At 36.5% G+C, this 72,089-nt stretch overlaps 2 protein-coding genes and 1 non-coding gene across 3 annotated transcripts; 2 read left to right on the forward strand and 1 right to left on the reverse strand.

The window, feature by feature from the left end:
• Positions 1 to 24,863: 24,863 nt before the first annotated feature.
• On the reverse strand, positions 24,864 to 24,970 carry LOC143622558 (small nucleolar RNA R71). Its single transcript, XR_013151732.1, has one exon. It is a non-coding gene; the product is annotated as a small nucleolar RNA R71 (small nucleolar RNA).
• Positions 24,971 to 28,452: 3,482 nt separating this feature from the next.
• LOC143622549 (uncharacterized) lies at positions 28,453 to 28,848 on the forward strand. Its single transcript, XM_077093662.1, has one exon. The coding sequence runs from the start codon at positions 28,453 to 28,455 to the stop codon at positions 28,846 to 28,848; it is 396 nt and encodes a 131-aa protein (XP_076949777.1).
• A 413-nt stretch (positions 28,849 to 29,261) lies between these two features.
• Positions 29,262 to 29,768, forward strand: LOC143622550 (uncharacterized). Its single transcript, XM_077093663.1, has one exon. The coding sequence runs from the start codon at positions 29,262 to 29,264 to the stop codon at positions 29,766 to 29,768; it is 507 nt and encodes a 168-aa protein (XP_076949778.1).
• Positions 29,769 to 72,089: the final 42,321 nt, after the last annotated feature.

Below are 72,089 nucleotides of genomic sequence, written 5' to 3' on the forward strand. Positions count from 1 at the left end.
TTCTTAGTCGTCCTAAGGTATTTCAATATGCTCTTAACCGCCATCCAATGGTTAGTTCCCGGATTTTGTTGGTATCTACTCGTCATGCTCAAAGTGCATGACACATCCGGTCTAGTGCATGTCATGGCATACATGATGGGTCCTATAGCAGATGCATATGGGATTCCATTCATTTTATCTTGCTCATCCTTTGAGCTTGGACATTGAGATGCACTCAATATTGTTCCTCTTTGAATATGTACCAAACCTTTCTTAGAGTTGTCCATCTTGAACCTTTTCAAGATTTTGTCAATGTATGCACTTTGATTTAAACCTATCAATCGCCTTGATCTATCCCTATAGATCCTTATTCCCAGAATATTGGCGGCTTCACCGAGATCCTTGATGGAGAAACAACTTCCAAGCCAGGCTTTTACACCTTCCAAGGTTGGAATGTCATTTCTAAATAGTAGTATGTCATCGACATATAATACCGGAAATGTAATGATTCTCCCACTATTTTTCTTATACACACAAGCTTCATCAGCGTTTTTGATGAATCCAAATTTCTTAACTTCATTATCAAAATGGTGATTCAAACTTCTAGATGCTTGTTTCAATCCATAGATTGACTTCTTTAACTTGCATACTTTATTAGGGTGTTGTGGATCGACAAAACCATCAAGCTGAACAGTATAAACATCTTCCTTAAGTTGTCCATTTAGAAAAGGGGTTTTCACATCCATTTGCCAAATCTCATAGTCATAATATGCGGCTATGGCAAACAGTATCATAATAGACTTTAGCATCGCCACAAGCGAGAGAGTTTCATCATAATCAACCCCTTGAGTTTTAGTGAAACCTTTTGCTACAAGTCTAGCTTTATAAGTATCCAAGTTTCCATGCATATCAGTTTTCTTCTTGAAAACTCACTTACTTCCAACCAGTTTGGAATTAAGAGGTGGTGTAACCAAGTCCCATACTTGGCTGTCATGCATGGATTCCATCTCAACGTTCATGGCTTTAAGCCATTTATCTTAATCAGATTGTGACATTTCATCATGGTATGTGGTTGGTTCATCCAAATCCACCACATAGCATCCATCTACGAAAAATCCATATCTTTCGGGTGGAGTGCTAATTCTACCAGATTTGTGAACGTTTTGTGTGTCTTGATCAACCGTTTGATCATTCTCAACAACCTCTTGTTGATTGCTAGTGTCAACCAAACGTGTATCGGCTTGTGGTTCTAGATCCTCCTCGAGTTCCATAGTTCTACTAGTTCCTTCCATAAGGAACTTTCTTTCCTAGAAGTCTGCCTTTCGAGCAACAAACACCTTTTGCTCGTTTGGATTGTTGAAATAATATCCCATAGAATCTTTGGGATATCCTACAAAGATACACTTAGTGGATCGGCTTTCAAGTTTTTTTTGGGTGTTGTTCTTGACATAAGCCACACAACCCATACCTTTAAATATGATAATGATGGAACCCTTCCATGCCATATTTCAAAAGGTGTCCTTTCACTTTCTTGGTTGGTGCCATATTTAGAATACGGGCTGCGAATATCAATGTGAAACTCCAAAATGATAGAGATAATGTGCTTCTAGCCATCATAGATCAAACCATATCCAATAGAGTTCGTTTCCTCCTTTCGGATACACCATTATGTTGCGGTGTTCCAGGTGGAGTAAGTTGTGAGATGATCCCCCAACTCCTAAGATGATCTAGAAAAGCATCATTGAGGTATTCACCTCCTCTATCGGAACGAAGTACTTTGATTGTTTTATTGAGTTGATTTTGTATTTCAGTTTGGAAGACATTGAACATTTCAAAGCCTTCATCTTTGTGTCTTAACAAAAACACATACCCATAGCGACTATAATCGTTGGTAAAGGTAATGAAGTATCTTTCACCATTCCTAATCATTGTCCTAAAAGGACCACTAAAGGGCTCCTTGGTCATCTTTCCCAATAAAACAAGATTCACACTTATCAAATGAATCATATTTTGATTCCAAAAGACCATTCTTTTGAAGTGTATGAATGTGATCCTTGTTTATGTGACCAAGGCGACAATGCCAAAGAAAAGTCTTACTCAAATCCAATTTGAGTCCTTTGGTGCTAGTTTGGTACAACGAGTTATCAATGGATGTATTATCATGAACTAATTCATAAATGCCATTAGACGGCATTGCCTTAAAATAAAAGACATTATTCATGAAAACATAAATACCATAGTTTACAAACTTTAATTCATAACCAAATTGTCTTAACAAAGAAACCGAGATAATATTCCTAGTCAAACTAGGAGAATACAAAATGTTTTTCAAAATAACTTCCATACCATTTGGAAGCTTCAAAACATAATCTCCTCGGGCTTGGACGTCAACCGTTGCTCCATTGCCTATGATGAGACTTATATCTCCTTTCTTATAATCACTTCTTCTTTTGAACCCCTGCAATGAATTGCATATATGAGTTCCACATCCAGTATCCAATACCCATGTGTTAGAAGAAATAATATGACGATCAATATGGATCATGAAAGTTGTACCTAAGGTTTTCCCCGCATCCCTCTTAGCTTTCAACTCCTTGAGATTGGTTGGACAATTTCTCATCCAATGGCCTATCTCACCACAACCAAAGCACGGATCCTCAGCGCTAACCTTTAGCTTCTTAGGTTTGGGTTCCGCCTTTGCCTTTCCATTGAACCTTCCCTTGACTTGCCCTTTACCACTAGAAACCTTTGCTTTGTGTTCCGGGTGACGCCTCTTCTTCAAGCCACCTTCATTGATCGTAAGAACTGGTAAAACCTTTTTACCCATCCAGGCTTCGGCTGTTTTGAGCATTGCGTGAAGCTCACCAATAATCGTGTCCCATCCATTCACTTTATAATTCATAAAAAATGTCTCAAACCTTTTAGTTAAGCCGTTAAGGATCATATATGTGGCTAAATATTTTGAGACGAGACAGTTAAGTCGTTCAAGCCGATCATTGTGGCTTTTCATCTTAAGAACATAATGAAACGCTCGAACCTTTTCGAAGCGTTCCACCCTAGTTTGAGTAAGGAACATTTCCTTAAGCTGGGTGATCAGTTCATATGCCCCATGATTCTCGAAATCCTTTTGGATCTCCGGAATCATTGTTCCCAACATGAGGCAAGAAACTTGCAACGAATCCTCGGTGTATTTTAACCAATCATTGTAGGCATCCAAGTCATTAACATCAGGGTCATCAGAAATAGGATTGTCCAAAATATAGGATTTCTTTTCTTGCTTGAGACTAATTCTCAAGTTTCGATACCAATCCATAAAGTTTTTGTAATTCATACAATCCTTATCTAGAATGGATCTCAGTGACAAATTATGCACAGGTGGGATAATTCCTTTAGGGGGGTTGTTTGTGGCCATCTATAAATTACACAAAGCTCAATTTTATTATTTTCGATATCATTAATAAACTTTAATCTTTAATACCCTTTAATGTCTCCAAGACAATTAATGATTAAAATATAGAACCCAACGTTACATTTAAATAGCAGTTAGGTGACCTTTATCCTACTATTCAAATTAACAAGGTAGTCAACGTTTGACGATTGCAACCCTTTGCAACTTCTAGTTTTATAGGATCGGTTAAACATCATATGTTTAGTTGGCATGTTTAATCCCATCAACACCTTTGTACGCCATGCATCGGTGAACCTATTCACAGGGTTTCCAAATCAAGTCGTCCTACTTATACACAAGTGTGACTTTACACATATATGTGGTTAGGTGACCTTTATCCCACAGATATTGTAAATCCACCTTAAACTCACAAGTTCCCTTTAATGCGGTTAGGTAACCTTTATCCAACATCAAGTTCTCAAGTGATTAGAGTGTTGTATAAAAGGATGGTGTTCAACTCGTTTCAAAAGGGGATTTAAGTTTTCTAAATTCTAGATTGGAAAACCTTTTATGTACCTTCCATTTTCATGCATTCAAATGTATGGTACCTCTTGAAAACCAATTTTCATAATTCTTTTAATAAAATCCATTTTTTTATGAAATCATTAATAGGTAATGAAACTGATTTATTACATAATAATTTCTAAGGAATCATTTCTATGCAAGTTATTGATTCCAATTGTTAATATACATATCCAAATATGATAAAACAAAACATAAATCAACCATACAAGCATAAATAATAAACACAAGTCCATAACCATAGCCACATAAAACTGACAACACTTGTTGACCGAAACAAGTTTGTCATAAGGACTCTCTAGAGGAACGAGCATGACACAAGGTATGTGATGGTGAACTCCCACTTGACCCCGCATCCATATGCTTCAAGTGTCCACCTCTTGTTGTGATCCTTTCTCTTTATTTGGGCTTACATTTGGGCTCCAACTATAGCTCCTTGCTTCCATGGGCCTCTTTTGGGCTTGGGCCATTGGGCTTAAATCCCATAGTGGACTATTAGGTCCAATAAGGCCCAAAACCAAAATGGTATTGTGGTTGCATCTTCTTTTACAAAATATATCCTAATACAATTTTCTAGTAAAAGAAATAAAACTATCCTACTTATTATTACAGACCAATTTGAAATAAATAAATAGATTACAAACCCGATTGAAAGAATATTACAACCAAATTCAATAAATCACAACACATCACACAACATACACAAGGTCATGGATAGGTTATGAACATCCAAGCAATCACGTCAACCCTTTTACCAGAATGGTTACCCTTTAACCTTTGAGTTCTCGGCTAAAAGATCAAAGTTTCAGAGTTTTCGGCCCGAAGATTTCGGTCAGCCGAGAACATGGAGTTCTCGGCCAAGACCGAGAACATGGAGTTCTTGTCCAACAACCAAGAACCATGGTTTCCAACCATGAGTTCTCGGCCAAACCGAAAACGGGTTTTGAGATGTTTTCGGTATGACCGAAAACCTTGGTTTCCAGCCAAGAGTTTTCGGCCAGAGCTGAAAAAATAGATTTTGTCCAAACAAAATTCCATCATCCAAATGATTCAGTTTTTCCAGATTTCCACATGCATGTGTGGAATCTTGAAAAACCAAGGGGCAACCAAATACCTAAAGTGTTTGGCCAATATGGTAAAAATACCATGAAACGCGAATACCTTATATCCCATTTTGAAGCATGTAATCGTATAAGCGGCTCTTGATGCCATTGTTGGGTTTTTGCAAGATTATCAAAGTCCATATAACCCATTATATGTAAAAACGTAACGGAATTAAAGTTTTAAATCTTGTTTACCAATACACATAAAACCCGTTTTATGTTAAACCAATCCAGGATCCAAATACGATTTACATGCTATCAACACAACCATAGGGTGTTAGATTACATACCTTTAAATTTCCAGAAATTTCGAAGGAGATGAAGCTTTGAATGGCGATTATCCAATGGAGGAAAACCTCAAGCTTGTATACCCGTTCAATCTATTCAACAAACACCCAAATATTGCTAGGATTTTCACTCTTGCAAATCTCCCTTGTGTTCTTCCTCTTGTTCGGCCGAAAAGAGAGAGAAGAGAGAAACTTATGTGTGAGAGAGAGAAAGAGAGAGTTGTTGTGTTGGTCTTTTTCATACACCACTCACCAATCTTACATGTTATTGAAAACAGAAAAGGAGAGAGAGAATGAGGGAGGGGCTGGCCATTTTCGGGCTTTTCTTCCCAAAACCCAATTTCATTTTTTTTGTTTATTTCCTTTTTAATTACATACATGTTATTAATCCATATAAATAACTTCTCTCATAATATAAATTATCCACATAATTTATTTATCATAAAAGTGAAAATATTTAGAAAACCAATTTCCAAATATTATAAGTGTTGATATTTATTTAATAGATCGTATATAATAATAAATATTGTGGTGTTTGTCTAGCTTGTTATTCCGTATGACCCGACTTGGATCATAACGTACTAGCCACACCAACTCAGATATGTGTCTTGGGCATATCGATTTCAATAGATTCAACCTGATATTGTTGTTTCTGATCCTGTTGCTACTATGTCTGTGCTTTCTGATGAAAATGTCACGAATCTTCCAAATGATCTGATAGTTCCTGATGAGGTTATGCCTCGAACTTTATCATATCACCCGGAAGATAATATCATTAGAGATCTTAATTTTGGTGTTTGTACTTGAAGCCTAGTTGACCAAAGCCTGAGTTTTTACTATTCTCAAGTTGCTCCTCTTCATAATCAATTCTCATATAAATGTTTCATTTCACAAATTGAACCAAAGATATACAAACAAGCTTTGACTGAAGAAAGTTGGGTCAATGCAATGCAAGAAGAATTATTGCAATTTGAAAAGCTTGGGGTATGGAAACTTGTTAATCAACCAGATAACAAACGATGCATTAATACCAAGTGGGTTTTCAAGTGAAAAAGAGACGAAAATGGTATAATTATCATAAACAAAGCTCGATTAGTGGTTCTGGGATATAATCAAAAAGAAGCAATTGATTTCAACGAAGTCTACGCTTCCGTTGCTAGACTTGAGGCAACTAGAATTTTCTTATCCTTTTCATCTTGGAAGGGATTCAAGGTTTACCAGTTGGATGTTAAGTCTGCTTTCCTGAACAGTAAATTGGGTGAAGAAGTCTTTGTAGGACAACCACCGGGGTTTGTCGATCCTATTCACAAAGACAAGTGTACCTGCTCGACAAAGCTCTTTATCGTCTACACCAAGCCCCAAGAGTATGGTATGACACGTTGTCTCAACATCTGTTAGACATTGGCTTTGTTTGTGGCACCGTTAACTGTAAACTCTTTACTAAGGAAGTAGATGGTCATTTGCTGATAGTCCTGTTTTATGTGGACAAAAACATTTTTGGGTCAAAGAATGATGTTCTATGCAAAAATTTTGAGGAGGTTATGAAGTCAAAATTTGAAATGAGCGCTATGGGAGAGTTGAAATTTTCCAAGGATTGCAATTAGAACAAGATTCTGATGGGATATTTATTCACTAGACAAAAATATGTTATTGATATCCTTGAAAAGTTCAACATGGCTGACTCATCGCTGAGTAGCACTCCTATTCCAGTTAATCTTGGAATTGGTCCTGATCTCACCAAGGAGAAGATCGATTAAACACTCTACCGTTCTATGATTGGTTCCCCCATGTATCTTACTACTTCTAGGGCATGCATCATGTATCCGACTTGTCTTTGTGCCCAATATCAATCCAGACCTAGGGTCTCTCACCTAACGTTGGTGAAGCGGAAACTTCGGTATCTTAAGGTGAATCCAGGGATCGGTCTTTGGTATCCTCGAGATGATTTATTTAAGATGAGAGTAAATTCTGATTCTGACAATGGTAGCTGCAAGCTGAATGCCAAATCTACCACCACTGATTGTCAATTCTTTGGTAGTAGGCTGGTGACATGGCAGTGTAAGAAGCAGACGACTGTGTCGCTATCCACCTATGAAGCTGAATATGTAGCTGCTTCTAGCTGCTGTTCCCAGGTTTTGTGGATACAACAACAAAAGCGCGACTACGGTTTGAATTTTCTTACTACTCCTATTTTTGTAGATAATATTGTTTCCATATCCATAACAAAAAACCCGGTAAGTCACTCGAAAACAAAACATATTGACAGACGGTATCACTTCATCCATGACTGTTACGAGAAGAAGTTGGTTACCATAGATAAAATTCACACCGATGAACAAAAAGCTGATCTTTTTACTAAAGCTTTTGATAAAAACATATTTTTGTATTTGTTGGGGCTTAATGGTATAAAGTCTATGGGCGGTGGGAACGTGAGTGATACCGAGGTTATGGATTCCGACCATTGAGTGTTCACCGATATAACATCCCGTTAGGCTAGTGTTGGGTTAAATGCATATGGGTTATGGACTTGGGTTATGAAGGAAGGAAGGAAAGACCATAGGCTTAAGCCCATGATCCATAAGTATATAAGTCATAATTACCCATTTAATTTCATTTCACACATGTTTCGTACACCATCAAAACACACACTTAAGCTCTCTCTCTAGTTTCTCTCCTTTCTCTAGCTGAATCGAGATAGAAAACCGATCCTGATCCAAGGTAATGATAATATGATATTGTATGAAATCAAATCCGTTAGATTTAGTCACAAAAAGACGAGCCGGCACCTCTAAACCGTTAAAGTCACGAGATCCGGGTGGAATCGGGTATAAACCGAACCTAAGATGAGCTTAGGGGTCACCCTAGCTCAGATCTGGATGGAACGGGATGAAAAACGGTGTAAAACGGTGGAAAACGAGTGAGATCTCGTTTTTCCGGCGAAGTCGCGGTTTTCCGGCGACGGCGGCACCGGAAAACGGCGTAACAGGATAATGAAGATGTCAGAGAATGTCTGATATTCTCTGACCTAACCCTAATTCGTTAAAGGAGAGTTAATGAACTAGGGGTAATTCTTCATGTGAATCGTTAGTGAAAGCTTAACGAACTAGTGTTCAAGTTCGTTAAGAAAAAACAACGAACTAAACCCCAATTCGCTATGACCATTCTTTAAAAGAGATAACGAATTAGAAGGTTCAATTCGTTACATGGACTGATTCGTTATATGGACTGGTTCATTATATGGACTGATTCGTCAAAGGACCAGTTCGCTAGAGGGTCCAATTCGTTACAAGGACCAGTTTGCTAGAGGGTCCAATTCGTTACAAGGACCAGTTCGTTATGATAAGCCATTTCGTTAAAGAACCAAGTAACGAACTAGAAGTTTAATGGAATTACATAATAGTCCCTGGACTTAGAAAAATATTGATTTAATTACAAAGAAGCCCATGAAATTTTAAGTTAGCAAACTAATTAATGATTCAAAATTCTAATGGAAAATGTGTTAAGACTGTTAATAGAAATAAAATTTTCCCATTAATGATTCAGCTCGACCCAGCCAGAGGCTCTGCCCCTTGGACCCTGCAAGGAGTTGCCGCCCCTAGAATCCCGCTGCCAGGGGCGCTGCCCCTGGACCCCCGTTCGTTGAGGGTTATAATTGAACTAGAGACACGATATGGATATTGATAGTAATTAATACGCGTGATTGTTATACAGTTAGTTGCGCACGGCTAAAGAGGGGAATAACCGTAAACGGTGAACGCAACCGCATTGAGGTGAGTTTCTAGCCCCACTTTCTTGTTATGTTTTCGGGGCTGTGTGCCTATTCGATGTGATAGTTAATACACTTACTTTAAGTTGTAAGTGTATGCCTTGTATGATTAATGTATGTTGGTTGCTTGATGGTGCGTGAACGATCACCGCATATTGCATGTACCGCCAGGTGGTAGATAAAGATATGATTAATATATGTATGATTTACGAATGATGTATGTATAATATATATATGATGATGTATGAATGACGTACGAATGATATATGTATGATGTATGAATGATGAAAGTATGATATGTTGACAGTACATGAACGATCTTCGGATATTGCATGTATTGTCAAGGAAAGTATGTAAAGACATGTATGGTATATTTGCACAAAACAAAGGGACCAGACCCTAATAATATCTGTGAGGATAGGAACCATACCCTAATAATATATGTGAGGATAGGGACCAGACCCTAATAATATCTGTGAAGGTAGGGACCAGACCCTAATAATATCTGTGAAGGTAGGGACTAGACCCTTATAATATCTGTGATGTTGGGGACCAGACCCTTATAATATATGTGAGGTAATAGGGCGGAAGGCCCTTAAAGTAGTATGGATAGTTATGCATATAAAGTTAAGTATAAATGATGTACACACCTCCGGGCCTGTGTGAAAGTATGTGAACATATTTTTATGTTTTATGATTAACTAGAACTCACTTAGTGTAGCTGACTATTAGTATGCACGCAGGTGAGTAGGATGAAGCAGCTCGCTTGAGGGGAATACATGGCATGGAATTGAAGATACTGGCATCTTAAGGAAATGCTATGATGTTTTAAAGACTATGTTTTGCTTAATAAATTATTATGTATGTTTGATAAGACAATATTTGTAAGTTATGTAATATATCATGGTTGAAGTTTTATATTCTGCGTAAAGTTTTAATTAACTCTGACAATTGAACAGTGTTTATGAGTAAATCCAACGTCCAAATGTAGGGCACCGGTAACGGGGCCTTACAAACTTGTCGAAGCGTATAGCATCGTAAGATAGACGTGTAGAAATGTGTATCATGATATCTTCTCTAAAATACAACGTGCGGAATCCGTAGTATGGGTGGAAAACGTAATGACATCTCTTTATCTTGTTTATTATATTCATCAATAGCAGCAAAGTACAAAGGAATATGAAAAATATCAATACATGTACTTTTTGGACCCAAAGGTCATAATGGACCAAAGATCCAACGTATACGTCAAGCAAACAACTATTTATAGGCATGGCATAGGCTTATACATCGTATATGTTATACGGCGCATAATTTATGCGTCGTGTTAGGTTATACGTCGTATAACCTATTATACGTTCAAACATAAAAACACATTCCAATCACTGCTATTCTAGTACATGACCTATAACACCTAAGAATAGACATTATGCACTAACAAAGTAAAACAAGAGAAGAAGAGAAAACATAAAGGTGAGCACCTCATGTCCTGCCGTCGCATCCACCATGGAATCTATATGAGGTAACGGGAAAGGATCCTTGAGGCATGCCTTCTTTATATCAGTAAAATCGACACACACCCTCCACTTTCCATTCTTTTTAGAAACAACAACCACATTAGGTATCCATCGAGGATACTTAACTTCTCTGATCAAACCGGCCTTAAGAAGTTTTTCAACTTCTTCTTGTATGATCGCGTTCCTCTTAGAAGAGATTTTCCTTCGCTTCTGATGGACGAGTTTAATAGATAAATCAAGGCGGAGCTTGTGAGTAAATACCTCCTTAGAAATACCTGTCATGTTTGAATGTTTGAAGGCAAACGTAGAGTTTCTTCATTTTAGGAAGGATATCATATCCTCCTCAATTTCGCTAGGGATACTGGATCCTAGGAACACTTTCACATCTGGATCCTCGGGGTCCAAGGATACTTCCTTTAAGTCCTTCTCACGAGCTTCCAGTACGTCCCTAGGATGTTGTTGTGGTTGCTATGCTATCGTTTGCTTGGCTGTCGGCTTTATTGATGAAGAATAATAGTTCTTGGCCTCCACCTGATCACCATCTATCCTCACTACTCCGCAAGGAGTTGGGAGTTTAATGCATTGGTGATAAGTAGAAGCCACCTCCTTCATTCCATGTAACCAAGGCCTGCCTAAAATAACATTGCAACAAGAAAGGTTATCAATAACACAAAATTTTTGGTAAGAATTTAACACTTCGATATATATTGGGAGGTTATATCCCCCAATGTCTTCTTGGTTTCTCCACTGAAACCAACTAGCACTGATGTCCTTGGGATGATCTCGGAGCATGGTATGTTCATCTTCTGAAGAACATCTTGTTGGATGATATTGACCGAGCTCCCACCATCTACCAGGATCCTGCGTACATAATGGTTAGCAATAAATAAAGTGACAATCAAACCGTCGTGATGAGGATCCTGGATGCTTGATTTGTGTTCTTCATCAAAAGAGATCCTTTTGTCGGTCGTCAAAGTGGTGGATATAACCGGTCGTTCCCCATTATCCAACTTAGTTTCCTTGAAAAGTCTCTTAGCTGCGGAGAAGGAACTGCTGCATATGTCTGATCCTCCGGAGATGAAGTTAATCACTTGAGCATCTGGTGGGGGCGGAGTTGCATTTTGAGGAATCTCGTCAAGATCCTGGATCCTGGACTTTTTCCTTCCCAAGAGCTCCTTAAAGTGACCCTTTCTCAGGAGGTATCCAATTACCCTTCATAAACCGATGCAATCATCTGTCATGTAGCCAAAATCCTCATGAAAAGCACACCATTTGGATTTGTCTCTGAAGGTGGTTGACTTTTTTTTCTTTCGGGGCCACCTTGCTTTCTCACCTAGATCCTTCATGGCACAAATTAAACCATGAGTATCAACTAAGAAGAAGTATTCTGAGATGCTTAGGTAGTCTTCATCATAGGCTCCTTCTTCAACCGCTCGGAAGTTCTGATTGTTGAATTTGGAGTAGGGTTTCGAGTTGTTGTTCTTGAACGAGAACCCTTACTTCTTTTTCAGAGGATTCTTTATTTGTTTGACTCCCAGACGATCCTGGATCCTCTTGTCATCTTCCAACCGGATGAATCTGAGTGCCCTGTTTCTGACTTCGTCTAAGGACCTGCAAGGAGTCATCACAAGATCATCATAAAAGGGGGAGCCCCTATGAAGTCCCATCTTGAATGCTTCGGCAGCAGTAGCCATGTCCAGATTAGGGATTTCTAGAGCTTCCCTGCCACACCTTGTAACAAAATACCTAAGGGATTCATCACTAGGTTGGATAACTCGGTATAAATCACTAGTTACCTTCTCAAATTTCCTACTACAGGAAAATTGACTGTTAAACAAGTTAACTATGTGTGAGAAAGAAGTAATGGAAAAGGGAGGAAGACGTAGCAGCCACTATAATGCAGATCCTGTCAGTGTGGATCCGAAACCCTTCTATAAACAAGCTTCCTTAAGTCTTTCAGGAATAGGATTGATCTCCATCCTTTCTTTGTACTGATCTACATGCTCCTTAGGATCAGTGGTCCCATCATAAGTCTTCATGTTGGGGGTCTGGATTCTCTTCGGGATTTCAGCATCACAGATAGGTGGAGCAAATCTGGATAACTTGTGGCTTCCTTCTGGTATCTCGGGAATTGGACGGACCACCCCCGGTACACTGGATATCATATCCTTCAGCTTTTATAGTTCTTTTGCCATATTTTGGTTGATACCTGCATACTGCATGGAACCACGATTAGCATCTAAGGATATAGGATCATAAAAGTTACCTCCTTGCTGGGTGAAGGTTGGCATCCCGGATGAGTAGCTGAGGTAAGAAGCGTCCGCTACAGGGGTCGGTCCACCGGAAGCGATGGTCTGCATGGGGATTATATCTCCTTCATGGACCTTGGATGACCTTTGATGTTGAACCCCTGAGGTTTCTTGATCCTGGAAGAAGGATCTTTGACTAGTGTTAAAGGATCCTAACGGTTGAGAGTTGAAGGATCCTTGAAGATACAGTCCTGAGGATCCTGGTTGAAGGATTGACCCATGAATCCCGGTTGAAGGATAGATGATTCTTGCTGGATATATGAGGATCATTGAGTTTGCTGACCCATGGACTCTTGTTGAAGGATAGATGATCCTGGCTTAAACAGTGAGTATCCTTGAGTCTGTGGACCCATGGACCCTTGTTGAAGGATAGATGATCCTTGAGTAAACTGAGCCAAGGATCTTGGAGTGGTGAAATCCAGCATCCTAGGCATCAAGGGAGTGTGATCCTCCGCTGGCCACTTAGTCTTCTTGAGATCTTCTATCTCACGAATGATCCTCGGGTTGGTCTTGGTTTGCTGCTCCATATATGCTTTGACCTGCGAAAACATATTAGAAACATAATTGTTAGCATTAATCACCCGAGTCGCAGTAGTGGTTCTTGAGCTCTGGAAGACTGGCAGCTGTGTCTTGCTTCCAGCAGCAGTAGGCCGTGGTGCTCCCGTAATTGGCGGAGGCATCGGCGGAAAAGTCCTTGATGAGAGAGGAACCGAAGATGGCATGGTTGATGAAGCAGAGGTTGATTGAGAGGCCATTGATAGTGATATGGGAATGAAAAGGTTGAAAATGATAAGGTATTTTCTGGATTATAGCACCAATTGCCCCACGGTGGGCGCCAAATTGTTTTGAACAAAAATCAGCTAAGGATAATGTATCCAAATCCGTCAATGTGAGGTCCAGTGCTATGATGACAATAACAATTATATGAACGAAATGGAATGAACACGGTGATTTGTTGCGAGGAAAAATCTTTTGACCTTGTTCAGATCAAAAGAAAAAAACCCCCGGGTGATGACAACTTGTCGATCACCAATTTATTAATCACAAAAAGGTTACAAATGTTTTGGAGATTACGATCGATGTTACAACGAATGCTAATTTTTAAAGAGAAAAACGAGTTCTGCTCTGAGTGTGTGTGTATACAAGTGATGAATGAATGACCTAGTTGATCATAAACTCAGTATAAAAAGAAAAGAAAAATATCTAATAACTAATCTCCTAAAAAATCCACAACTCTTCCACTAGCCACTCCCATATCTTTGACCACGTGCATAAAGGAGTCTTGTAGCGAAAGTTCAGGCAGACTTGGTCCTTGGAGCCGTTATATCTATCAAATATTGATCTGCACATAGAAATAATCGTCAACAATACCAATTACTGAGGATCCTTGATCCTGACATAGCTCTGGAACTCTTCAGAAGGATAATTGATCCAGACACGTCTTCAAGAATAACAGATCCTCAGTACTCAATTATTTGTGACTCAACAAGAAGTCCTATAAATCTGCCATTATCCCCACTAAACGTGTTACAACATTCGACCACGTGCCATATCTTCTTGACTGCAAGTTAGTGGATAGACTAAGTCTTCTAACTGTTACACCTGCTAAATACAAGACTACACATGAGAACAACCGTTAATTAGTAATAAGTACTGAGGACCCTTGATCCTGATATATGATCTGGAATACATGCTAAGGATAACTGATCCAGACATATGCCAGGATAACGTATCCACATTGTCAAATTTTTGTGCCCTAACATGCGTGATCCTGATATATGATCTGGAATACATGCTAAGGATAACTGATCCAGACATATGCCAGGATAACGTATCCACATTGTCAAATTTTTGTGCCCTAACATGCTTGAAAAACAATCACTCAAATAGCTCGTTCAAAAACAAGCCAGCTTATTCAACTCCTTTACAAACCGAGCCAGCTTGAAAAAACTAGCTCAAAACCGGCTCATCCACAAACCGACCAAATTCATTTGGCTCATTTACAAACCAATTTTAGAACATAATCCACTTCACAAAAAATAAAAAAAAAATAAAAGAAAGAACTTCTCTTTAGGAACGGTTTTATTAATCTAAAGAAGGGTCAGTTTAGACCAAAATAGTCAAAATTATACAAAATGTATAGCGGAGTCTCTAAAAGACAGCATTGACTTCTTCGTCATGATGTACCTAAAGTTTTGAAAAAATACGGTTTTTTACTTTTGGCCTGCCATAGCCCTTTAGAAAGTATTTACTGTTGTAAGTTGCCACAACTAAACGTTCATCAATTTGACACCCAGATTCAACGCAAAGTTCATCCGTTTAGGAAATAATAGATAATGATGTGCAATAGTGATTGAAATAATGTTAAAATTACCTCAAAAATACTCACGGAGCTGAGACTCAAAGTTTTCGACGAACTGCGATTTCTGACTTTTCTTCAGCAACTACAAGTATATAGCATCAGAATGCTCTGTATCTAAAATCCACCCGTTTCAATAGTCCAACACCCCTTTGGTTACATGAACAAAAGAACCCCTTAATATTAATTTCTAAATGACAAAATTGACAATATGAACAAAATTAATGCAAAAAAAATAATAATGACTTACAAGCAGGGGCAAACGGTATTACACTTTTGTAAGTAAACTACAAATACCCTTAGTGTGAAACCATGGCATGCAGATTGCTGCAGTAGCTGCTGCACCGCAACTAAACCGGCCTCTAGTACCACCATCCTTGAGCCGGTCTCGGGCAGTCCCAAAGAGCAATTCAGGTAGAAATTGAATGAACAATAATTGAACTGAGTATCAAACTCGATAAGTAAATCTCAGGCTCATTTATTAACTGAGCTTATATTTAGGCTCGAGTTGAGCCTAAGCTCATTTAACAAAGAAAAGCTCTAATTCGGGGATTCGACTCATTATCATTTATTTTATTTTATCATTATTCTAATATATACTTATTATTATGCAAACATATACTTAAAATTATATAAAACTATATAAATATTGCCTCATACATATGTATTTTAGAGCTGAGGGTCTCTCTGGAAGCCACCTCTCTATCCCTTTGGATAGAGGTACGGTGTGCCTATATCACACCTCCCAGACCCTACTTATAGCTTTGCTATTGGTTGGAGTTCACTGGGTATGCTTGATTGATTGATTGATTGATTGATTGATATTGGGCTCGCAAACCTACTAAAAAAACGGAAACATAACCGCACCTTCTTCAAACCATGCATAAAAACGAATAAACCAAAGTTAAGATCGCCTAAAGTTAAGATCAGTATAATTCTCATTATACCATCGACATATGCCCCAAACATCATGACTCATGATAGTTGCAGAAGTGCCAACTTTTAGACTTTTAAATCCATCACCAGCTGCATCAATTAATTCTACACCTATCATTTTTCATAACTTTAATCAAATTTTAAAAACCAAAATGCACCAAAGAAAAGGTCCATGGACTACGAAATACTAATAGAATTTCAAATAACACAAAAAAAGCCTAAATATGATTTGTTAAAACCATATAATGTACCATCAAATTCAGACCAGATTTCAGAAACTAACCTATAAATAATTTTTAGTTCTTAAAACAAATTTGTCTGTCATGTACTTTAAATCAACATTCAAAACAATATTATATGTTTTAATTTTTGTTGACCTGTGTTTATATTAAAAGAAGATATAAACCAAACATGTCTATATTTAGTTTCGAATTTAGAGATGTACGCATTATAACTGCGAGCCTCAAGGAGTAACAACCACTACTCTGCAACCTGAAACATATCCTAGATTGAAAATATTTGTGCATAGATTGCTTGAATCAATTAAAATCTTCATAAACTCATCCAACTCTGAACGTTTTGAATGAGTTTACTGAAAATGAAATTTAAAAGTCGAGGTAAAAAGTTGGCACTCTATTAAACGTTAAAACACCACTTAATATTATTATTTTATAAAACTAACTGATTTCATACAGGAATGTATATTATTAGTTGTGTCAGTTTTTAGCTATTACCTCTCCTGCCCTCCATATTACATCTTTTGAAATAAGCTTTGAGACTACTTTGAAATTTAACCAACAAAATTGTTGTTTATGGTAGCAGAATAATTAGTGGTGTGTGGTTAATATTAAACACAATATATAACAAATTGATAATTTAATATTAACCTTATTATAGACACGTAGTAAAAGTAACAAAGCTTTGTAAATGTTACCTTTGAACTTGTGAACTAAATCGAGGCCATCAAAATCACGAACATGTGAATCTGCGGATGTAACAAGCACTTCTGATGCAGTACCAGGAACAAAACGTAAAGGTTCAACTTTGGCACGACAAAAAGAATCCTCTTTGTTTCCTTGCACCTAATCATACTGACGATTTTTACGTAAATCAATCAACTTTTCTTGTTTTCTCGTTTGCACAATCTGTTTCAAAACCACTTAAAGTAATAAAAAACTACAAAAATATTGTTTTCCCATCTTTTCTTGCACTCTTTTGGGATCAAACTGCTCGCCTTTAGTAAAAATATCAAAAGCATATTAGTATGACAATGCTGAAACCAAGATGATTAGGAGAAGATAGTTAACTAAAACAACATTAAAAATTAAGAGCCAAAGTTTTAGCCCTAATTTTAGCATATATTCCAGCCGCACCGTCACCAACTAACCTATTTCATCAAATTATACACGAAAGTTAGGTTTTCTTTAATGTAATTTGAGGAAAGAGTAAAGGAATTACCTGCATAGAATCGGAGAAGGCAACGTTTTGGATTCTAGATCGACACCGCCAACAAAACCAACTATTGTTCGATAATATAATATTGATGAGAGCAATAGTAGCCTAAGATATAGAAAGAGTAGCGGCTGAATATTTTAGGGTTTCGCGTGTGAAGATGACACGGAATTGAGGAGGGTTTGAAACTTGAATCATCTTTCTTTTAGGGTTGTATAACGGAGTCTATGTTAAAGATATACTTACCATTCAATTAGAAGGTTGTCTGATTGATGCTCACAAAAGTATTGTCCACAAAAAATTGAAAGAAACGGTTTGAAGTTTGTGGTGAGCAGTGAGTGATTTCAGAATGGAGGTGTTACTTTCAGAAGTTAGAGGTTCATTTCAATAAGTGATAGAAATTAGATAGAGAGTATGTCCAGATCTAGATTTGAAATTTAAATTTTGATTGAATGAATTCTTCTTGCACGCTTCATCTGATGATGTTGAGGAGTTGAAAAGGGGTTTCAAGAGTGAATGCAATAACCAGTTGAACACTATGCATCACTGATTGTAAAATCATATATAATTAAGAGTTTTTTGGTCAAATGATCATTCTATCCTTCTTATATTTATTTTAATATATATATATATATATATGTGATGGTTTAAGAGAGAAATGATATTACTGCGGGAAATGCAAGAAATTAATATGAGCCACTAGTTTTATTTTAGGTTTAAAAAGCTTAAAGGTAAATTAAGAAACTATAAATGCATTATCTCTCTTTAATTATTATAATTAATAAATCACAATAGTTTTATATTCAATTAATATAACTAATCAAATTACTACAATTGAAAAAAATTAAGAATTCATTCATTTTTATAACTTATTTTTTGTCTTTTAAATTTTATCCTACACAAGTATAATTTATTCATATTTTAATTTTTTTTTATCTAAAACCAATTTATTCCAACTCAATATATTAATATATATCAACAGGTAGTTATATTGTGATAAATAATACAAAAAACTATTTTCACGTGTTTGCATTATATATTAACAAAAAAATATACGCAACCTACACAAAAACATATAGCATACACTTATTCTGGGAATAAGAAAACATATAACCTCCAAACAAAATTCATCATCAATAAAATACACACGCACACGAAAACATATAACCTACACACGAAAAGCATATATCCTACACACAAAAATTTTATCCTACACAAATACATTTTATTCATACACTAAAATTTATTTCTATATAAAACCAATTTCTTCCAACTGAACTTGTTTATATCAATCAGCACGTAGTTATATTGTGATGAATAATACAAAAAACTGTCTTACACATGTTTGCATTAAATGTGAAATATATAACGTACACAAAATCATATAACTCACACTTGTTCTAAGAATAAGAAAACATAAAAACATATAACCTACACACGTGTAGGATATGTGTATCTTTGTGTAGTTTATATAATTGTTGATGTCGAATTAAGTATGTAAGTTTTATGTTGTACGTTTTTATTGATCAAAACAAGTGTAGGTTATATAATTCTATGTAGGTTATATATTTATTGTTCACATTTAATAGTAATTAAATCACATATATATAATTTACTATAAACGATTACAATAAAGTGGCAGGCAAACGGACAACAAGCTGCGCCGCAACCCCCTTTTGAATAGCAAAACCAATCCTGCTAAAAACGAAGCTTTGGGACCTAGAACCTGAAGAGGTTCCATTTAAGGCACGTTGAACCCTACTCAAAAATTTCGCAGCTTCTGGAGCCAGAAAACCAAATGTATCAAAGGCACAATTGTATGACATTTTTTTATTATTTATGACAATAGTTTTTCTAGATATATCAATTAAAAAATATATATTATGTTTTGATATTTATTGTTAGAAATTACGCGCTGATATTTTCTAATAAATTGAGTGGAAATAAAGTGTTTTTTTAATATAAAGAACTAGTATTATATGAATAAATTGTATTTTTGTTGAATAAAATGAAGAGAATGTAAATAAATTATAAAACTAAATTAGTGTTTTTATCTTTTTAATTATTATAGTTAAGTTAGGTAGATATAACAATTAGAGAGAAATTTATTATAGTTATATTAGTTGTATTAATTGAAGAGAGAGAGAGTGCATTTACTGATGCATTTACATATTTTTAATTTATCTTTAAGCTTTTAAAACCTAAAATAAACTTAGTGGCTCATAATCATTTTTGGCATTTCCCACAGTATTATCATTTCTCTCTTGAATTTAAACATATATATATTACCAACCAATCATAATACGAGAAGCGTGAAAAATAAATCCAACCAATCATAATTTTCTTTTTCCTTTTTGATTTATTTTATTACAGAGGTATATTAGTAAACTATGTTTTTAATATTTTTGGTAACTAACATTAATTTATTTTGAAGACAACTACATAATTAATTTTTAATTATTGTTTTTATATATAACATAATTTAATATTTTCACATTATGATAATCATTAGCCAACATCAAATTCTAACCAACCTTTCTTTTTTTACGAATTTATGTAATTAATAAATATGATTATGATTTAGCAATCCTACATAGACCAGCCAACATTAACATATTACCTACACAGTTTAAAACTCAAGAAGTAATTATAAAGAATGCCTTTTATTATCGTTCATATACTCAACCAAATCCTGAAAATTATATACAAAGTTTACCTCATGAATACACAATAACTTAAATAGTTGTACAAACTTGTCACCCACGGTTTCACAAAGACGTTAAGCGAATAATACAAAATATTTGTTTGGTAATTACTTAAGCATGACAAAGCCATTTAACAAAACATCAGTTTCCTTACAAGTTATTATAAACAAAACACTAGGCCTGATAAGTGATTTCAGACCATTCAACAGACAAGTCATTTGCTGCATATTTTTTCACTGACAAAATAGTCAACCTAAAATGCGTAGCTCAATATATTTTTTTTAACTTTTTAGTATTTATGTATAAACTGAGTATTCTCCCTTTTTCCGAGTAAGCTTCAAATGTCAAAATTATGTCATTTTGTTTCCACACTAAAAAAAGAGGAAGCAAATATAAATACACATTAAACATTAATTATTGTAAGAAAGATGAAGCATGTACTTACACGTTCTACACTTGTTTATAATATCACCTACACTAGTCATCATGTTATTCAAAATGTAAAGATTAGGAACTTGATTTCTTTAATGGTAGTGTGGGGATTTTCCTACACATACACACAACCATATCATTACACTCACCATACAATTAGTCATGCTACACATATGAAACCAGTATATCCCTACATGACCATTCATATCCCTCAATACATGCAAATATATATAAACAAAAATTCAAACATATGAAACCAATATATCTCAATACGACCACTCATATACCTATACAACCTACACATAACATAGACTAATCATACGGCCTACGCATAAACATACAAATTATTACACTCTCCAAAAAATTACTTTGTTTTCAGACAATATTACACAATCTACACACAGTAGAATATGGACTCAAAATTAACACCTACACAACAAATAACAAAAGTATTATGTCCTACGCAACAAAAAACAGTTGCAGATCGACATTATATCCTTCACAATAATATCATCAAATATACATCCTTTGTATGAAGCTAATTCTTAAATCCTACATAACCATCAAACATACATCCTACACAAGGATATATGTGTAGTTTGGATGGTAGAATTCACCATCCATAGAGTATTTTATTAACACAAAATTAGCCATAAAGTAGAATTCACCATCCACAACTTTGGGTAGTAGAATCGATAATGTGCAGTTTAATAATGTTCAGCTTTAGAATGTGATAATGTGCAGTTTAAAACTTGATAATGTATGCAATAGTGTAAATCATTCTGCATATTATCATACATAAACACAAAATTACACATTACACTACCATAAAACAGACGCATACACTTAATCCAAAACAATCTATACAAATAAAATGCATTATAATTTCATCTACACAGGAAAAGTCACCTACATTTACCTTAGTTGTAAACTAAACATCCGAATGCATATACATTACACATCATACAAGTATCCCTACACATCACGTGCATACGATATTTATTCCCCAAGGTAATACGAAGTCACTTGCAATAAGATAAACAATATTTTATTCTCTGATATGAAGCTTAAAGACAACACCAAAATCAAAGTTTAACCACAAAAAACAATGCAGTTGGAATAATCAAATTAGGTTTTTTACTAAAGTGATGTAGGTATATGGACTTCTAATTAGGGTTCTTCATACAATTAAATCATCAAAATAAGATAAATCGATCAAGAACAAAACACCAACCTTCACAATCGACGCTTCCTACTCCCGGCACGAGGTAGGGTTCAAGCAAGAAACACCCCCTTTATATAAATTTGATGATTGATCTTCAAATGCTTAATGAAGATAGCATGAATCAATAACTAATTTGTGAAGATTGTATTGCAGTGTGTTAGTTTAGGGAATTTGGTATCTCAGACTCTGGTGATGAAAGCGTGAATTAAAGGATTCTGATTGATAATGGTACGTTTCAACATTTTCTTATAAGAATAAAATTACAGGACTGCCCTTTTCTTATAAAAACAAATCCCCTTATTTACAAAAATGCCATAATGAATGTAGGCCTTATAGTAATCTTAATCAATGGTTAATAATTACTTCTCGCAATTTGATGTAACACAAAGTGTACACCTTTTAGTGACAAATTATCCTCTTATTTTGGTAAAACTCCAGGCAAATTTGTTGTATTCGATACTTATTTGAGTTATTTATGAATTTGCAGGTCCGGGCGCCCGCCCGACGAAGAAACGACGAAACGATGGCGTTTTTCAGACAAAAATCAAGAATCTGCCAAAAGTGCATGACCATGCTAAGAAAGTGCATGACCATGTAGAGAGCAGGTGCATGAACATACTAAGGAATTGTATGGTCATGCTGAGCAACTGCACCATCATGCACTTTATGGGCATGATGGTGCACTTTTATCGAAACCCGTGCACATCTGATACCGTGCAAAAGTGCAAGACCACGCTAGGAAAGTGCATGACCATGCTCTTAAACGGCACCATCATGCGCCTTATGTGCATGACGGTGCCACTTTATTGGAACCCGTGCACATCTACTATCGTGCCAAAAGTGAAACTGCACCATCATGCACTTTTTGTGCATCATCATGCACTTCCGAGGGCACGGGCCCATGCACTATCCGATGCCGAGGACAAGACACATTAATTTTGAAAGTGCACTAGCTAGTGCCGGAAATGCACGACCATGCACTTTTGGTGCATGACCGTGCACTTTTTTGGAACCTGCAACTCTGAGCAGCCGAAAGTGAAAGTTTGACTTACCCAAAATAGTGCACGACCATGCGCTTTTTGTGCATGACCGTGCACTTTGTCTAGAAGCTTATAAACACTTATTTTCACTTCATTTTGGTGTGTGGAGCCTTGGTGATTCTCTCTCAACCCTTGAAAATTAGTTTATGTGTTCCTTGAGAGTTTGAAGGCTTCCACCATCCTCAAGATCCATCATTCCATTCTTCAGTCCTTGCTTGATCTTAGTTTTCATTCCTTTGTTCTTGAACATGTTTTGTAAGCTTATTTCTAGTTTGATTGTAGTTGTATTAAGCCTTATGGGCTAATTACTTTTGCTATCTAGACAATGTTGAAACTCTTATTAATGTGATATATTATCTATGCATGATTTTAGTAAAGTGGTTTTCTTTCAAGAATATGGTTGAATTTATAAGTTGATATTGATGGTGTTCATGCTTGTTATGTTACATAACCTTGTTAGTTTTGCAAATGTTTAGGCATTCATGTTGGAAAACTATGTTCTAGATATTTGTTTGTAAACTTTGAATGTTCATGAAATCTTTGTTTACATTACTAAGTTAGGAATGACTAGTAAAAATTAACTTGGTTGTATAATTATTGATGAGTATGAAACCCTACACTTAATATTGGAAAATTAATGAGTGTTGTTATGATTCTTGACTTGGTGATGACTTGCTAGTTAAAGTTTCATAAGTTTATATTAATTTCATGAATTTGACTACTTTAGTGTAATCTTAGGTGGTTAGAATGTTGTTCATGATAGCTTTCCTTTGATTATGAGACTTTGTTGTTTTGACAAACAAATTAGTCTATGTTTATCTCTTGATTGAAAACCCATCATGATGATTATTTGCTAGTATTAGCTTGCTTTTTTGTAATCTAGTATTTATGTTTAGATTCATGATGGTTTACCATATTATTGCTATTTTATCATATTATTAGAGTGGATTCATGTCTAGGTAGTTTGTTGGATTGATTATATTCTTGTGTTTTTACTTGCTTATTTTCATTGTATGCAAATTTAGTTAATTAAAATTCAACTTAAGATTTACTTGTTCAGTTGGTCATTTACAAAGATTTAGTACTAGAAATTTGTCGTGTCCATGGATTGATACTCGGTTCTTACCGACACTTTATTACAAACGATAGGTATACTTGCCTTTCGTGTTTGGTTTAGTTGTAGGTGAAAACCTATTTTAAAACCCTATTTGTGTGGAACTTTTACTTAAATTTTTATATATATATTCAGCACGTCAAGTTTTTGGCTCCGTTGCCGGGGACACGATGATTTTTAAGGAACGATCCGAGTCTTTTAATTAGCCTTGTTGATATTTTTGATCTATGTTATTTTATTTATTTCATTTTTATTCATCTTATTTTTTTATTATAGTTTAGTTTCTAGTTAGTTTCCGTGTCTTTGTTCGTTTTCCGTTCCACGTTCTTCCGGGTGATGAATGTCCACCACGCCCGGTCCTGAGCTTGTTTCGCCTCTTTCTGAGCCCAAGCGACATCTTCGAGAAGGTTTGAGGAGGAAAGCACGCGAGGTCGCCTCTTTCTGAGCCCAAGCGACCCTCATGCTCACGTTTCACATTTCCTTCGATTATGTGCGACATTCAAAATCAATAATTGTTCTGATGATGCCGTGAGACTTAGACTTTTTCCATTCTCACTTCGCGGGTCTGCTCTGGAGTGGTTGGAGGCACTCCCTTCCAGTTCCATCACCACTTGGAATCAATTAGTTGAGCAGTTTCTTCTTCAATATTTCCCACTAGATAAAACTGCTAAATTTCGAGCGAACATCACTGGTTTTCATGTTGATGATGACGAGTCACTTCATGCCGCATGGGAGAGGTTCAAGGGCGTGCTGAGAAAATGACCTCATCAGGGTTTGAGCGTCGGGCTTCAATGCCGTAAATTCTTTGACGCTTTATCCGGGGCACAAAAGCAGGCCGTCGATCAGGTTGCGGGAGGAGATTTCGGTAGATGTAACCCAAATGAGGCGCTTGATATCTTGGAGAAAGCCGCTAAGAAGAGTTTTGCGTATAATCCGCCTCATTGTATTCCTTCCTCTAAGGGTGTTCATCACGTTGATTCAAACACCCTTATCTCCGCCTAGTTAGAAGCTCTTACTAAACGATTTGACCAAATGCAATCCGATCTTGTCAAATCTAGTTCTCGTTGTGGTGTGTGTGACGAAAAACACCAGACCAGTCAGTGCCAGCAGGCCATGGTGGTGGAGGATGTTGACTTTGTGGGCCGCCAAAACAATGCCCACGGCAACACCTACAACCCGCGATGGAGAAACCACCCCAATTTCAGCTGGAAATATGGTGGAAACAATCAAAATCAAATGCCACCGGGTTTTGACAGAAAGCCAAATTATCAATGTCAAACCTAAAAACAATCTTACCAGCAAAAGCCTCAATTTCAGGGTTCCAGCAGTGGTAATCAGTCAGGTGGGGGTGACTAGCGTTGAAAGCCTTTTGTCCCAACTCTTGGCTAAGACCGAGACCTCAAACAAATTGGCTGAGTAGAGGAACCTGAAAATTGATGAGACTCTCCAGAGGCACGATCTTGAGTTGAGGAATCATAAAGCGTCCATGCAAACCATCGAAAATCAAGTTGGACATATTTCTCAACTCCTCTCTGAGAGACAGCAGGGTAGCCTTCCAAGTAACACCGAAAGGAATCCAAATGCTGAGGCTAAGGCTATTACCCTGAGGAGTGGTAGGACTACCATTCCTGTTGACGCATCGGTTTCCACACCAAAACCGATTGCGGATGAGATCGAGACTGAGACTCCTGGTGAGGTGCACTCGAGGCTAGACCCAGCAAGTACCGCACAACCCAGTGAGCCAGTTAGGACTTATGTTCCTCCCATTCCATACCCTGGCCGTTTGAAGAAACAAAAGATGGAAGAGCAGTATGGGAAATTCTTAGAGCTTTTTAAGTAGTTACACATTAATCTTCCGTTCCTTGATGCCTTGAAAGAAATGCCAAATTATGCTAAATTCTTGAAAGAGGTCCTCTCTAATAAGAAGAAGTTGGAGGACCTTTCTTGTGTTACTTTGAATGAGGAGTGTTCTGCGGTCCTTCAGAATAAATTGCCCAAAAAAATGACCGATCCGTGCAGTTTCACCATTCCTTGTTTGATCGGTAGTTTGTCGGTTAGTAATGCTTTAGCCGACCTAGGCGCTAGCATAAACTTGATGCCTTATTTCGTTTTTTCCAAACTAGACCTAGGTGAGCCTAAGCCTACTCACAAGAGCATCCAGCTTGCCGACCGTTCTGTGAAATATCCTCACAGTATAGTTGAGAATATGCTTGTGAAAATCGAAAAATTCGTGTTTCCTGTCGATTTTGTGATCTTAGACATGGATGAGGATAAAAATGTACCACTTATCCTAGGTCGTCCTTTCCTAGCCACTGCTAGAGCTCTCATTGATGCCTGCACCGGCAGACTCACTCTTAGAGTTGGAGACGAGGAGGTAACCTTTGATATTGGGAAATCCATGCGACACCCACAGGATCATGATGACGTACTTTACATTGATACCATTGATTCTTGTGTGTGTGAACACCTTCAGGACACGTGTGAGGAGAGTTCTCTGGATACTCAGTTGATTAGTGGAGTTGGTTCTGACCTTGTCATTGAGCCCCTACTTGAGGAGTTGGTTTATGGTGTAGACCACGAGCCTCCTGAGTGTTTGGAGAAAATTGAGGATGTTGATCGCGTTGCCGAGCCTAAGGCAAAACCTTCTGTTGAGGACCCACTATCCATTGATCTTAAGGAACTTCCGTCCCATTTGGAGTATGCCTTTTTGGAGGATGGGTCCCGCTTGTCTGTTATCATTTCTTCGAGTCTGTCGAGTGAAGAGAAGGTTAAATTGATTACGATTCTCAAAAGTCACAAGCATGCGATCGCTTGGAAGATCATGGATATAAAAGGGATTAATCAATCCATTTGTACCCATAAGATCTTGATGGAGGAGGAGTACAAACCTGTGGTGCAGTATCAAAGGCGTCTCAACCCTAATATGCAATACGTTGTAAAGAAAGAGGTCATCAAGCTACTCGATGTTGGATTGATTTATCCGATCTCTGATTCCCCATGGGTGAGCTCTGTGCATGTGGTCCCGAAAAAGGGCGGTATGACGGTTGTGATGAATGAGAAAAACGAGTTAATTCCTACCCGTACCTTCACGGGATGGAGAGTTTGCATCGATTATCGCAAACTCAATGACGCCACGCGAAAGGATCATTTTCCCCTCCCCTTTATCAATCATATGTTAGAACGACTGTCGGGAAAAATGTTCTATTGTTTTCTCGACGGCTTCTCGGGATATTTTCAGATCCCCATCTCTACTGAGGATCAGGAGAAGACGACATTCACATGTCCCTATGGCACATTCGCCTACCGGCGGATGCCCTTTGGATTATGTAATGCCCCCGCCACGTTTCAGAGATGTATGGTGGCGATTTTTCATGATATGATCGAGGACTCCATGGAGGTTTTCGTTGATGACTTTTCTGTTTTTGGGAGTTCTTTTGATCATTGTTTGAGAAATTTGGAGAAAATGTTGGCCAGGTGCGAAGAGGCCAACCTTGTTCTTAATTGGGAGAAATGCCACTTCATGGTGAAGGAGGGCATTGTATTAGGGCATAAGACTTCACAGGTGGGGCTTGAGGTTGACCGAGCCAAAATTTATACCATTTCTAAGCTTCCGCCGCCGAATTCGGTGAAGTCTATTAGGAGTTTTCTTGGTCACGCGGGTTTTTATAGGCTATTCATAAAAGATTTTTCCCAAATCTCCCGCCCAATGACTAAGCTCCTCGAGAAGGATACCCCGTTCATTTTCTCCTCCGAGTGCCTTCGTGCATTTGAGTTGTTGAAGGAGAAATTGGTGAACGCTCCTATCATGGTAGCCCCCGAGTTGACTCTTCCTTTTGAGTTGATATGTGATGATAGCGATTTTGCAGTAGGAATGGTTTTAGGTCAAAGACGGGATAAGAATTTTCACCCGATTTACTATGCGAGCAGGACTCTGAATGACGTGCAGGAGCATTACACGACTAGTGAGAAAGAGCTCCTTGCGGTTGTCTTTGCATTCGATAAATTTCGGTCTTATCTTGTCCTTTCCAAGACCATCGTGTTCACGGATCATGCAACACTTCATTATCTTTTCAGTAAACAAGATGCGAAGCCGAGACTCATTCGTTGGATTTTATTGCTGCATGAGTTTGACATTGAGATTCGTGACAAAAAGAACACTGAGAATGTCGCGGCCGATCATCTCTCTCGTCTTGAGTGCTCAGCTTCATCGGAATAAGTGGGGGTCCACATAAATTACAATTTCTCCCATGAGTTTCTCATGCATGTCGAGACGCGAGATGAAGATTACCCTTGGTTCGCGGACATCACAAATTTTCTCGCGAGTGGAATCGTTTTAAAGGGCCTTACTCACAAGCAAAAGAAGAAATTCTTTTCTGATGATAAGCATTATTTTTGGGAGAATCCCTATTTGTTTCGTGTTGGAGCCGATCAGCTCGTGCGTAGGTGCGTGTACAGTGATGAAGCACGCAAAATCCTGAGTCACTGCCACGAGGGCCTGACCGGAGGACACAATGGAGCCACATCCACCGCGAAGAAGGTCTTTGACGCCGGTTTCTTTTGGCCAACCATCTTCTGTGATGCTTATGACATGGTGCAGTCTTGTGATGCTTACCAAAGGGCAAGCAACATCTCATCACAAGACGAGATGCCCTAGCGACCGATTCAGGTTTGCGAGGTTTTTGATGTGTGGGCCATCGATTTCATGGGACCTTTCCCGACTTCTTTCAGCCACCGTTACATCCTAGTAGCCGTTGACTATGTTTCAAAGTGGGCCGAGGCACAAGCCTTGGCCGCTAATGACGCTAGGTCGGTGGTGAAATTCTTGAAGAAGTTGTTTTCTCGCTTTGGTGCCCCCAAAGCATTGATCAGTGGTCGTGGGACTCATTTCTGTAATGCCTAGTTGGAAAAGGCATTGTCCCGATATGGTGTTCATCATCGCTTCTCTACACCATATCACCCGCAGACGAGCGGGCAGGTCGAGGTTACCAATCGAGGCATCAAAAGAATCCTTGAAAAGACGGTTAGTCAGAATCGTAAGGATTGGTCTGAGAAGCTGGATGACGCATCATGGGCTTTCGTACTGCATACAAAACACCGATTGGGACGACACCGTATGAATTGGTGTATGAGAAAGCGTGTCATCTCCCTGTTGAGCTCGAGCATAAAGCCTATTTGGCTTTGAAAACTGCTAATCTTGATCTTGCATGTGCGAGCAAAAACAGGTTTGGTCAGATTCATGAGCTTGAGGAATTGAGAGGCCAAGCTTATGAAAACTCGAAAATTTACAAGGAGAGGACCAAAAGGCTTCATGATGCCCGCTTGAAGGACAACAAACAATTCCAAGTGGGAGATCGTGTTTTGCTTTACAATTCTCGCCTTCGTCTATTCCCCGGTAAGTTGAAAACCCGATGGTCCGGCCCTTTTAGTGTGAGGCAAGTATTCGACTATGGTACCGTTGAGATCGGCCATGAGGATGGATGCATCTTCAAGGTGAACGGTCATCGTTTGAAACACTATTTTGGTGAGCCGGTCGAGGTTGCACTGGAGGTTCTCTCCCTCCACCCCATGAAATAAGTGTGGGGAGTGTGAGTCTAGCTATCGACTCCTTCAAAATTTAGCATGTTTTGGAATTTCGTAGTTTTTTTTATGTGTTTTGTATTTGTTTGTGTTTATGTTTATTTGTGTAGTACTTTATTGGTATGTAGACTTTATCTCATTGATTGTATTGTGGATTTGGTTGTTTTGTTATGTTATGGATTTGAGATCGTTGTGTTTATTGAGCTTGTCAAGAGCATGTTTTGGATTGGTTTGTTTTGTTTTGCTTTGGTTGCTTTGCCAGATTGGTTGTTAGATGCTCACGGTCGCATGGTCGGGTCTTTGGATTGTCACATTGCCGAGTCTTGGGAGTCACCTTCTAGCAGCTTTCTGGATTTCTGGGAAGTTTTCTGTTCTCTCTTTGCACTTTACTTTTATAGTTTTTTGTTGTACATCGAGGGCGTTGTACAATTCAAGTGTGGGGAGAGAATTTGAACTTTGTTTGTCTAAAATTAATTTTTTTTTGCAAAACTCCTAAATAAATTTTTGTAACAAATAATAACCATTAAGCAATTTTAATTCAAACTTTAATTGCATTGTCCCGAAGCACAAATCTTTAAGAAATTCAAGCCGAAAATCTTTATAAAGACATACCTTTAAACATGACAAACAAAAAGATTCACATTCTTACTTTGCAAATATTACCTATTCCGCCCGTTTCCGTGAGTTAGCCTCGTCAGTTGTTTTTGCTCATGTTTTTGCGGGCAATTGAGTGAGCCAGGTGATTATTGCAAAGTACAACTTGTTTTTGGCATGCATTTCAAACCATATACACATACATAGTATAAACCATTTGAGGAATTTAGGATAAACCCATGTCTAGCCATTTTTCACTTATATTTTTCTTACCCACATTATTCCCCTAGTAGCCCATGTTTAGCCTTTTCCTGTGTTTTTTTTCGCCCTATATTTTTATCACCCACTTAGCCATAAAGCCTTTTATTTTTCACCCATTTTTGGTTAGAAATCCGGTTCGGCTAAGTTAGTTTGTTTTTCATTTCATTTCATGTATTTTATCACTTGGGAATATTAGAAGCACAATGCTATCTCCCAGAGTATTTTATTAGTTTGTATCATTTGTATAGTCTTTTTGGTAAAAAAAAAGCCAAAAAAAAAGAAAAGAAAAAAGAAGTTGCAAGAAAAGAAGAGAAGAATAAGAAGTTTGGTTCATCCCATATTGATGAAGTTCGATTTCAAAGAGCAATTTTTGGTTCGTCAGCTCTCGGTTCGTTTAGAACACTTGGTTTAGTTAGTTAGTTTTAATTTATAGCTAGCTTAGTTCCAGATTTTCTAGCCTTTTAGTCACTTTTCCCAAAAATTCCTCACCCTAACCCTAAGCCAAATTACAACCCTCAAGTACTCGTGTTTTATGCTATGTATGTGTCGGTTAGATTTGAGCGTTATATGCTTTGTTTGGTCATCGTCTTGGCATCGAGTGTTCTCAACATACAATATTACACGTATGATCACTAAATATAGCCGAGTGTATGAGTGAACATTGTGAGGTTTGCAAGGTGGGAATGTGAGGGCAACAAATGTAATGTTCTTTAGACTATGTCTTCATTTTTAATAGGTTTGTTTAGAAAAATCAATAGTGCTTGCTTGTAAATATTTTAAAAAACTTTGAATGATTATTGCTTGCGGGTTATTCTTGTTTTTGTGGAGTATGTTTCATTAGCTTGAGGAAAAGCAAAGTTCAAGTGAGGGGATATTTGATGCAACACAAAGTGTACACCTTTTAGTATCAAATTATCCTTTTATTTTGGTAAAACTCCATGCAAATTTGTTGTATTCGGTACTTATCTGAGTTATTTATGAATTTGCAGGTCCGGGCCCCCGCCCGACGAAGAAACGATGAAAAGATGGCCTTTTTTGGACAAAAATCAAGAATCTGCCAAAAGTGCATGACCATGCTAAGAAAGTGCATGACCATGTAGAGAGCAGGTGCATGACCATGTTAAGGAATTGTATGGTCATGCTGAGCAACTGCACCATCATGCACTTTATGGGTATGATGGTGAACCTTTATCGGAACCCGTACACATCTGATACCGTGCCAAAGTGCATGACCATTCTCTTAAAGAACACCATCATGCGCCTTATGTGCATGACGGTGCCACTTTATTGGAACCCGTGCACATCTACTATCGTGCCAAAAGTGAAACTGCACCATCATGCACTTTTTGTGCATCATCATGCACTTCCGAGGGCACGAGCCCATGCACTATCCGATGCCGAGGACAAGACACATTAATTTTGAAAGTGCACTAGCTAGTACCGGAAATGCACGACCATGCACTTTTGGTGCATGACCGTGCACTTTTTTGGAACCTGCAACTCTGAGCCGCCGAAAGTGAAAGTTTGACTTACCCAAAATAGTGCACGACCATGCGCTTTTTGTGCATGACCGTGCACTTTGTCTAGAAGCTTATAAACACTTATTTTCACTTCATTTTGGTGTGTGGAGCCTTGGTGATTCTCTCTCAACCCTTGAAAATTAGTTTATGTGTTCCTTGAGAGTTTGAAGGCTTCCACCATCCTCAAGATCCATCATTCCTTTCTTCAGTCCTTGCTTGATCGTAGTTTTCATTCCTTTGTTCTTGAACATGTTTTGTAAGCTTATTTCTAGTTTGATTGTAGTTGTATTAAGTCTTATGGGCTAATTACTTTTGCTATCTAGACAATGTTGAAACTCTTATTAATGTGATATATTATCTATGCATGATTTTAGTAAAGTGGTTTTCTTTCAAGAACATGGTTGAATTTATAAGTTGATATTGATGGTGTTCATGCTTGTTATGTTACATAACCTTGTTAGTTTTGCAAATGTTTAGGCATTCATGATGGAAAACTATGTTCTAGATGTTTGTTTGTAAACCTTTAATGTTCATGAAATCTTTGTTTACATTACTAAGTTAGGAATGACTAGTAAAAATTAACTTGGTTGTATAATTATTTATGAGTATGAAACCCTACACTTAACATTGGAAAATTAATGAGTGTTGTTATGATTCTTGACTTGGTGATGACTTGCTAGTTAAAGTTTCATAAGTTTATATTAATTTCATGAATTTGGCTACTTTAGTATAATCTTAGGTGGTTAGAATGTTGTTCATGCTAGCTTTCCTTTGATTATGAGACTTTGTTGTTTTGACAAACAATTTAGTCTATGTTTATCTCTTGATTGAAAACCATCATGATGATTATTTGCTATTATTAGGTTGCTTTATTGTAATCTAGTATTTATGTTTAGATTCATGATGTTTTACCATATTATTGCTATTTTATCATATTAGTAGAGTGGATTCATGTCTATGTAGTTTGTTGGATTGATTATATTCTTATGTTTTTACTAGCTTATTTTCATTGTATGAAAATTTAGTTAATTAAAATTCAACTTAAGATTTACTTGTTCGGTTGGTCATTTACAAAGATTTATTACTAGAAATTTATCTTGTCCATGGATTGATACTCGGTTCTTACCGACACTTTATTACAAACGATAGGTACACTTGCCTTTCGTGTGTGGTTTAGTTGTAGGTGAAAACATATTTTAAAACCCGATTTGTGTGGAACTTTTACTTAAATTTTTATATATATATTCAGGCACGTCACAATGTTATAAATTGTTATAAATCACATTCAAAAGCTGAACATTATTTAACTGCACGTTATCGATTCTACTACCCAAAATTGTGGATGGTGAATTCTACTATATGGCTAATTTTGTGTTAATAAATTTTTTTATGGATGTTGAATTCTACTACCCAAACTGCACATATATCCTTATTCAACTGCACGTTATCGATTCTACTACCCAAAATTGTGGATGGTGAATTCTACTTTATGGCTAATTTTGTGTTAATAAATTTTTTTATGGATGTTGAATTCTACTACCCAAACTGCACATATATCCTTGTATAGGATGTATGTTTGATGGTTTTGTAGGATGTAAGATTTAGCTTCATACAAAGGATGTATACTTGATAATATAATGTTGATATACAACTGTTGTTTGTTGCGTAGGACATAAAACTTTTGTTATTTTTTATGCAGATGTTAATTTTGAGTCCATATTATGTTATGTGTAGATTGTGTAATATTGTATGAAGACAAAGTAATTTTCATGAGAGTGTAATAATTTGCATGTATATGCGTAGTCCGTATGATTACTCTATGTTATGTGTAGGTATAAGAGTGGTCGTATGGAGATATATTGGTTTCATATGTTCGCATTTTTATTTACATATATTTGCATGTATGTTTATATAATTACCAAATAAATATTATGTATTATTTTCTTAACGTCTTTGTGAAACCGTGTAGGTAACAAGTTTGTACAACTATTTATGTTATTGTGTATTCATGTGGTAAAGTTTGTGTATAATTTTTTCAGGATTTGATTGAGTATATGAACGATTATAAAAGACATTCTATATAATTACTTCTTGAGTTTTAAACCGTGTAGATAATTTGTTAATGTTGGCTGGTCTATGTAGGATTGTTAAATCGTAATCATATTTATTAATTACATAAATTCGTTAAAAAAAAGGATGGTTAGTATCTGATATTGGCTAATGATTATCATAATGTGAAAACATTGAATTATGTTATATATAAAAACAATAATTGAAAATTAATAATGTAGTTGTCCTCAAATTAAATTAATGTTAGTTACCAAAAATATTGAAATTTTTTTTTATTAATATACCCCTGTAAAAAAACAAATCAAAAAGGAAAATGAATAATTATGATTGGTTGGATTTATTTCTCGCACTTCTGGTATTAAGTCCACTCTTCTCCTAAACTTGAACGTATATATATGTGTGTGTATGTGTATACACGTGTCTGTAGTTTATAAACGCTAATTAATTTAAAAAAAGAACTATTTAACAACAGTATAATGTATTTAATATCTTGGGCCCACAAATTTACACCAAAATAATGTCGTTAAGGCCTTGGCGGTGACCTTCTTTATGCCACTTTTGCACAGAAGTTCATATTGAATAGGTGGTCTGGCAACGCTAAAAATGATGATGAGGCATGTTGGTGGTGTGGGCGTGGAGGTATAACAAACAGCCTTTTAAAAAGGAAAAATTCTGAAAATAGTCTAAAATAGAAGAGATATTCCAAAAATAGTCCCAAAATTTTGAAAATTCCCAAAATAGTCAATGGAAATTCATCTGCAGCGTCACATGGAAATTCATCTGTAGATGAATATCATCTTTTTTTGCATAAAAATTTATCTCCTCACGAATACCAATGTGTCGCTGCAGATGAATTTCCATGGACTATTTTGGAAGTTTTCAAAACATTGGGACTATTTTGAGAATCTGTCTCCTATTTTAGACTATTTTGAGAATTTTCCCTTTAGAAAATGGGTACTACAGTGGCTACTCAAGTGATGCTACTCAAAAATGTAGTCTGCAGCAACTGGTCATAAAAACTTGGTTTTATGATTAGTCACGTCAATCACTTCAGTGTTGGTGTATCACATTATATGTGTTGTTATATGATTTGACGAAAATGATTCTATATGCATATAAAATTAATTGTTAATCAAACACATCATACACAATAACTTGACTCTCATACCATACATATGATCATTTTAGCTCTACTATACGGCACATATTATATCATATATCACATTTAATCACTTTTCAGCGTATCTTATGACCTATATATAAGTAGGGTTTTGCATTGTTTAGAATTGAGATTGGAAGTGTAATGCACATATTAATCAAATAGCAACTCTTTTAGTTTTAAATAATTCATATAAAAAACTGTAATATATTTATGTGACACTCGTCAATTTCAGGTTAACTCCGTTAACTCAAAATCCGTCAATTCAAACTTAAGATCACTGGATCTATAACGCACATCTCATTACATTTAAACTAAGGTTTTAAATGACGCTTGACAACTACTACAAGTGTAGTCTTTCGGGAATTTCACCGAAACGCAAACGAATTGACGCAAACGATTGGTGAATAAACGAAAAACATCAAAACAATAATTATGTGATAATTATGTGTTAGACTTATGTGTTATGTGATAACATTGTATGGAACGTTAACTCAATATGCAAACTAGTTAATTTAAGCTAGAAAAGTGCAAATTAGAAGTTGAGGGACCTAGATGTAACATGTATTATTAATAATAATATTAATCTAAACCCTAACACTCCCTCTCCCTCCCTCAAAACCGACGGCAGCCCCCCCCCCTTCTCCCTTGCGATCGGCAGCCATACACCACCCCCATACCACCCTTAATCGACTTCGTTTTTCACAATTGAAGCATCCCACACCCGTTTCTAGTCATCTCTCACCTTCCTCTTACTTGTTTTTGTGCTTTTGAAGGTTTAATTCTAAACCCTAGATTCGAAAATTATATATATGGTGCTCATATGCTTTTTTTGATTAGATGATGTTTAATTATGTATTGATTGTTGATTTGATAACTAGAATTGATGTTATTGCATGTTAATCGCTTGTTTCTTTGATTTTGAGTTCAAGTAAAACCCTAATCATGTATGTAGTGTGTAATTGATGTGCATGGATAGTGATTATGATGTCTAGAATGTCATATGAACGGATTGTGGTCTATAGATGATTAATATGTTGAGTTTGGATGTAAACGGTTTCTGGACAGATTGTGTTGTTGAGGTTCAATTGACTGTAACGGGGTGTGAATGTGAGAATTGGTCGAGATTATTAATACTACAGTGTACTATGTTGAGTCTAGTTTCTATAAAGTCCAAGTTTGTAATTTTTGGACGAGTAAAAGTTAATCTTTATGATTTTACAAAACTGAAGTGCAAATCTGAGTTGTGAGACCTGCTGTTAAGTTGTTTTGTAATTAGCATATCTCATGAACTACAAGACCAAATGGGTTGGTTCCACTTCTGGAAGTTAACTTGTTGAGTTAAGAACCTAACCCAATTGGTCTTGCACTAGTTGGATTTTTCATTTGACAGAAATAACAAATAAAATTATGTTGCGCATGAATTTGACTGCTGTGAGTTTGTTGTATTGTTTTGATCATTATGAGTAAACTATGTAGAATAAAAATACAATAAAATCCGTTCTGGAAACCTAACTCATGTATGCTTTTGTGACGATTTTTGGTGAATTAATTGAGATGCTATGATCTGTTGAATAGAGTAATCTTTCAAGTAGAATTCTGTCTTGATGAAACTAGCTGCTGAACTTTGTGAAAGTACATGAAACGTGCTAATTGCTAGATAATTGTTATTTTTTGACCAATTTGCCCTTGCGGGGAGTAATTGCCAGTAATGTACACTATTAATACTTGACACGTAAATAATTGTTCACAACATGTAACGTATCACATATGTGCTTGTTAAGTCACACACGAGTCACAAACGAAACACGAAATGTATCTTGTGCATAGGAATTATGTGCCGGGTCTAGAGACTCGATAATAGTTCCGACTCTTAGAAAATATCCTTGTTGTTATAGAACGCTAGTGAGAGTTTTCTGCGACGCGCATCACTTGGGTGACTTGTTTTTGGGAATTCTTCGCAAACAGTGAGTTTCACTTTCCCCTTTTAAACTCTTTAAACGTTTTTCACTTGGGGGAGATAACATACTCCGAAAACGCTTTTAGATTTTGTTATGAAATTATATATCACTTGTAAAGGCTAAGTGGCAAACGAAATAACTGAAGTCCTACACATCGAACCGTTTAGTATTGGAAAATAGCGAGTCATTGTTTAGTAGTACTACTGGGTTTGACAAACCCCACCCAACGCTAAACTCGACTGGAGGTCGAGTGGGTGTAATCTTGGCTAAACACATTACCGTGGTCGGGATAGACCTGATGGCAAGGCACATGATAAACAGTCAGCTTCGGTGTCGAACACTTAGTAATACTTGTTGTATAGGCTAGCTACCTATCGATATATAATTGATTTAACACTATCTGGTAACGCAAAACGCTAAACGCAAAACGCTAAACACTTTATATTTTATATAAACTTGTGAACTCACCAACCTCGTGTTGACACTTTTAGTATGTTATTCTCAGGTAGCCGAGGCGGGCGCGCGGTATAGGATCATGCATTATTTGATACGCTATTGTTTATGCAAACTTGTTTTAAACTGTTATCAATTAGGTTTTAAGTCGTTCTGCGTGACGCAACATTTGTCTTATGGTTTTTATGCTTCCGCACTTATTTACACTTAACTGTTTTCGTGGTTTGAAAACTTTATTTACGATTTGATTATAACTAATGATTCCGATCCGGTTAGTTCACACTCTCTGACGGTAAAACTCCGTTAGTGAATTTTGAGGGTGTGACAATTTAACACACTACAAATGGTCTCATCTATAATTAAACATAGATCATAATAACTGATATCATTATTTTGGTGAATTTGCAGCGGAACTATAAAAAACTTTAAAATTAAATGTATTTTAGTGAAAAACCTAGTAAAATATTTTTAATAACATAAATAAAATCCATTAATTTAATATATTATTTTAAGATAGGTCATTGGAGGGTATTAGGGGTGTTCAAAAGTATCCGAATCCGAATTATCCGACTATCCGTATCTGAATTATCCGAATCCCGAATATCCGAAAATTCGGATTCGGATACCAATTCTTGGATTTTTTTGGATATCCTATCCGAAATAATAAATTTTACAATTTTTAATTATTTTTCATGTTTGAATATATGTAGATATATTGTAATTTATTGACCTTTTTGAAATTCATTAATGTGGTTTTCTCTTGCTAATTCTGGTTTCAGAATGAACTTTCTTTGAAAATTTATTGAATTGTTCTTGAACTTCTTTCTTTCTCATCTTATCCACATCATCAATTGCTATTCCATGATGAATCAAGTATTTGCATTTGCCACCATACTTATTGTAGAGTTTTTCAATCCTGTCTTGTTGATTAGTTGCCTTCTTCTACATTATTTCAAATTCCTCTTTCTTAACACTTTCTGTTGTTATTTTCTAGGCACTCTCAAGTTCTTCAAATTTCATGTGACTCAGTTGCTTGTCTGAGAAACCATGAAGTCTTAGGCAAGCAAGGAACTTTTGAGTATCCCTATTTCTTTTCTCTATCTTTTTCTTTAAATCTTCTACCTTTTCATCCACTAGTACCTGCAACTCCTCCTCAGTCATAGGAGCCAGGGTTTCAAACTTATAACCATGATACATGAGACTTATAATTTTAGGATCTTCCTTTTTAGATTTATACAACATGGGTTGTATGTTCTCCCTATGAACATCAGTCATGTCCACATATGGGGAATCAGCGGTATCATCATCACAGCTCCAGCCATTTCGGGTTCATCTTCAACATCAGCATGCTTAATAACTTGAATAGGTATCGCATTAATTGGACTTTCTTTTTCTTTGAAATGGGTTCGTTAGATTTTTCAATTTTCTCATCCCTCTTCCTTTAATATTTCTTTGCATATTTATTCTCATATCCAAGGTCCCAACTCTCTTGATTCTTCTCTAGATCATTCATGATCTGTTTAGTCCATTTCTCAGTCAATATTTGAGTTACTGTCTGTCCAACAGCTTCAGTGACCAACTGCTCATTTAAATCTTCATTTTCAGGCTCAGCAGTGGCTTACTCAAGTGATTTTGTATTACGAGTTTCTAGGGTTTTCTTGAATTGGTACAGGACTATAGCTAAAGACTTGTCAGCTTCATTAATTTGTTGAAGTCTTAGCAGTCCCTCAATCACCTTTTTATCTAACTCCTTCTGTCCTTCATCCAGATTCTTTTTCAATTCAGCATCTTCTAACAAAATTCTATGATCTTCAATTTTTTATCAGTTAAATACCTTGAGATCATTTCCCTTTGAATCCATTCACCTACAACTTCATCATGTCTCTTAGTAGCCTTTTCAACACCTTCATCCACCATTAATAGTTCATCACTTGATTTAAACTATGTTTAACTCCAATTGTTGTAGCTACTCTTCAGTTTCAGCTACGGATTTACATTTCAGCCTCCTTTTCTCATCATCCATAGTCAAGGGCTTGGATGGACCAACCTCCCTCACCACAGTTGGTTCATCGGGAAAGTTGTCAATTTGGTCAAACAAATCATTTAATTCTTCATCCACCTCCTTGAGATTAGATGTCACATCATCATCATTTTCATCTAGTTCGTTATTTATACCAGATATCACATCAGATTCTCCCAAAATTACAAGTTCCTCAGTTCCACTCCTTTCTTCAATAATTGCATTAGTTTGAGGTTCAGTCATCACAACCTCAGTTACTATCGCCTCAGTCGAGACAACATTATTCTCATTTTCAACTTCATTAGCCACATTCTCCCCTTCCTTCTCAGTCTCATCTATCATATCTTTTGCTACCACCACATCATTTGTATTTACATCATAATCATGAATTACTTCGTCATACACATCTGCCTCATATACCATATCATCATTTCTATCTTCCTCATCCTCATCATCTTCATCACTCCCATACATAGCATATAGGTTTTTCAATGTATCAACATCCATCATATTAACCACAGGTGGATCCTCCCACTATTTTTGTATAGCTAAGGTCATCTTAACCTCAGTGTCCAGGGATTGAATCCTTTGTTAAGCATGTGCAAAAATTATTCTAGTTCAATATTTCTTTTCCTTAGTTCCTCATTTTACCGTTTTAGATCAACATTCTCAAGTAACACATTAAGATGCGTGTCAGACAATATGAAATGGGCATCAGGGGAAGGTGAGCTGATAGGTGAAATTCGTAATGGGTCAGGAATATTAGTTTGAGGTTGGATGGTTTCATGGGGTGGGCTATCTAGAATGTTTGTACTTGTTGAGGGTAATGGATTTCGGGTTCTAATGGTAGGTGTGTGGGTGTGGATAATTTGGAAATGTGGTGCGTGTGGTTGGTCAGTTGCCAGAGAATGGGTTGGGGATTGATATGGTGCATGTGGTTGGTCAGTTGTCAGAGAATGGGTTGGTCCATATTAAGGAATGTATGGTTCATGTGTTGGCTGGTCTTGGGTTTATGTTAAAGTTTGGTTTAGGCTTTGGGTTTGGTTTTTTCTTTCGGTTGGTGATTGGGTTTGGACTAGGTTTTGGGTTGGTTATTGGGTTTGGTCTAGGTGTTAGGTTCGAGATTGTGTATGTGGTGAAGTTGGTGGGGATGTGATGTATGGTTCATAGTCTTTGTGTTGGGGTGGTGATAGATCTTGGTTTAAGGGTTGGTTTTGAGGTGAGATAGGTGGTAGAGGAATGGGTTGGTTTATATTCTCCCCATGTGCCACAACATCATCTCCAAGATTTTCTTCCACAATCACCTAATCTCCAACTTCATCATTACCATCATCATCATTGTCATTATCATCATCAGAATCTGACTCATCTTTTTCCTCACTCTCTTCCTCCTCAGAAGTCACCATATGTGATTTTGGAACCATCGTTATCTCCAAATCATGGTTTATCAGCCACAAAAGTATATCAAATTCAATTTCTGGATTAAAATTCCTAGTGGCTGCCAACGTTGCTATCCTTTTGTAAACATTAGGATCTTGTAATGCATGAGTTGTACCCATGGTTGGTAAATCAGGGATCACTCTGTTGAAAATGATATGCAAGAATCTGGGATAAACCAGAATTCTGTCCTTCTCATCCTTTCTCAAACTGGAAACCAAACCTTCAAATATCAATTTTGAAAAATTAAACGATTGGTTGTAAACAACAGCCATCGTGGCATTGAAAATATCCATACTCATCAGGGTCCACGAACCCCTTCTGGGTGTAAAACCTTGTATAATATGGTGTGACATTCATGATAAAACGAGGTATACCTTATTCACTACGTAGCGAGTAAACAATAAATCGGTTAATTCGTAACGATTAAACGAGTAACCGACTGATACTGGTTATGCCCCGTATATATATACCGACGGGTCATATATGAGTTATATATATGTTATAGAGGATAACATATTGATATTTAGGCCTCGGTACGTTTAAAACCATTTAAACGAAAAATGTTTCGTTTATCAATACACTATGAGTCTAAATGCAATTGTTAACACCAAAACAAGCATTGTAGCATCCGTTAAGCCAAAAGAGATTTATAAAACACTTATACAATATGTTCTAAGCAATCTGTGAAAATATTTTGGATTTTTTCAACGAGTCAGTACATTTTTCTTATTTTACAAAAATGGGCAAAAAACGCTCGTTTTCGCGCTATTTTTCGCACTCGAACTAGTTTTTTTGCGAAAAAACGAACCTGAATTAATTTTTGGACCGAGATTACGTGTGGCACAAAAACCGAGGCATTAATGGGCCAAAAGGAGGCCCAAAGGGCCCCCTCTATGGGCAGCCGCAATAGGGAAGGATTCCCCCCTTTCTAGTTTGTAGTATATATTAAAGAAATGAAAATGTTTTTGCGCAAAAAAAAAAAACCAAGTTCAATATTTTCTGATCTCCTTCATCTTCCAGCCAAAAACTCCAAGGTAACCATCAAAACTCATGAGATTTTTGCTTGATTAACAAAGTTTAAATATGGAAAATTAAGTCTTGATTAGTTTTAAACATGTTTAACCATTCAAAAACCATAAAAATCAACTAAAATCATTTTTTGATGTTGAACATGTATCCAAAGCATAAATATATAAATTTTTAACCAAAACACGGATTAGAACATGAATATGTCGTTTTTACGGTTCGAAAGTTCGGTTTGAAACCAAAACCGAAACCATAATTAAAAAAGCCGTTCTATGGATGTTTTATTCTTGGTTTTGTGTTATATGATATGTAGATACACTGACTTTGTGACACAATACCCGGAGAGTCGATTAAACCATCGAAAACTACCAAAAACCGACAAGGTATTACTAGTTAACTCGTTTAGGGGTTGTTTGCGATTCGATTATGACGTGCTTGTTGTTAGATTTTTAAAAATTTCAAGAACATTAGAAATCATGTAAATTAGTCACTGTTCAAATTTGGTAATTTTCTGATAAACGGAGAATATTTGGCGAATTTATTATAGTTTATTAGCGTTTATTTGGGAAAAATACTTAAACTCAATGAAAAAATATGAAATTTGGTTTGGGACTCAAACTTGTTATGGTAAGATTACTGGTAAAATATGGAGACATTTGGATATGCTTAAATATTATTTGTGGAATTGTGTTTTATTCGAGTTTTAACAGCCGAAAAACATGCAAAAAGGCATTTTGGCCAAAGAACTAGATTCTGGAGATTTTGCAGGAGCTATTTCAGGGTATTTTGACCACTTGAAAAAATTATCGGAATTTTTGGATGTCGTTTGGTATAAACGGGTTATTTATTACTTAATTATAATACATTAAATGAATTTTTATAGTAGATAATTAAAAATAAAAATTCTGAAAATGTTTTTATAAAATTCTACATATTTTAATTTATTTTTACAAAAAATTCTCATAATCTATATATAATTACATAAATAGTTATGATTATTTGATGATTTAAATTATATTTGTTTTAACAAAATTGTCAGTTTTATGTTTAACGAACTGACTGGTATGTCAAAATGCCAAAAGTGATCGAATATCATAGTTTTGGATGAATTTGATAAAAAAAATTTTTTACGAGAATTCCGGACAATTCGAATGGATTGTACGCGTTTTGTATAATCAAATCCGTAAGAAAACGGAAACGAACCCTGCAATCAATCCAGTTACCAAAACCTTAAAATTTTTTCATAAATCAAATCATTTTATCAATCAGTACGTTTACTCAAGTTTATGTGATCTTACCTATTTCCGAGACATGTAGACGATCAACTTGGCTAGGCTTGGAAAATGGTGAAACTGAGCCAAATCTGGTTTTGAACATTTCATAACGTACAACGTCACAATCTAAGACTACTGTCATGTTCAGGACCTAACAGCTATAACCCAACTAGTTATACAACCCAATTGAGTTTAAACACTGTACTAGTATTAACAGTACGATACCGGTTATAGGTTTCAAGCTATAATCGAGGAACATTACTTACTGACACATATTACCAGCTTGAACTACGATAAGGTGAGTTTCACGACCCCACTTTCTAAACTATTTTACGAACTTTTGGGGTGGAAAGCATGTTTACATATACTTATATACTTGAAAATGTGTGATGATGTGAATTATCTAAGTACTAACACTTGAAAGTCCCCACAAACACAAGTGATTAACTTCTTACCGGTGACGTGTGGATAGTACTATCGGTTTGAAAAACTCAATTGACAGGGCCGGAGGGGTATGCCGGAACATGTTAACCCAGTTGCACATTGTCGTTTAAACTTGTAACATTCTGCTATGTGGTGTTAGACACAGTACATACTTTGAGGAAAAGTGGCTGTTAAATGCCAACGGGAGTGCATGGGAAGGAGTGGCCATGTGTTATAGCTCGTTTCGGTTTCGCCTGTGGCTTAGTATAAAAACATCATACACGTACATAAGTACATACTTACTTACTGTGAACTTTACGAACTCGTATACTGATTTTGTTCGTACTCGTGAAACTTGAAACTCACCAACTAGACGTAGTTGACCCATTTTAACATGCTTTTCAGGTAAGCCGAAGTTGGAATTATTTGCTTATGTTCTCGGTGTTAGGAGTGAAGTGAATCGTTGTACATAGACTCTAGTATATATCAACGAGTAAGCATCCGCAAGAACAGATTATGTCATTTTCATCTAGTTTTTAATCTTAGTACCTACTAATATAATATGATGTAAATTGGTTTGTTGAATTTCTTTATAAACAATGTAGTTGATACCAGAGTTATCTGTTACATTCTCGTATTACGCTTCCGCATTGACCTAGTCGGGATGTGACATATGGTGAATTAAAAATCTATACAGATTCGGAAACATGCCCTTTTTGAACTATCCCTCATGGACATCTCCTTGATAGCCCATTGTTTCCTGAAATATTCTCATCTGACGGTTGGTAGAAAAGTGAATAGCGGCTTCAACATCGTCATGCAGTTGAAGACTGGCTCTTATCAATTGCTTTGTAATAATTACATATTGCCTTGCTACGGTAGCCTAAATACGCCTACCAAGTTCATCATCTATCAGTTCAGCAGATTTCCAGAAATCTAACTGATGATTTCTGTAAATGACCGGGCTCTTTGTTAGTGAGAATCACAGATTTGACCGTTGCATCCATCGTATCATCAGCTCAACAAGTCTATTATCGTCTGTGACATGGAGTAGAGCACACATATTATATTTCTTTTCGAATGGGTACTCCATATCTGTACAAACACAAATAAAAACACATTTAAAGTGAAGATTAGTCATTAAAGTTGACAACTTTGACATGTAATAATTCATAATTTGAAGAAGAAATAAAAGATATTCTTTAAGAACGTATTCTTCGACAAATTTGTAACCTACATAAAAAACAGAGATGTTAAAAAACAGAGATGTTAGTGATGATGAAATTAAAGCCCTAAATCCGTACAATGAGTGTAGGAAAACTATCAGTTGAAGCTTACCGAGTCAGATTTAGTTGGCTGACGATTTTAGGTTAAGATTATGAATAAACGATTGAGATTCTGGGTAACGAGCGAACTGGAAATAATGCAAAGTGGAAAGAGGGATAAAAGTGAAATGTGAAATTTTCTAAGTCCCCCTTATATAGTGTGTGCTGTACACTTTTGCAAGTGGGTTTTAAATGCATTTTGTCGTTTTGCTTATGAATAGTGCCAAAACGTCATTTATTAAGTATTCTAGCATAAAGCTTGCTCGTTAAAGTTCAATTCCAAAGCTTGCTCATCCCAGAGTTTTTTCCAGATATTTTAAAGTAATTAAAAATAAAACTAAGTGGATAAGATGAAGGAAGCTTACTTGAATATACAATTTTGCTTGAGAAATAAATCACAAGGTAAATAATCAAGTATAATTTATCAAATAGGCAACCTTACTCAGAATCAATAAAAAAAATAATAACTTAGAGATATTTTTAATTGTCAACCTTACTCGAATATCTTAATTTAACAAACCTTACTCGTTTATACTTATAAAAGCAAAAGTTAAGAAATATTTATTGAAGTGTACTTTGAAGCAAAGTTTACTCAAAAATACTTCAAGAGTGCAAAGTGTGTTGGAGAGAACTTGTTATCCTTTGATATACAAGTGTGCTCTAAGCACAAAGTGTACACGAAAAGTAAAGTTTGCTTGAGAGTTTCTGAAATTATCAAGTATTCTTGGAGAACACTTGGAATGTTTACCAATTGACAAGTGTGCTCTAAACATGAAGTTTGCTCTGTAAACAAAGATTACATGAAAACACTTGGGTATTTTCAACAATGTATCTCCACATTAAGCTTAGAATTTTCATTATGTTTATATCACCTCAGTTTTTACACATCACGGAAATCAACCATACTTTTAGCCTATTAAATCCATATGATTGGCATAGATAATAAATCTACTATCATTTCCCAAAAGGTTGGATCAATTTTTATTTAAAATCCTTTTAAGCTTCTATAAAGATTTGAACTGAATAATCTTATCATATCTGTACACCATTAACTTGCTCTGCTCTGTGTGTCAAAAATGTTTTGTGAATAATTTTCTTGTAAAATATTCCTTTGAGCATGTAATTTTAACACAAAGACATACTTTGACACAAACAAAGAGTAACATATTGAAGAACAATCATAACATGAATGACATGAATTAACACAAGCAGATTTAACATAATATTCATTCAAGACTAATTATGCAAACCCTATTCTTTCACATCATCACATCAGATTATCCACATATTCAGAAATATCAGATAAGCACACAGATTTATCATTTCAAATCATATTCAGACACACTTATCCTGATATCACACACATTCAGTGAATTTAAACCTAAGCATCATTGACACCTAAGTCACACAAATTTTCATTCAAAGCATATAATAATTAATCATAGACACAAATCCACACATCAAACACAACTCACTCACAAAACCTTTTTAAAGATAGTTAGTTAGCATAAGAAGCACACATCATCAATTAGACTTCATCATAGTTCGATCATTCCTAATGCTTTCAAAAGAAAGTGAAATCTAGTTCTATCTAGTGGCTTGGTGAACAAATCAGCCATGTTGTCACTAGTGTCAACTCTTTTCATTTCAATTAGACCTTTTTCTTTACAATCTCTAATGAAATGATGTCTTATTTCAATGTGCTTGGTCTTTGAGTGTTCGGTAGGGTTCTTAACAATGTATAAAGAAGCAATATTGTCAATAAAGATAGGAGTGTTCAAGTAATTCAAACCATAGTCCAACAGTTGATTCTGAATCCAAAGGACTTGTGCACAACAGGCAGATGCAACGATGTACTCAACTTCAATAGTTGAGATTGACACAATAGTTTGCTTCTTGTATTGCCATGACACTAGCTTGTCTCTAAAAAATTGACATCCTCCTGATGTAGACTTCATAATCATGTTGCAGCCATCATAGTCACTATCTGTGTAGGAAATTAAATCAAAGACATGGTTCTTTGGATACCATTTCCCTAAATCAGGTTTTCTATTCAAATATCTAGAAATCCTCTTGACAGCAGTCATGTGAGACACTTTTGGACTTGATTGGAATCTTGCACACACACAAACAGAAAACACAATGTCAGGTCTTGAAGCAGTCAGGTACACCAATGATCCAGTTTTGGCTCTTTATTCATGTTATCAACAGGCTCCCCTTTTTCATCAGCTATCATCTTTCCCATGGTTGTCCATTGGAGTAGAAGCAGTCTTTAAGTCTTGACATTTGAATTTATTCAAAATGTCTTGCACATAATTTTATTTACAAATGAATATGCCTTCCTTATTTTGCTGAATTTTCAAACCAAGAAAGGAATTCATTTCTCCCATTGAGCTCATGCAATATTTTGACTTCATAACTTCCTCAAAATCCAAATACATCTGTTTAGTTGTAGATCCAAAGATGATATCAATAACATAAACTTGAAGCAAGAGTAAATCTCTTCCTCTTTTCTTGTAGAAGAGGGTCTTATCAATGGATCCCTTGTGAAATCTATTAACAAGTACGTGGTTTTCCAACTCATCATACCAAGCTCTTGGAGCTTGATATAGTCTATATAGAGCTTTGTTCAACTTATTGACTCTATTTGGAAACTCAGGATCCTCAAAACCTGGAGGTTGAGTGACATACACCTCCTCTTCCATTTTTCCATTCAAGAAAGCCGATTTAACATTCAGTTGAAAAACTCTTATATTCTTTGAAGCAGCATATGCTATGAAGATTTTAATTGCTTCTAGCCTTGCCACAAGTGCAAAAACTTCTTCAAAGTCAATTCCTTCTTCTTGTAAGCATCCTAGTGCATCTAGTCTGGCTTTATTTTTCATTACAATCCCTCTCTCATTCCTTTTGTTTCTGAAAACCCATTCTGTTCCAATAGCATATACTTATTTCTTGGCTTATCTACTAGTTCCCACACTTGTAGATTTTTGAATTGAGCCAACTCCTCTTGTATTGCTTCCACCCAACTATTGTCTTTTATAGCTTGAACAATGTTCTTGGGTTCAATTTGGGATAGGAAGTAGGAGTACAAACAAATGTTTGTAGATTCAAATGCACTTCTGGTAACTCTTTCATGAATATCTCCATTGATGTTTTGCATATTCAAATGCACTTCTGGTAACTCTTTCAACAAAGGAAGTTTTCACCACTTGATCTAAAGACATATTTGTATCAAGATTTGTATCATTGATATCAGGTTCCTCAGTGACCAAATCAGACGTTTCATTATTCACTTGTGCATCTTCATCACCATTTTGCTGTGACGTTGAGCAATGTCATTTCCAATATTCAAACTTTGAAACAAGGTTTCAAAATTTAGTTTTCTTTCAACTTGTTCATGATTATATTGATCATTAGTTTGCTCTTGTTCACTTAGATTGTCAGTTTGCACACTATCCATGACAGGACTTTCTTGAACAGGTGGTTGCTCAAGATTGTCATTTTGCTCAATTTATGTTTCACTGTCAGAAGTTTTCTCAACCAAAGCGTATTCAACATTTCTGTCAGCAATCTTGGACCACAATTTGTCCAAATCAACCTTCTCTTCAGAATTTTCTTCATGGAAACTTGTTCTATACAAAGTTTCATCAAATTCTTCAGGATAAATCTTGAAAGGACTTGATTAGCTTCTCAAGATCAAACAGCCAGGATGCTCCATCCACTGTGTTAAATTGGTTTTCACTGAAAATAACATCAGAAGATTCAATCACACACAAATGATCTTTTACATAAACTCTATAGGCTTTTGAGTGTGTGGAGTATCCAACAAAGAAACAATCTAAAGATTTTGATTGAAACTTGTTCAAGTAGTCTTTCATATTCAACAGTGAGCACTTGCATCTAAAAGGCTTGAGAAACTTGATGTAGGGTTTCCTTTTGAAAAAAATCTCATAAGGAGTTTTGTCTTGACTTTTGTTGAGAAGAACCCTATTTTGAACATAACAAGCAGTATTGATAGCTTCTGCCTAAAAGATAACAGGCAGATAAGCATCTACTAGCATGGTTCTTGCATCTTCAATGAGTGTTCTATTTCTTCTTTTTACAACCCCATTTTGTTCAGGAGTTCTAGGTGCATTGAATTGTTGAAGAATTCCTTTTGCAAGACAAAATTCAGTCATTACTACATTTTTAAACTCAGTCCCATTGTCACTTCACATAACTTTTACCCTCACATCATGTTGGTTCTCCATCCTTGTAACACAACTCTTGATCAATTCAGCAACTTCATCCTTGGAATTCACAAAATCAACCCAAGTGTATTTTGAAAAATCATCAATGATCACCAAGCAATACCTTTTCTTCCCTATACTAGGAATACTCACAGAACCAAAGTGATCCATATGAAGCATTTCCAGTACCTGTTATATTGAGTTCACAAGTTTTGCTTTGTGTGATGACTTGTGCTGCTTACCCTTTTGACATGAAATGCTTTTGTCATCAAGCTTGAACTCCATTGTAGGTAAACCAATTACATTTTCACCTTTAATAAGTTTGTCCATGTTCTTTAAAGTAACATGACAAAGCTTTCTGTGCCACAATTTGGTTTCATTTTTAGTGTCCATTGACACAAAAAAGTTCCACCCCAAGAAACTGCATCCTTCATCTTCAGTTCGTACAAGTTTCCATTTCTAGGAGCCATCATCATAATCATATCAGGAGGGATTACAAATTCAGGTTTGAGGATGAAACATTGAGAATCATCAAATCCAACCTTATAACCTTTATCACACATTTGTGAAATGCTCAAAAGATTATATTGCAACCCTAAACCTTAATCCATCCATTTCACTCATTCCTTACACCATAAAAAACACACACTTAGCTCTCTCTCATCCTACTTACTCTCTCTAGCCGAAATCACCTAGAAAACCCGAGCATCAACACGAGGTAATGATAGTATGATATTGTATAGATTCAAACCCGCTTGATCTAGTCGCGATATGAAGATCCGACACCCTAAACCGTTAAAGTCACAAGATCCGGATGAAATCGGGATAAATCGGTCAAAAGACAAGCTTAGGGGTAACCCTAGCTCGAATCTGGATCGAACGAGACGAAAAACGGTGAAAACGGTGCAACTTTTCCGGCCACTGCCTGATTTTTCGGCGGTGACGGCGCCAGAAAGGCGGCAGATACGAGGATGTCATGTCAGAGAATGTTTTTGACATTCTCTGACCTAAACCTAATTCGTTAGCGGGGGACTAACGAATGGGCCTTAGTTCGTTAGCGGGTAAATGACGAATTATCTCCAATTCGTTATGTCAATTTGCAATGGAAAAGTAACAAATAAGATTTAATTAGTTAAGCCATCCGATATGTAATTCGTTAAAGGAGAACTGACGAATGAACCCCCAGTTCGTTATATGGTTCAGTTCATCTTAAAGGCCCATCCGTTATGAAGGCCAATTCTCTATGAAGTAACGAACTAGTCAATTCGTTATGAAAAGCAGAAGTAACGAATGAACCCCAATTCGCTAAGAATTTGGATAAAGAATTAAAGTTTAAAAGAATGATTGAAAGGTCCTTGGACTTGTAATAGAATGGATTATTTACAAAGAAGCCCTCGAACTTTTGAGTTAGCAAATAAAATAATAAATTAGAATTCTAATGGAAAATGTGTTATGGTAGCTCGACCCCAGCTAGGGCTCTACCCCTTGGACCCTGCTAGGGGTTGCCGCCCCTTGAACCCCGCTGCCAGGGGCGTTGCCCCCGGATCCCCATTCGTTGAGGGTTATATTTAAACTAGAAATTCAATATTGGTAGTGATAGTTAATTGATACGTGTAATTGTTATACAATTAGTCGCGCACAGCTAAAGAAAGGAATAACCATTAACGGTGAATGCAACCGAGTTCAGGTGAGTTTCTAGCCCCACTTCGTTGTTATGTTTTTGGGGCTGTGTGCATACTCAATGTGATAGTTAGTATACTTACCTTAAGTGGTAAGTGTATGCCTTGTATGATCCATGTATGAATGAATGCTTGACGGTGCGTGAACGATCTTTCGATATTGCATGTACTGCCAGGTGGTAGTTTAAAGATATGATTGCTATCTATGACGTATGAATGATGTATGTATGTTATATTTTAAATGAATGATTGATAGTGCGTGAACGATCTTCGGATATTACACGTATTGTAAAGGAAAGTATGTAAAGAAATGTATGGTATGGTTGCCCGGAACAAAGGGACCAGAACCTAATAATATATGTGAGGATAGGGACAAGACCCTAATAATATCTAAGATGTTGGGGACCAGACCCTTATAATATCTATGAGGTTATAGGGCGGAAGTCTCTTTAAGTAGTATGGATAGTTATGCATGAACTATGAAGGTAAAGAAAGTATGAAGAATGAATGTATGAACGTATGCAAGAAAGTAATGTGAACAGGTTAAGTATGAATGGTGTACACACCTTCGGGCATGTGTGCAAGTATGTGAACTAATTGTATGTTGCTTGATTATCTAGAACTCACTCAGCGTAGCTGACGTTTAGTATGCACGCAGGTGAATAGATTGCAACAGCTAGCTTGAGGGAGACACATGGCAGGATTGGAAGAGGCTAACATCTGAAAATCTATCTTGATGTTTAAATAAGATATTTTGAATTATGTTTTAAAGACAAGTTATGAATGTTTTGTAATGAATGTTTGAAGTTTTAATATTCCGCGAATGTTTAATTCAACCATGATATTTAGAACTAGGTTTATGAGTAAATCCAATGTCCCGTGTAAGGCATCGGTAACGCGGCCATACATTTAATCAACTCAGCAGCTTCATCCTTGGAATCAAGAAAATAAACCCAAGTATATCTTGGATAATCATCAATGATCACCAAGCAATATCTTTTCTTCCCTATACTAGGAACACTTACAGGACCAAAAAGATCCATGTGAAGAATTTCCAGTACTTGTTCGATTGAATTTACAAGCTTTGCTTTGTGTGATGATTTGTGTGCTTTCCATATTGAGATGAAATGCATTTGTCATCAAGCTTGAACTCCCTTGTTGGTAAACCAATTACATGTTCACCTTTAGCAAGTTTATTCATGTTGTTTAAGTTAACATGACAAAGATTTCTGTGCCACAATTTTGTTTCATTTTCAGTGGCCTTAGATATAAAAAAAATTCCACCCCTAGAGATAGCATCTCTCATTTCATACAAGTTCCCATTTCTTGGAGCCATCATCATAATCATATCAGGAGGGATTACAAATTCAGGTTTGAGGATGAAATAGTGGGAATCATTAAATCCTACCTTATAACCTTTGTCACACATTTGTGAGATGCTCAAAAGGTTATATTGTAAACCTTCCACATAGAATACATTGTCAAAAGAAACTTTTCCATTAGTCAGAATGCCTTTCCCCACAATTTTCTATCCATTCTCATCACTCCCAAATGCAACAGGTCCTTTAAATTTCTCCTTATTATTCACCAGTGACCTCTTGTCACATGTTATGTGCCTAGAACATCCACTGTCTATATACCATACATCATTGATTGGTGTGGACTGTTCCTGCACAAATCAAAGAAAAATGATCAGTTAAGTGATGAAGTACAAGCTAGATCAACTTGCAAATTATCAGTGTCATGAACAAATGTAGCATTGAGTTTGGGGTCCTCATAAAAAATTTCACGGGATTCATTAGAATCATCTGTGTCATAGGCAGTTTCATATAATGTTCCCACATATGGAACTATGCTCTTGCATTCCTCAATGACAAACTCTCCCTTCACACTTGTTACAAGTGTTTCATATGTCACTTGTGTTTATTTTGTCACTAGAGTTTCATTTCTTGGTTTCCACATAAATCCTTGTGGCTCAAATCCATGTTTTAACAGAAATTTCTCATCACCATTCAATTCTCTTGATATCTTTCTCTTGAAAACCTCTCTTTTAACTTTCTCTTCACTATCTGTTGACTTTCCATGGTCAACAGATTTCACAGTTTTAGCAGCCTTGTCAGGTTTAATTCTGATAGGTTGTTTGATCATTGGACTGTTCTTCTTTTCTTGTTCATTCAAATTCTCTTTCACTTGCTTATCACAAGTTCCAATTTTCTTCTCACCCTTGGATTCAACATTTCTCACAACATCATCAGATAACTTCTTGCCTTTTCCCAAATATTCATCATACTTCTTCTTGTAAAAGCCAAAGTCTTGTCCAAACATTGTTGAATTTGTAACATCAATTGGTGTGAAAGGAAATCTTTCATGGCAAGAATCTATGTGATGTCCATATTCATCATAATGTATGCACCACACTCTTCCTTTGAAGCTTTCACTTGACTTCCCCTTTTTGAATCTTTCACTTAGTCTTGGAGGATTAATTCCAATGGTTCTTTGAGTTTTAAGACCATCATAGTCAATTGAGAAAGGTAAAAATTCCTCAATCTTTATGTCTCGTCTTTCCACATAACTCTTGACAAAGATTATTCTTTCCATATTGATTGGTTCATCATCAATGCTTCCTCTATACCTTGATTGCCTTCTTTCATGCTCTTCCATACTTTCCACTTCCTCAATATCAAACAACTCTTGGTTTGAGAAAATAGGATAAACATGGATGAAAAGATCATCATTTTTCTTTGCTTCTTCTGATTTATTGTTTTCCTTGATATTTTCTCTTCTTTGTGGGACTTTGTAGGCTATTCTTTCATTGTTTTTCTTTGATTTTGAACCAACACAAATATCAAAAGATTGGTGTTCCCTTCTCATATGCTCATGGTGCCTTCTCATCTTTGCAGTTATCTTTGGCAACAAAGGGATCTTGTTCATTGGCTTCTTTTTGCCATTCTTCTCTCTTTAAGCTTTCATTGCTTGAGCTTTTGTCACTTGAATCACTCAAGTCATCTCTATTCAAACAGTCATCATCAAAATCATCTTCAGACACTTGCACACCAACAGAAGTCTCATCACACTTCTTATCATTCACTTCTTCTTTCATCACAAACTCTCCCTTTTCATCGACTTTCACTAACTTATAATTTTCAGTGAAGTCTTCCTTTTCTTTAAACACTTCTCTAAACTGATCAAGATATGCATTTCTCTTTTCCTTATCAACCTTCAATGAATAATTATTATTGAAAGGTGGAGGAACAACCTTATATTTATCTTCCTCTTTGATCTTGTTCAACTTCCCACAAATATTCCCACTTGAAACTAAATTTTTCAGAAAATCATTTTCAACTTGAAGTTCGGTATTCTTTAACTTTTTATCCAGATACATTTTCTTCAACTCTTCTATTTCAGTGACATATCTGGATTGAATCATGTAACTATCCATGCAATGCTCTTCCAAACTCTTAATCCTTTACTAATAAGTCAAATCACTTATTTCATAAACATTAATCATACTTTGTTTCTTAAAACATTCACTCTACAGCTTTCCAACTGTCATTCTCAATGATTCATTCATTTCAAGTAATTCAAGTTTTGAGAGATTTGAATATACATGAGATGAATAGGATTAGCTTCACCTTCAATTTTAGCAATGAAAGCTACATTTTCCTTTTCAATGTCATCGGCATGATTGCTCCAGTCAAACCCACCTTCTTGTTTTGGTTCTTGAGCTAAGGCAACATTTCCTTGGTTTCATGGCTGGTTAGGATTGTTACTATTTTGATTTGCAGGAGCTTGTGGAGGTTTATGTTGATTTCTTTGAAAGGGTTGTTGGGGTGGGATTACTCGCTGATGGGTCAGTTGTTGGTTGTTGTTAAAGTTGTTGAAATTTCTCTGCTGACCTTGATTCTGATTTTGATGATGAAACTGATTTCTTGGCTGGTTGTTTTGAAACAGTCTAGTTTGATTGCACTCCCTTGAAAGTTGACCAGGTAATTGACAAGTTGTAGCAGATAGCCTTGGATTTGTCAAATCCAATTCTATCAGTTGGTCCTGAAACCAAAGATCTTCCTATTATGTTAAAGAGTCTCTTGCTTCTTATAGAATAGCATCTTGTCATTTTAAATCCATGTCTTCTAAGTCATCTGCATCGATCTGCTCAAGGTCTTCTTGAACCACACTGGTGTGGATTAGATTCTTAGCCAAAAGGCATTGTATGACTCAGTAAACATTGAGAATAAGGCTTGATACTCATTTTATTGATTAACATTGCTACCACCACAAGGAGCATGTTCACTGGCCATAGAGGATGTATCATCATCAATCAGTTGGACATTAAATCTTGATTGGCCACCTTTATTGTTTGAACTACCAGCAACAAACCCCCTTGGTGTCTCACCACCCTAATCACTTGGCTCTTCTATTATGGGCATCTGTTGTTGATTATTTGTAGACAAGTTCCCCATGGGTGCAATGAGGGCATTATGTTAGTGCACGGTTTTGGTGTCCGTAGCGATCGAATAAGTTATAGGCGGTTTAGTCTTTGTATTTAACGTATATTGTAAATAGCCTATAAATAGGGAGCTTATACTCATAATTTAGTAGAGAACTTGTACATAGTTTAAGTTATTCTCTCCATAACTTATCTCCACCATAATGTATTTACTCCATAATTATCAATAAAGTAATAATTTAACATTTAGATCTTGTACATAATCGATGTATCGTATTAGCGGCTAGATCCGTAACGGGTTTCTACAGTGGTATCAGAACAGGAGCTGCTCTCGATACTTCGATTAAGGTATGAATCTGAGTTTTTTGTATTTTTCGTGTTCTTCGGGTTTTGGTCAGGTCTGGAGTAAATTAGTGTGTTATTGGTGGATTTGTTTGTGAATTCATGTTTATTGATGGAAGATGAAGCTTCCTGTATAATTTGGTGTTAAGTTATGGTGTATTGAAGGATGTGCCATGGAAGAGCATGGTTATGGTTTGATTCGGTTTATGATGATTTAGTGAGTGTTAAGTTATTTGGATGATGGATTTGTGTTTATTATTGAAATCCGCATGTTTCTGTGGATTTTGGTGGTTAATTATGGTGAATTGAAGTTTTCACCATTGAAGAGAATGTTATGGTTTAAGTTATTTGGAGATGAATAAGTAACTGTTAAGGTAAATTGTTGTTGGATTCGGAATCGTGGTGAAAAACTGAGGGTTCGGTGTGATTTTCATGGTAATTTATGGTGTTTTGATGATTTCACCATGGATGAAGTTCAAAAAATACAGATTCCGGCCAGATCTGAGCTTTTCCAGTGATGTAACAGCTTTTTCCAGCGAAAAACGTTTTTCCGGCGAAGCAGTTACAGATCCAACAACCTAATTCGTTACTGTAGCGATTCGTGGTTACTGTAGCTAATTCGTTAAGGCATATTTAACGAATTAAGAATTAATTCGTTTAGGTAAACATAACGAATTAAGGTAATTCGTGAAGCTGATTCGTTAAGTTAAATGTAACGAATCAAGAAGATTCGTTAAGTTAATTAGTTAAGGCATATTTAACGAATTAAGAGTTAATTCGTTAAGGTAAACATAACGAATTAAGGTAATTCGTGAAGATGATTCGTTAAGTTAAATATAACGAATTAAGGAGATTCGTTAAGTTAATTCTTTAAGTTAAAGATAACAAATTAAGTTAATTCTTCAAGGTGATTCGTTAAGGTATTGGAAATGAATTAAGGTGATTTGTTAACTGTTATAACGAAGTGAAATCTTAACGAATGGGAGGCCATTCGTGTAACTGTTATAACGAATTGGATTTGGTAATTTATAACGAATTGAGTTGATTCGTTAAATGTATAAAGAATGAGTGACTGGTTGACGAATGGGGATTAAGTTAACGAATGGGGATGACGAACTAAGTTAACGAATGAAGTGTATATTTATAACGAATTAGAGAGGCAATTTGTTAAAAAAAAAATGTCGGGAAAAATTTTCTTGGGCGAATTTTTTCCAGAATACTCCTCGTAAGTGAGATTTCATTTTTAAAAATTTTGGCGTTAATATTTATTTTTCGAAAATTTCGATGAATTTTTGGCGGGAAAATCGGAAAAATTTTCTTAATCGAAATTTTTCTAGGATCTTCCTAATGTATTGGAGACTCTTCGTGCAAATTTTGGTAATATGTTTTTCGGCTGACTGTTTATGCGTTTCGACTGGCCGAGGGGAGATCTCGTGTAATTTAAGAAGGAGTGTGTTAGTTTGAGAATCTTGAAGATTATTTAAGACCTTGCCGAATTTGTCAAGAAAAGTGGGAGGTAAAACTTTCATTTGAGATTATTTGGCTTGTATATTCCTACATTTGCAAGGTTTCTTGAAAAATTACTGCAATTCGGGTGGTAATTCGTGTTTGAAAAGCTGCGTTTAACTGAGTTCAAGGCTGCAGTTGTTCTTCGATTGGTGATTGATTTGTTCAAAAATTGAAACCTGACTATGTGGGATACGAGTGTCTGTTCGTTTACTTATTTCTGAGGGACTTGATCCTGACTATGTTGGCTACGAGTAAATGGCGGATTACTTCTGTTGAGTGGGACGATTCTCAAACGAGTTGATCTTATTGAAGAATATACGAGTCTTGTCATTGGAGTGAAGAATTTGATCATTTGGGGTTTATTAATGAAGGTTGGAACTCTGAATCTTATGCCTAAACATTAGTGCATCTTTGCGAACAAGATGTGGAAGAGCTTCAAAGAGTATATTTGGATACACGTTATCAAGAGAGGGAAAACTGAAGTGAAAGATGTTGAATGATTGAGTTGTTCATGAAGATGTGTGACGAGGTTAAACGTAAAGATATGTTTTCTTTACCGGTGCTGACAGATAGCTGATAACTTGATGCTGATTGTTGAAAGATTTAACCATATCATACGCTAATGGATGATCGGGATGATCTCCAAGAGTTGCTCACAATGAGGGGGTGATCTGATATGAGAAGCTACAGGTTGTTGGTTTGCTGAAAAGATTTAAAGATTGTCCGTTTGCACAAGCCCGAAAATCATCAGTCAAGGGGGTGTCTATTAGTGCACGGTTTGTGACTGGTGATTTGCAGTTAAAGTATTCAAGGATAAAGTATTCGATAGCTACGGAAAAGGGGGAGTCTGTTAGTGCACGGTTTTGGTGTCCGTAGTGATCGAATAAGTTATAGGCGGTTTAGTCTTTGTATTTAATGTATATTGTAAATAGCCTATAATGTGACATTCGCGATAAAACGAGGTACACTATATTCATTACGTAACAAGTAAACGATAAATCGGTTAATTCGTAGTGCTTAAACGAGTAACCGACCGATACTAATTATGATCCGTATACATACTGAGGGGTCATATACGAGTTATATATATGTTATAGAGGCTAACATATTGATATTTAGGCCCCAGTACGTTTAAAACTCTTTCAACGAAAAAGGTTTCGTTTATCGATACGCTATAAGCTTAAACGCAATCGTTAATATCAAAACGAGCATTGTAGCATCCGTTAAGCCGAAAAAGATTTATAAAACACTTATATGACATGTTCTAAGCAATCCGTGAAAATATTTTGGAATTTTACAACGAGTCAGTACGTTTTTCTTATTTTACAAAAATAAGCTGAAAAACACTCGTTTTCGTGCTGGTTTTCGCACTCGAACTAGTTTTCTTGCGAAAAACCGAACCCGAACTAAATTTTGGACTGACTTTTACGTGTGGCACGAAAACCGAGGCACCATTGGGCCAAAAAGAGGCCCAATGGGCCCCTAGAAACTTGCGGCCGCCAAGTTGGGAAACCCCCCCATTAGATATTTTAGCCACTTTTTTTGAAATTTCTATATTCATTTCACACCACAAACTTTACCTAAGTTCTGCTCCTGCTGTTCTTCATCTCTTTTCATCCAAAACCCTAAGGTAAGATCAAGTTTTATGAAAATTTAACCAAGTTTGGTTCATATAATTAACATATAAACATGTTTTAGTTAGTATTAAGGATGTTTAACCATCCAAAAACCCTAAAAATCAAGTAAAACCATGTTTTGATGTTAAACATGTTTACAAACCAGGAACATATACCTTTTTGGTCAAAAACGCGGATTAGAACATGAATACAACGTTTTTACGGTTAGAAAGTTCGGTTTGAACCCAAAACCGAAACCCTAATTATCAAGGCTGTTACATGGATGATTTATGCTTGGTTTGATGTTATATGATATGTAGATATACTGAGTTTGCAACCCGAGACCCGGAGAGTCGTTTAAGCTAGCAAAATTCATCGAAAACCGACAAGGTAAACCCGTAACACTCGTTTAGGGGCTGTTTAGTATTAGGTTATGACGTGCTTGTTGTTAGCTTGTGAAAACTTGCAGGGACATTAGGGATCATATTAATGAGTCCCTGTTCAAATTTGGTAATATTTCGATAAACGGAGAATATTTGGTGAATTTATTTCCGTTTATGAGCGTTTATTTGGGAAAAATAGCTAAACATATTGAAAAATTATGAAACTTGGTTTTGGAGTTTAATATGTGATGGTAAGATCACTGGTAAAGTTTGGGAATCATTGGAAATGCCTAAGTATGGTTTGTGCAATCATGGTTTAACCGAATTTCAACAGCCGAAAAACGCACAAAAAGGCATTTTGTCAAAAGAGTTAGGTTCTGGTAATTTTGCAGGGGCTATGTAATAACATTGACGCCATTTGTAAAAATTATCGGATTTTTCGGAGGTCGTTTGATATAAACGGGCCGTTTATTACACGATTATAACCTATTAAATGAATTTTTATAAATGAATAATTAATCATAAAATTTCTGAAAATATTTTTATTAAATTCTCCATGTCTTAATGTATTTTAACAAAAATTTACATAATTTATATATAAGTACATATTTAGTTATGATTAATCAAAGATTTAAATTATAATTGTTTTAACGAAACCGGCAGTTTTGTATTTAACGGACTGACTGGTATGTCAAAAGTGGTCAAATATCATATATTTTTGAATAATATTGATAAAAACGAACTTTTTTCGAAAATTCCGGACAAATCGGGTGGATTGTGCGCGTTTTGTATAATCAAACCCGTGTGAAAACGGAAACGAACCCTGCGATCAAACCAGACACCGAAACCTTAAAATTCTTTCATAAATCAAATCATTTTATCAATCAATATATTTACTTAAGTTTATGTGATCTTACCTAAACCCGAAGCGTATAAACAATCAACTGGGCTAGGCTCGGGAAACGGTGATACTGAGCCAAATCCAGTTTTAAACATTTCATAGTATACAACGTCACAATCTAAGACTATGGTCATGTTCTGGGCCTAACAGCTATACCCAGATAATCTATACAACCCGACTAAGCTTGAACACTGTACTAGTATTAACGATACGATACCGTTTATAGGAATCAGGCTATAAACGAGGCATCTGACTTATTGATACGTAATTTCCGTGCGAACTACGATAAGGTGAGTTTCACGACCCCCACTTTCTAAACTGTTTTACGAACTTTTGGGGTGAAAAGCATGTTTACATATACTGATATACTTGAAAACGTGTGATGATGTGGATTATCTAAGTACTAACACTTGACAAGTCCCCACAAACACAAGTGATTAACTTCGTGCCGGTGACGTGTGGATAGTACTATCGGTTTGACAAACCCAACTGACAGAGCCGGAGGGGTATGCCGGAACATATGTAAACCTAGTTGCACATTGTCATTATATTTTTACATACTGCTATGTGGTGTTAGACATAGTACATACTTGGGGCAAAGTGGCTGTTAAATGCCAACGGGAGTGCATGGGCAGTGGAGGCCATGTGTTTTAGCTCGTTTCGGTTTCACTTGTGGCTTAGTATAATACATCATACACATACATATATACATACACACTGTAAACTTTACGAACTCGTGTACTGATTTCATTGACACTCGTGAAACTTGAAACTCACCAACTAGACGTAGTTGACCCGTTTTAACATGCTTTTCAGGTAAAGCAAAAGTGGAATGATTTGCTTACATGCTTGGTGTTAGAAGGAAAGTTGAATAGCTGTGAATAGACGCTGATATAATACTGAATAAGAAGCTCGTAAACCGGTTATGTGTTTTTCACCTAGTTTGTAAACATAGTACCTACCAATGTAATATGATGTAATTTAGCTGTTGAATTTCTTTATAAACAATGTGGTTGATACCAGTGTTATCTGTTACATTCCCGTATTACGCTTCCGCAACTACCTAGTCGGGGTGTGACAGAAGTTGGTATCAGAGCCATTGGTTATAAAGAATTAGGATGTCCCTTAGGATACCCTAAGATAACCGTAGGCTCGATTAACTCTGGGAATAAAATAATATTAAATAATATACACGAATGATTCTCGTGATGAACGCGAATGGACAAGTGGGTTATTATGGTCCGGAACGTAATAACGGACTTGTTTGTACCAGGGAATTCGAGAGGAAGTCGATAAACAATTGAATAGGTAAAAACAGCAACATATGTGTATAAAATATAATAATAGATAAATATTTGTGTATATAAACGATTATTTGTGCCTATGTGTATAAATACCTGCATGTATTTTACTATGATTAATATAGAAGGATATTATTCTTATTACTAACCATTGTGCAGGAATATGTCAAGATCTACTGATCGTTTACCTAATACCCTACCAACAAGGTCTGAGGAGGAGGAGGAGGATCCGGAAGAGGAAACTGAGGAGGAATCAGAGGAAATGGAAGAAGGTGCAGATGCGGTAATTCCTCACGAGGTACCCTCAGATCAATTCGACTTATCGGGTTACCGTTGTGACACCTACCCCCCTAGGGAATCCCCTAGGAATGTTGCAGGACAGGGAGCTACTAGTGCTTATCATTCACCTGTTAGAGCACCCAGATCCCCTACTCCACCTGTACAGCATACACCAGTACCCCCACCCACTATTAGAAACCGTCAGACCGCTCGCATTTCAGTGCGTCCACCTGAGCACACCTCTTCCCCACCTCGATCTACGTACCATAGGGGAGAAACATCACGTGTCCAGGTCACTGAGATACCTATTCCTACTTGGGGTTTACCCGCCCCGGTACCCGAGCCACCCCGTCATTCTGATTCAGCATGGTTTGGTTTAGCGACTGATCAGCTTTTAGAACAATCACATTCGATAAATAACCTAAACCAGCATAGACATGATATGCAAGATCACATGCGGTACATGCAACAAGAAATCAGAATTGTGCAAAGATCCAGTGCTCACAGCCACGGGCGTCAGGATCGAGCAATGATACTACTGGGGGTATGCTTAGCGGTTAATGCGGCCCTAGTGGCTGCTGTTGTTTGGTTGTGGCTTCATGTTACAAAGAATGGATAGGACATAGTAGTCTAGTTTTATGTATATACTCTTTTGATATCCCAGGCAGCATTTTGTTACAGCGTGTTGGGCTGACTTGGGAGTCGTTTGTGGTTTAGTACTATTTCAAGCACTGGCCCTTATCGGGTTAAGTCTACATGTCACTTAGTGACAAATTTTGATACGCATATACAAGCGCTGGCCTATACCAGGTTAAGCCTATGCGCTAATTTTGGATGCATATGTACAGTAATGATTATAATTAATACAAATGTGTTTTCTTTGGCATAGTTATGTGTTGTGAAAGTGTAATATCGTAAAGTTGTGTTGATCATAGTGAAACGATATTGATTATTATATAATTGATTAATTTATAGAATGGCCCCGAAGAAAGCAAACCCTTTGTCTGAGGCGGAAGTGGCCGCAATGATTGCTCGTCAACTACAAGCAGTGATACCAACAATTGTAACACAAGTCACTGCAGGAATACGTGCTAACAATACTGTTAATCAACCTACGAGCACCACCACGGCCACTGTTAATACACCTCCGCCGGACACTAATGTAGCCCTGGGTGTTACTACCCCGGTGAATACTGATAATGTCATAAATAATAATAACACTCTCCCAACTATGAATGTCACTGGGAACCCAGAACCTGTTGTGCACCCTGATAATATCCCGAACCCTGTACCGGTTGTTAACACAACTAATAATGATAATACTCGGACCAATACCGATAATAATAATAATAATAACCGAGAACCCCCGCGTCAGGAGTACTCATACAAACAATTTACATCATGTAAACCGATTGAGTTTAAGGGTATTGAAGGACCTAGCGAACTGGTCAAATGGATAGAAAAGACCGAATCAGTAATTAATATCAGTGAGTGTCCACCGAACCGCGTGGTCAAATTTGCTACTAGTATGTTTCTAGACCAAGCGCTGATGTGGTGGAACACGGTAGTCCAAATAAGGGGACAAGATGCTATTAATCGTATGTCATGGACTGAATTAAAAACCCTCATGCTAGAGCATTTTTGTCCTAAAAGTGAGATTCAGAGATTGGAACACGAGTTATGGAATCTGGAAATGAAAGGAGCGGACCATGTGGGATACACGAATCATTTTAAGGAACTGTCCCGCTTAGTTCCATGGTTAGTTACATCGGAAGCGAAGCGAATTGAACGTTATATCTGGGGACTGACCCCTGCTGTGAGAAGTATAGTGAATTCAGTTGCCCACCCGACATTAGAAAGTGCTGTATCTCAAACGGGTGTCGTTACCTTTAATCTGATGAGAAGTGGAGTGATAAGGATGCCAGGTGAAACAACAAGTTTAAAACGAACTGATTATGGGACAAGAATGCAAGGAAACCCTCAAAATAAGCGGGCTCGTCCGAATACCCGAAGTTATGCCATGACCAGTCCTAATGTAAAACAAGAGACCTATAAAGGGACGTTACCGAAGTGCAGAAGATGTAACTTTCATCATGTGGGTGATTGCAAACCGATCATTTGTCAAAAGTGTGGAAGAACGGGACACTATGCCCCCAACTGTAGAACCCCCACCAACACTGTTAACCGTCCACCGCAATCAACTCAACTACCTCGACCTCAACCAACCCGCCCACAACTCAACCAACAAACCCCACCTACCACGAACCTCCGTGCCTGCTATGAATGTGGCAGTACGGAACACTTTCGGAGATACTGCCCCAATTTGAACCCGGGTACAGTGAGAAGGCAGAACCAAGCACAAGCATCAACCTCCAACGCAGCTAGGGGACGCGCGTTTGTATTAGGACCGGGTGAAGCGCGTCATGATCCGAATGTGGTGACAGGTACATTCTTAGTTTCGGGTCAGTATGCTTCAGTTTTGTTTGATACGGGCGCCGATAGAAGTTTCGTATCTGTTAATTTCTTACCTTTAGAAAATATGCCGGTTAGTGAACTAACAAAACCATATACTATAGAACTCGCTAACGGTAAGTCTATACTTGTTAACCGAATAGCCCGAAACTGTTCCCTTATCCTAAACGACCACCCATTCCTTATTGATTTACTTCCAGTGGAATTGGGAAGTTTCGATGTTATAGTCGGTATGGACTGGCTATCTAAGTATAAAGCTGAAATTGTCTGTAAGGATAAGACCGTTAGAATACCTCTTTCGAATGATGAAGCTATGATTGTTCAAGGTGAGAAATCTGGTACGGTATTGCCTCTCATATCTCAACTTAAGGCATTGAGATATTTACGCCAAGGTTGTACTTTATACTTGGCGAGCGTAACAGTTAAGGAACCCGAGGAAAAACGAATGGAAGACATCCCAGTGGTACACGAGTATTCAGATGTATTCCCCGATGAGTTGCCTGGTTTACCACCGACCCGACAAGTTGAATTCCGTATTGACTTGATACCGGGAGCAGCACCCATTGCTAAGGCACCTTATAGACTTGCACCTTCTGAAATGCAAGAACTGTCCAACCAGTTACAAGAATTACTGGACAGGGGTTTTATTCGCCCTAGTTACTCACCGTGGGGAGCACCAGTGTTGTTTGTGAAGAAAAAAGATGGGAGTTTTCGAATGTGTATTGATTATCGGGAATTGAATAAAGTGACTATAAAGAATAGATACCCCTTACCTCGAATTGATGACTTGTTTGATCAGCTCCAAAGTGCAAAGTATTTTTCAAAAATTGATCTTAGATCTGGTTATCATCAAGTAAGAATTCAGGAAGAAGACGTACCAAAAACAGCTTTCCGAACTCGGTATGGTCACTATGAATTTTTGGTTATGCCGTTTGGGTTGACAAATGCACCCGCAGTGTTTATGGACCTCATGAACCGAGTTTGCAAACCTTACCTCGACAAGTTTGTGATAGTGTTTATCGATGACATTTTGATATATTCGAGAAGTAAGGAGGAACACGAACAACATTTGCGGGAAATCTTAAAATTATTGAGGCAAGAGAAGTTATACGCAAAGTTGTCCAAATGTGAGTTTTGGCTACAAGAAGTACAGTTTTTGGGACACATTGTGAACCATCAAGGGATCCAAGTAGACCCAAGTAAAATTGAAGCCATTAAGAATTGGCAAGTGCCTAAGTCACCAAGAGAAATTCGTCAATTCTTAGGACTAGCCGGGTATTATAGAAGATTCATTGAAAACTTTTCAAGTATTGCACAACCTCTAACCCTCCTAACTCAAAAAGATCGAGCATATGAATGGGGAGAAGAACAAGAAATGGCCTTCCAAACGTTAAAACAGAAGTTATGTGAGGCTCCAATATTAAGCCTTCCAGATGGAACTGATGAATTGGTGGTATATTGTGACGCATCTCGTAAAGGTTTAGGATGCGTACTGATGCAAAGAAAGAAAGTAATAGCATATGCTTCCCGACAATTAAAAATACATGAAAAGAATTATACGACCCATGATTTGGAATTGGGAGCAGTTATCTTTGCATTGAAGATTTGGAGACATTACTTGTATGGCACTAAATGTACCATCTATACTGATCACAAAAGCCTACAACACATATTCGATCAGAAAGAGCTAAACATGAGACAAAGGAGATGGGTAGAACTGTTAAATGATTATGATTGTGAGATTAAATACCATCCGGGTAAGGCCAACGTAGTAGCTGATGCTTTAAGCTGAAAAGACAGAATCAGACCATTAAGGGTACGAGCACTTGGAATGATTGTTCAAAGTAGCCTAACCGAACAAGTTCGCGTTGCACAAGATGAGGCCTTGAAGGCAGATCAGCTAGAAAAAGAAGAACTACATGGAAATGAAAGGGATTTTGAGAAGAAAATTGATGAAGTATATTATTACAAAAACCGGGATACTATTAAAACGGGCAATTTGTAAGTACACAAATGGATTCCAACACTTCATAAACTCCGAAAGTTGATTCTTGATGAAGCACACAAATCCAAATATTCTATTCATCCAGGTACTGATAAGATGTATAAGGATGTTAAAGAATTTTACTGGTAGCCTGGTATGAAAAAAGGATATAACCGTGTATGTAAGTAAATGTGCAACATGTGCAAGGGTAAAGGCGGAATATCAAAAACCTTCGGGAATGTTACAACAACCCGAAATCCCACAATGGAAATGGGAACAAATTACCATGGACTTTGTGACACACCTTCCTAAAACCTCTCGAGGACACAACGCAATTTGGGTAATTGTGGACCGGTTAACCAAATCCGCACACTTTATTCCCATCCGTAACAACTACACCACCGAAAAACTCGCTCAAATTTACATCGATGAAATAGTATCTCGACACGGAGTACCTCTTTCGATTATTTCCGATCGAGACAGTCACTTTACTTCACATTTCTGGCAAGCAGTACAAGAAGCCTTAGGAACCCGAATCGACCTAAGTACGGCTTACCATCCCCAAACCGATGGTCAATCCGAACGAACCATCCAAACCTTAGAAGATTTACTTCGTGCTTGTGTACTGGACTTCAAAGGGAATTGGGATCAACACCTCCCGCTCATTGAATTCTCTTACAATAACAGTTATCCCAGTAGTATACAAGCAGCACCTTATGAAGCTCTATACGGGCGAAAATGTAGATCACCACTATGTTGGACAGAAGTGGGTGATACTCAAATTTCAAGATCCGATTTAATTCAGGAAACCACCAATAAAATTCACCAGATTAAGCAAAAATTGAAAGCTGCCCGTGACCGACAAAAGAGTTATGCCAATGTTCGCAGAAAACCGTTATCTTTTGAAATAGGTGATAAGGTATTTTTAAAAGTATCGCCATGGAAGGGTGTTATAAGATTTGGAAAGACTGGTAAACTAGCCCCGAGATACATCGGACCTTTTGAGATTGTCGCAAAAATTGGTCCCGTAGCTTACCGATTAAAACTACCCTTAGAACTGAGCACTATTCATGACGTGTTTCATGTATCGAATCTGAAAAAGTGTTTGACTGATGAAACGACGATAGTACCACTGGAAGATGTTCAGATCAACGAAAAGCTCAACTTCGTAGAGGAACCGGTAGAAATTGTAGACGGGAAAACCAAACAGTTACGACACAACAAAATTTCATTAGTAAAAGTTCGGTGGAATTCAAAACAAGGACCCGAATATACTTGGGAACGAAAGAACGAATTCCGAAAGAAATACCCACACCTGTTCCCTAAAAAGAAAACCGACGACACATTAAATTTCGAGGACGAAATTTCTTAACGGGGGGAGAATGTGACATTCGCGATAAACGAGGTACACTATATTCATTACGTAACAAGTAAACGATAAATCGGTTAATTCGTAGTGCTTAAACGAGTAACCGACCGATACTAATTATGACCCGTATACATACTGAGGGGTCATATACGAGTTATATATATGTTATAGAGGCTAACATATTGATATTTAGGCCCCAGTACGTTTAAAACTCTTTAAACGAAAAAGGTTTCGTTTATCGATACGCTATAAGCTTAAACGCAATCGTTAATATCAAAACGAGCATTGCAGCATCCGTTAAGCCGAAAAAGATTTATAAAACACTTATATGACATGTTCTAAGCAATCCGTGAAAATATTTTGGAATTTTACAACGAGTCAGTACGTTTTTCTTATTTTACAAAAATAAGCTGAAAAACACTCGTTTTCGTGCTGGTTTTCGCACTCGAACTAGTTTTCTTGCGAAAAACCGAACCCGAACTAAATTTTGGACCGACTTTTACGTGTGGCACGAAAACCGAGGCACCATTGGGCCAAAAAGAGGCCCAATGGGCCCCTAGAAACTTGCGGCCGCCAAGTTGGGAAACCCCCACATTAGATATTTTACCACTTTTTTTGAAATTTCTATATTCATTTCACACCACAAACTTTACCTAAGTTCTGCTCCTGCTGTTCTTCATCTCTTTTCATCCAAAACCCTAAGGTAAGATCAAGTTTTATGAAAATTTAACCAAGTTTGGTTCATATAATTAACATATAAACATGTTTTAGTTAGTATTAAGGATGTTTAACCATCCAAAAACCCTAAAAATCAAGTAAAACCATGTTTTGATGTTAAAAATGTTTACAAACCAGGAACATATACCTTTTTGGTCAAAAACGCGGATTAGAACATGAATACAACGTTTTTACGGTTAGAAAGTTCGGTTTGAACCCAAAACCGAAACCCAAATTATCAAGGCTGTTACATGGATGATTTATGCTTGGTTTGATGTTATATGATATGTAGATATACTGAGTTTGCAACCCGAGACCCGGAGAGTCGTTTAAGCTAGCAAAATTCATCGAAAACCGACAAGGTAAACCCGTAACACTCGTTTAGGGGCTGTTTAGTATTAGGTTGTGACCTGCTTGTTGTTAGCTTGTGAAAACTTGCAGGAACATTAGGGATCATATTAATGAGTCCCTGTTCAAATTTGGTAATTTTTCGATAAACGGAGAATATTTGGTGAATTTATTTCCGTTTATGAGCGTTTATTTGGGAAAAATAGCTAAACATATTGAAAATTATGAACCTTGGTTTTGGAGTTTAATATGTGATGGTAAGATCACTGGTAAAGTTTGGGAATCATTGGAAATGCCTAAGTATGGTTTGTGCAATCATGGTTTAACCGAATTTCAACAGCCAAAAAACGCACAAAAAGGCATTTTGTCAAAAGAGTTAGGTTCTGGAAATTTTGCAGGGGCTATGTAATAACATTGAGGCCATTTGTAAAAATTATCGGATATTTCGGAGGTCGTTTGATATAAACGGGCCATTTATTACACGATTATAACCTATTAAATGAATTTTTATAAATGAATAATTAATCATAAAATTTCTGAAAATATTTTTATAAAATTCTCTATGTCTTAATGTATTTTTACAAAAATTTACATAATTTATATATAAGTACATATTTAGTTATGATTAATCAAAGATTTAAATTATAATTGTTTTAACGAAACCGGCAGTTTTGTATTTAACGGACTGACTGGTATGTCAAAATGTCAAAAGTGGTCAAATATCATATATTTTTGAATAATATTGATAAAAACGAACTTTTTACGAAAATTCCGGACAAATCGGGTGGATTGTGCGCGTTTTGTATAATCAAACCCGTGTGAAAACGGAAACGAACCCTGCGATCAAACCAGACACCGAAACCTTAAAATTCTTTCATAAATCAAATCATTTTATCAATCAATATATTTACTTAAGTTTATGTGATCTTACCTAATCCCGAAGCGTATAAACAATCAACTGGGCTAGGCTCGGGAAACGGTGAAACTGAGCCAAATCCAGTTTTAAACATTTCATAGTATACAACGTCACAATCTAAGACTATGGTCATGTTCTGGGCCTAACAGCTATACCCAGATAATCTATACAACCCGACTTAGCTTGAACACTGTACTAGTATTAACGATACGATACCGTTTATAGGAATCAGGCTATAAACGAGGCATCTGACTTATTGATACGTAATTTCCGTGCGAACTACGATAAGGTGAGTTTCACGACCCCCACTTTCTAAACTGTTTTACGAACTTTTGGGGTGAAAAGCATGTTTACATATACTGATATACTTGAAAACGTGTGATGATGTGGATTATCTAAGTACTAACACTTGACAAGTCCCCACAAACACAAGTGATTAACTTCGTGCCGGTGACGTGTGGATAGTACTATCGGTTTGACAAACCCAACTGACAGAGCCGGAGGGGTATGCCGGAACATATGTAAACCCAGTTGCACATTGTCATTATATTTTTACATACTGCTATGTGGTGTTAGACATAGTACATACTTGGGGCAAAGTGGCTGTTAAATGCCAACGGGAGTGCATGGGCAGTGGAGGCCATGTGTTTTAGCTCGTTTCGGTTTCACTTGTGGCTTAGTATAATACATCATACACATACATATATACATACACACTGTAAACTTTACGAACTCGTGTACTGATTTCATTGACACTCGTGAAACTTGAAACTCACCAACTAGACGTAGTTGACCCGTTTTAACATGCTTTTCAGGTAAAGCAAAAGTGGAATGATTTGCTTACATGCTTGGTGTTAGAAGGAAAGTTGAATAGCTGTGAATAGACGCTGATATAATACTGAATAAGAAGCTCGTAAACCGGTTATGTGTTTTTCACCTAGTTTGTAAACATAGTACCTACCAATGTAATATGATGTAATTTAGCTGTTGAATTTCTTTATAAACAATGTGGTTGATACCAGTGTTATCTGTTACATTCCCGTATTACGCTTCCGCAACTACCTAGTCGGGGTGTGACATATAAATAGGGAGCTTATGCTCATAATTTAGTAGAGTGTACATAGTTTTAGTTATTCTCTTCATAACTTATCTCCACCATAATGTATTTACTCCATAATTATCAATAAAGTAATAATTTAACGTTTAGATCTTGTACATAATCGATGTATCGTATTAGCGGCTAGATCCGTAACGGGTTTCTACACATTAGCCACTTGACAACTTGGTCTGTCTTCTTTGATCATGTTGTTTTCAATTATCTCATGCTCTGCTGCTTGCAAAAAGCATATCACATCATCAAGCTTAAGATCTGAAAAGTTTGGTTACTTCTTAATGAATTTGTTGGCAGTGTACCACTCTCCTGATAAGGATGACAATAATTTCTTGTTAAGGTCAAGGTCTGTGATAGCAAGATCAGTTGTTCTGATTTCATTAACCATGGCCAAGAACCTTTCCAAAACTGACTTTAATCTTTCACCCTCTCTAAACTTGAAACGGTCAAGTTGTTGCTTCAGCCTGCCTTTCTTTATATCCTTCAGTTCAGTAGTCCCTTCAAACATCTCTACTAAAGTATCATACATTGCTTTTGCTGTAGTATGATGAGCCACTTTGGTCAGAATTTCCCATGATAGACCCAGCTTCAGCATAGCTAAGGCTCTATCATCTTTTTTTTATTCATGGTTCTTTCAACAATTTGATTGTTTGCAGTGCCATCGGGAACATAAGGCCCATTCTTAATAGTGTTCCACATCTGAACATCATTGTAACAAACCGCAGCTACAAATAGCACTTTCCATTTAATGTATTTTTCCTGTCCATACAGCCTAGGAATCTTGTTAGTAGAAACCTCTTGCTCATTCATTATTCCAGACATTTTTATGGTATTTTTAAATATTTTGAAAAACAAAAAAAACTTAACTAACTTAAACAAAAAATTAAACACTCTTTGAAAAATAATCAGATCTGTGGACAAAATCCTCAGATCTGATATATCTGGACGGATTAGAGCAAGATTTATAACAAAGAAAAGAACTTTAATATAAATCTGAGTAAGAAAACACTTTTAAACCTCAACAATATTGTAGATCAGAGAAAAATGAAAAACAGGGCAGCTGACGTCACAAACCAATGTAACAGTTGTCAGCTGATGTCAATCTTCATATTCAAAGTCAACAAAAATCAGCAACAGTTCTTCACAAAAACAGCAACATCACAGCTTTGATACCACTTGTCGGTCACGA

Source organism: Bidens hawaiensis, unplaced genomic scaffold (genome assembly GCF_021521415.1).
Source record: "Bidens hawaiensis isolate Kalapana, Puna unplaced genomic scaffold, B.hawaiensis_p1.1 tig00003217_1, whole genome shotgun sequence".
In the NCBI taxonomy this organism is placed as follows: domain Eukaryota; kingdom Viridiplantae; phylum Streptophyta; class Magnoliopsida; order Asterales; family Asteraceae; genus Bidens; species Bidens hawaiensis.

Bases quoted from the DNA above. Each gene is read 5' to 3' on its own strand.
- LOC143622549 (XM_077093662.1), top strand. From the start codon at position 28,453: ATGCATGTCGAGACGCGAGATGAAGATTACCCTTGGTTCGCGGACATC.
- LOC143622550 (XM_077093663.1), top strand. From the start codon at position 29,262: ATGGGCTTTCGTACTGCATACAAAACACCGATTGGGACGACACCGTAT.